Genomic DNA, 71,263 nt, shown 5'->3' with positions numbered 1-71,263 from the left:
TTTTGAGCTCGATTGAACAGATCTTTTATTAAACACTTTATCGCTCTTTGTTTGGTGCCTCTTGGCCCGTTTTCCCTTGTGAAAGAAAAACTTGGTCTTAATAAGGTAAAATAAAGGTAAAATAATTTATTAAATAAAGAAAATTTGATGGGTGTTTTTCAGCTTTTTGAGACATTATATTTTAGAGGCAATAACTGCAGGCAGGATGCTTATACACTGTATGCAACAGATCTAGTCAGAAACTAAACATCAACTTGAAAAAGGCTGCTGAATATAAGTGTTTGTATTTGGAAATTATTAAAGTACGTTGCTCCAAAACTAGCAAAAAATACCCTCTTCTATCTTTCACACTGCTACACATCTGATGGGCTTCCATATGCACTGCCACAATAAAACAAAATGACGGCAATGGTGTGTTATCTCCTTCATTTGGTCTAATTCTTACTGTCATCATGGCTCCTCTTGCCCTCGGCGCTGGGTTGGGGGATACCCAACAAGCCACTGATGGAGTAGGTGGAGCCCAAAGAGTCTGAATGTGGAGACTCGGGAGGGGTGACTGCTGAACTCGGGACTGAGAGAGTGAGAGAAACAAAGACAGACAGACTTGAGACAGAGAGCGGAAATTATACTGTACATCTCACTGTTGCCACAATGTCACGAGCTTAATCCTAAACAGCAATGAGAACACTATCTTTAACCTTAATCCTTCACCATCACATGATAATGTTCAGTGATGTGGATGGTTGCTATGGTGATACAGCCTTCATTGTGCATGTGTGTGTGTTTGTAAATGGTATGATAAATTTGGTAAAGACTTACTTAAGGTTTGCCCTGGACTCAGGCCTTTTCCATCCAGAGGCAGATTGAATGGCTGCTGGACCTTTGTTCGAATTATTCTGAAACAAAAAGAAGAAAGTGAGTGAACAGTAATTTCACATTTCGCACACATCTTTAAATGTTGTTTGGTTGGTGCAAGCATTGCCATAATGATAGCATATGAATTTTGAAAGGATATGCAGAGGGGAACGTTTAGGAATATGAAATATGGGCTTAAAGGAATGAAAAATCTTTGGTAGATCTTCCTCATTCATCTTTCTTCTAACGCCCAAGAAGCCACTTATCTACATGCCGCTGATCCACAGTGGCACATCAGGACCTCTAACATGATTTCATTCATTATTCAGTTTGTCACCTGTTAATGGAGCTCACGCTGGGCACCGTGTCGCTGTCACACACTCCCTCCGCCAGCAGTCTGTCCCTGATTTCCCAGGCGAACATGGTGGGATTCTGCCTCTTGTAGTCTGCGATTTTATCCACAACCTTCGGGGTGGCCACCTTGGGCTTGGAGCCCCCGATCACGCCAGGCTTGATGCTGCCTGTCTCGTAGTAACTGGAGGAAAGTTGAGGTTTTCAGTCATTACTTTTTGGCTCGGACAAACACCAGTGACTACTGTTAAGTAAACAGACTCGCAGAGGTCAAAGAACACACCCAGGGTGATTAACAGTAACAGGAAGTTGAGTAAAGGTGCTTGCTTACCGTCCCAGGATCTTGCTGACGCAGCCGTGGCTGACTCGGAGCTGCCGGGAGATGTCACAGGGCCGAACCCCCTGGTGGGCCATGTCCACGATGCGTTGCCGGATTACCTCCGGTAGTGGACGTCCATTAACAAACATTCCACCTAGTTGGTTAAGACCCCCATGACCTGGGGGAAGAGGGGGGATGAACACTCATAAATGTCATGGAACCTGAGATCTGAGATATGCCAATGTCAACACACTACAAAGTCACACACACCTGGACACACACACACACACACACACACCTGGACACACACATACAAACACACACACACACACACACACACACACACACACACACACACACTTTTTTGGAAACGCTGCTGACAAAGACTAACCTAAAAAAATATTTTAGCTGTGAAACCTAACCAGGGATGGCTATTTAGATCCCTAAAAGCTGTCCCTCATGGTCAGTATTATCCACACATTCATTGACTATGGATGCATCACACACACACACACACACACACACACACACACACACACACACACACACACACACACACACACACACACACACACACACACACACACACACACACACACACACACACACAGATACTCCAGCACTGCTCAAATACACAAACACTCAACTCAGAGTTTCTGTCTGTAGCCTATGTAATTCATGTTTAAGTCATCAACTAATTTAACACTGCAAGTGATAATGAAAAAGTAGCTGTCAAAAAAGCATAAGAGAGAAAAAGGATGAGGGAATCTAGTGTTACTTGTTGCTTCAGCGATTTCATCAAAAACATCAAAGTAACTAAAGTATAGGCTACAGAAGATTATTTCATTCATATTTCATAGATGTGTCTTAAACTGTAATGAATAACTGTAGCAGTGCCGGCGTTGTCATGAGCATAATGAAGTTTTAAATTTGAAAAGTCGAGGACACGGGAGAAGATGAAAGCAGTGAAAAGCAACAAACCTTCAGTGCTGTGAGCAAACACAAAGGCTGTGAGTAATGGTCGAAGATTGTGAATTTCAGGATTTATTCACACTTATTAATGTCATGGGAGGGCATAGGGGGTCAGAGCCTGCCCAAAAGAAATTTTGCGCCACCCCCAAATTTTATATTTCATAAATGGACGCCGGTTATCTGTGGCTGTGTTGCATCTGAAATGTTATGCAGCCGCCCGCCACTAGGCGGACAGCAGCGCCCTGCGCCACGGAGAGGCTCCTGTGAACGTGCTGCTGCTGTCCCAGGTGTTTTTAATCAGCGATTGACATCAGATGGGAGTCGGGACGTAGCTATAGCGCTATGTTTCAAATCGCATACTACATAGGCTACTACACTATAATACTAAGTCAGAAAAAAAATTTGAATGTTCCAATAGCCTATGTCAAGTGCAGTAGGCCTATGCCAAAAATATAACCATAACCACTCGGCCGGAGCAATCATACAGTAGCCTATATAGAGCAATGTGTAGGTCAGGAGGCTGCGTTGCTAACATTAGCCATACTGCTAAGTCGTTAGTTACGGGACGGGGTGGCCTATACTGTACAATAATTGTCAACGCTATATTTATTATCAGTTTTTGGCAGAATGCCAGAATTAGAAATTAATTGAGGACTAATGTTGACAAGAGAATTTCTCTCATGCCTGAATTGAACTGATACATTTGGACTGTTGCTGATATCATGGATATTTTCGCATGAGTCGTGGAACTGCATTAGATAAGGTAAGACCACTTTATGGTTAATTGGGCTTATAAAGTGTAGCCTACTTGTGTTTGTTATATGTGGTAGGCTACCATCTTACCTTGCTATCTGGTTTTGGGGATGTTCATTATATGATAATAAACGTTTCTCTTATGTGTGGTTCAGAGTGGCTTATCATGGTGTAGGCTATATTTTTTAATGAGCTGTTGGCTTTTAGTCGGCTATGTGGGCTGTAAATCCTGTGGTGTTGAGATGAACGGAATGAATTTATTTTGCTGTTGGTGTTCCTGGTCCTACTGAGATAGCCTACGCATGTCTTGCACCTCTCCCTCGGGTGCTGTTTGCTCGTTGCATTGGCTGGACGAAGTTAGCGTCTTATTTTTGTTTCAGAGCTGGAGTTAATTGTCAGAGATAACTTTTGTAGTACTATATTGAGGTCACAGAGTAGTCCTCGTCCCCAGTATGGCATCGTATATACATGCACTGTGAGATCCCGCTTCTGTCTTAAAGAGAACGCAGCTCATCGCGGCAATAACTTATTAAACTTGTGAAAACCCTGTGCTCCCTTACTGACAAGCGTCTGGCGCCGGCGCTGCCCTTATTTAAAAAGAAGATTTAAGGTGAGTTGACCAATAAAGTTGGATTTAGTTTCAGTTTTGAGAAGTTTGTTTCCAATACGTTGACACTTTTTTATTTGTGTTTAGAAAAATTATTACATTATGTGAATATGATTGGTGCTTATCAGTTTATTATATTATGCCCCTATTTAACTTTACCCAACACCAAAGCTCATACTTCTGGATGATTGTTATATGACTTACAGGATAATCACATGCCTATAAATAATAATACCTCACAAGTCTCGTTTGTTCTGAGGCCTTTGACGTGAGGCTCGGTGGGCATCAGTGAAGGGGACTGTTGTGTGATTAGAAATGATCTTTATTGAGTAAAAAATGTAGTCTGTATGGTGATTCCCCTCATTTGAAGACACTAAATTTAAAGTTGTCAAGCTCAAACGTTTTTTATCTGTCGTTGTTGTGTGTATTTTTCGAGCTCTGTGAAGCACGTTTTCTGCATCTTTTTCCATGCAATATATAAATAATGTTTATTATTGTTATTATTACATATACTTGATCTTTCCTCAGGAATATTTGAGAAAATTACGGTACATTGCTTAGTTGTATTTATTTATGTACACATAGTAAATATGCTCTTTACAATATAGGACTAATAAGTTACTTTGGTATCCATTCTAGATGTATCAATATTATTAACTCTGTCATATTTGTCATAAATATTAAATATATTGCACTTGCATTCAATTTGAATCAAACTCACAGATCTGTCAAAGCGTGCTTCTGCAAAATAACATCATAAGAACTGGGTTTCCCGGTAAACATCAACAGACAAAACGCTCGCTGCGTTCAACCAGCAGGCTCCACTATCTTCTCTATAGACTGCACGGTGGTGACTCTGCAAGAACACCATTGCTTTTAATTTAACCCATTGAGACGCTTCTTTTCTCTCAGCCTTTTCCCAGCTTTCATTTCCACATCAAACAGCGGACGGACGAGGCCGAGGGAGGGGAGGGAGAGAGGGGAGAGAGGGAGAGAGGGAGAGAGGGAGGGGAGCCTCTATTAACGCTGCCAGCGGAGTGTGGAAAAAATCTCCCCGCCAAGCTTCATCAACCTGCAGGATATTAAAGCCGAGCAGACCGCCGGGTGAGCACGCGCACGTGCACGCGCACGGTGCGTGGACACCGCGTGCACACAAAAAACAAAGCTGAATTCATTACGAGAAAACTGATTGATTGATAGATAGATAGATAGATCGATAGATAGATAGATAGATAGATAGATAGATATATAGATAGATAGATAGATAGATAGATAGAAACAAGCCATTAGCCTCCTGCTGCTCCATGATTGACCCAGCTGAAGTGGCTCTGGCCAGGGGAGGATTGTTCTAAATTTATATCTGACAGCTTTAAGTGCCAACCAATTAACGTCCTCAATATCCTGCACAACGACCAGAGGAAAATAACCATTCACTCCTTTACAGTGAGCAGACAAGACTCCTCTCTGCATCCCATTGTAGGCCTACGTTCTCCAAACAATGTTTCCAATGTTTCATAGCCAATATTGTGCTGAATGCTATACAGCAAAGCATCTTATAAACCCACAGAGATTGATTTTCAATTCTATTGGAGATTCCAAAGTTTCCCAAGATGCCTAATATGTCATGCCACACAACTTTAATTTCCCATATTTATTTGTTTGTTATATGTGAACATTTGATGAATGGTTTATAACACACTATAATGTTGATAAGATGAAAGGATAGGCCTATAATGTGCATTTCTTTTTAAATGTATCCTATTTGTCAAAACATAACTTCTCATAGGCTATAAAGACATATTGACCATATTTTCATGTATTTTCTGTTTATACAGCAGCCTCCAAGTATGGCTGCCAACAGGAGTTTTTAGTTGTAATACATAAATAAACACATATCTGCTTACAACTACATAACTGTATGTGTGTTTAAAAGCTTTTATTAAATGTCTGTACACTGAATACTAAATTGGAGATTTAGGGGATTTCTTTCTTTCCAAACTTCAAGCTTAACACGAGGGAATATAAAAGAGGAAAGTGGATGTTAAGGGGTTCATAATATGGAGACAGATCACAATTCTCTTGTGAGGAAATGCCAAATGTGTTCAGCTAATCTGTTCACAGGAGTCTGAGAGGCCAACTTGTGTTGTGTATTTACCTCTTCCAGCGTTGTTGGACATATCCCTGAGTTTTTGGTCCTTGCTCCACCAGCTGAACGTGACGGTCGGCTCCACGCTGTCCCAGTTAAAGTGTTTTTACTCCCCGTCCTGCCTCGTCTGGCATGAGTGTGCTCCTGAACGCACTGTCGACCACGCTGCAGGAGGACAGTGGTTTATCAAACTGGCTGCTTGTCATATGTGATGCCTCTGAGCTCAAATTCTCAGCTGGGTGTCACTCTATAACAGCTAAGATAGCCTACTAGAAAATTGTCTTCAAATCACCTGGACGTGTCTGTCTTTGTTTCTGTTTATCAGTGAGACAGGCTGTGGACAGCAGAAGAGCTCATTTTGGCCTGTGTATCTATATTTGTGTACAAATAGTATAATTTAATATTCAGTACTTGTAAAACATTACAGATTTTCTTCCCCTTCGGCCAGCCCAGTTGGCTACTCCTGTTATGCATAAAATTTCCCTTCATTATCTGCTTTGTAATTAGGATCGACTGGTCTCATTAATCCCAGTATAATTATTAGAACCAGAAGGTGTCTTTTATTTTGGATTTTGAACAAACGGAGGAGTGATGTAGCCTATGTATCATGATATAAAGCCTAGATTTGGTGTACCGGTAAGTGGAAAAAGTTTTAGGAGAGAGAATCACTCTTCAGGACTGTGTTTGAATTAGCATACTGATTATATTAACCTTTGGAACAAAATGACTATTAAACAAAAATAGCCTGAATTAAACCACTACGATGGATCAAGTGAACATACATGAAACGACTTGTCTAAAAGATATCAAGTGGCTGCTTCATCTAAAAACAAAGAAGAAGCAACAGTGATGGACTTCAGAAATTTGACAAATTATTAGGATCTTCAACTCTTAACTAAAAGATATTAAATCTGCTGTGAATGTGAGATCTGGCAGTAGTTATCGCCCATATGTGAGCCTTGTTTACAGGCTCCATCTGGTTAGCTGCTGCACACCTCTCCACTGCTGGATCAACGTCCAGCTCCACGAGGCTCACACTCGAGCCAAACCTCATGTGATATTTTTGCATTAAATAAGCACCTTCATTTTTACATCAACTACAATTATTGGAAAAATGTGATTTAAAAAGTAACATGACACAAGTGGAAAAGAACCACACCCCTGCGGAAATGATTCAAGTGACTGTTAACGTCAACGTGTGGAACTGTTTTCATGCCATTTAAGCGTGTCAGGTGTTGTCATGTCCTGCTGGGTGGACACTTTAAAAATTAACCAAATAATTAGCAGACGGTCAAACACTGTTCATATCTGTTCAATGTGGTGACTGATGACATCAGTAAGTTAAGTCAAACTTATTTTGGCTTGCAGCTAATAACATTTACCTGCCTATACTGTGAAGGTTTAATTAGCTTTTATCAGTTGATGTGTGTGGATTATCTCAACTGACACTCGTAATTGTTTTTGAAAGTACATTTCATTTGAAAATGTAGTGTAACTGTTTTTTTTCCTTTCTTTTTTTTATTCAGCATGCATATGCAAGTTGTGAGTTCAAGTAAATCTCCAATATAATTCCAAGCGTCATTGGTAAAATACAAAAATAAAAGCAGCTGGTTTGTGTCATATTGAAAAATTACCCATGATTTAAAATGTTATAATTGTTCTTCTTGATTGGCAAAAATAAAAATGTAGCAAAATCACGTTATTATTAGAACAACACAATATAAATCTCAGTGATTAATAAACCGATGGAATCAGTTGGTTGCGGCGACACATGGTTTATGGGACATAAAAAATACGAGAGAAGATTGGAAACAATTTTTTTTTTTTTATGTAGCCTAACTGTGGCTCTTGGTAAGTATAACTAGCCTTTATAATGTCAATACTATAACAACTGTTATTAATTGTTCCTGTTGATACTAATAATTAATATTATTTAGCCTGTAGATTAACATGACAATTCCTGCAGGATTTGCAGACATTTTAAATGTGTTTTTCAACAGTTAACATCTCGGGTCTGTTATTTGATCTTTTCAAGTGACTTTTGAACACATATCCATCTCTTTTTTGTGTTTTCTATTTGACAGTTGTTTTGTGAATTATTTAAACTTGCTTTGTAATAATTATTTTATTAATTTAAAGTATTAAACAGTTTCTGTTAAGGGAAACCATAACATTTTCCTTTTTTACTTTACATATTTTTGTCTTTTCACAGTTCCGTTTTGAAGAGTTCAAGGCCACAGATGATAGGAATAAGCTTTGTAATACATCCAAACTACAGCCTAGAGCCCGTCATTTGGGCCCAATAAGGTTCATGCATGAAGCTCCAGCGGTGAAATGAAAACACAAACTGCGATTCACGTCTGCAAATTCACCACAATTGTTCAGTTCTTTTTGTGCAATGACGACTGTTTATATGAGGTGAATCTGGATTATTATTACCGTTCCCCAAAAAACTTTACGCTTATCTGCACCCGGGTCCCATCTTCTACCTATTACAATAAACTGGTCTCATTATGATTGAACGTACCCCCAAAGCAGAGCGACATTAAGTGCATCGTGCGTCTTGCAGTGTTTTTTTTCCCCATATAGCCTATATATACATATTTGAAGCTTCCTCTGTTCCGTTTTACACCGTTTTTTTTTAAATCAGGACTGCGGAGCGATACAGCCATCCAGACCTCACATAACACAAGTTGGAAATTGAAATGAGAAGCTTACCTTTTTAACGACGCAGCTCAAAATACAAACGTCCCCCAGCAGATATTATATTATCCAAAATGATGAGGACTCTGGCGGTGTGATATACGGTGCGTGTCCGGGCTGTGTTGGAGGAGGCAGGGCTGCTGTTGTGTTGTGTTGTGTTGTGTGTGTGCTGCCAACACTCCAGCCAGGTTTTATCCAACCGGGGCTGCGCGCAGGACGAAGCCCTGCAGCCATTGGTTGAGGAGGAGGGGAGAGGAAGGAGGAGGTGTGGTCTTATGGAAACACACACACACACACACACACACACACACACACACACGCACACGCATAAAAGGAGAAAAAAAAAAGACAGGATGACTGACACTGTGTTTTGATGGCATTACACCCACCGAGTGACTGTACGGAAGCACTTGTCAAGGAGACGGCTTGTTTTCCATTCACCTCCAGCGACAGCCCCGCTTTAATTAAACTGTGTACAGGCATGAGACACCGGTCAGAGCGCTGCTTTCACACACAATTTAGTGCCTGGTTTTCTGCAATCAGTCACAGTTTCTCCCGGACAGGTAGGCTAGCTACACCTGACTGAGAAACAGACCGGCAGTTTAAACACGGAAGGCGAATCCCTAACACCCAATATGTTTCAAAAACTTTTTTACCGAACACTCGGACTATCTTTTTTTTATTTTGCAAGAAAGTGGAAGTAGAAAGGCCAAACCATTGACCTTCACTAAATTCTATAAGAAATGAATGATATTCTTAACACTGATGTTACCAAGCTCAGAAAGCAAATCAGGCTTTTCATTATAGGAGGAATTTCCTTTATGGATCTCTTTATTTCATTTGTTATCCGTGTATGAATTAGTCCTGTAAAAAAGGCAGATTTTTTGCTTTTTGTCTGAAAACATCTAAAACAACTCAATCTCAAGTAGTGATGACTGTTTCTTCCAGATAGGCATCTTTTTGGGTCAAATGTGGTCTTAATTATATTTTAATTAAGATTAATGTGGAATCTAAAGGCACTGTAATGGTGTAACCTAAACATAATAACATATGTCCATGGATCACATTTGATTGGGCTGTTTCATAGATCATCTTGCTCTTTCCCTGAAATCCATTTTGAAAATTAAGTGACATCAAAGCACTACAGGGCGAGCCTTTCTGCATCTTTTGACAATGATAAAATGAGTAGAATAAAATACAAACAAAGACGTTTAGGGCATGCATGCAACAACGGTGATGCTACCTCGGCATGCTGTAAGACATCAGAGGAGATGTCTGTCCTCTGTGCAGAGTTCCTGCATGCATGAAAACGAGTTGAAGCTTCAGGGAAGTGAGTTGATTTTACTTTCTGCACCCCGCGTGAAACAGGGCTGTGTAACCTACACGCGTGATGTCACACCAGGGTGTCAGGATCCCCCTGAGTTAAAACGCTGTTAATGTTGTTTCTCACGAGCCTGTAAAACAAACACAACACCTCTAATGACAGCCATCCATGGTACCGTGTCGCCTGTCTGATGGAAAAGCAGGTTTATTCAGCCATATGGAGCTTTTTAAGGGGAGTTTTCAGAGACAATGAGACAAATTTAAGTAAATTATTTCTCTTGGCGTAACGGTTAATCTGGGAGAATTAAATAATAGTTTTATGCACATTTGTTTAGTTTCACGACAGGTTTACAACAAGAAAATGGAACCAAAATACAACTTCAGTCGTTATCTCGCCAAGCTTGTGATTGAAGTCCTTCATCCCTCGTCTTTAAAAAGCCCAGTGCCTCTGCAGGACAATGGAGCGACTGTTTTTAAATAAATAAAACGGTCAGGAGACTAAAGGGAATCATAACCTGAGATGGAAACAGAGACAGTCCTCTGTAAAGTGACCAGAGAGAAATGACAAGTGCCCGGAGGGGAGAAGTGGCAGAAGAAAGAGGTTACCGAGAGTTTAACAAGGGATTAAAACTCACAGATTGGTATCTTATCATGATGATACTGTGAATTAAAATAGCGCTTAATTACATGGGTCCCCTTGCCAAGGGGCAGGAGTCACACACGCCCTAAATCCGGACTCTCATAAGGCACAAAGGCCGATATTTAGAAAAGAAGCAGCTTCGTGTTTTCATATCAAGACGTTTTCATGCGCTGCCAGGATGCTGTCAGGTATCATTTAGGTTTATTTAGGATAGTTGTCATTTGAGAAACAATATTTTTCATGTTAAAAGCCACCAATTCGCTACTGACACCTACAGTGCAAGTAGAGGAATAAAGAAATGCATTTTCGTTAGAATTATTGCTATTTAAGGCTTTGTAGTAATTTAAAATCAAACGTGTAAAAATAGTATACCTATAATATTATTCCTGATTTAAAACTTAATCTGATATACTAAAGTAAAATGACAATAGACAGATTTATAAAATAACATGCAGTTCTACTGTAAAAATGAACTTGCCCATGAGTCTTTTTGTCCTATAAACAGGTAGGTTTATTAAGTGTTTGTAGGCCTACATGTTTATAGGCACATACTGAGAGATAAAAAGTGCTCAATAAAATGCTTTGCTGATGCAGACAAGGTGCAGCTTGGGAAATAAATTCTGAATATAACTTTTAAAAAGGTACAGAGTATAACAATGGTTTGCTAAAATGTCTTTTGCATGTACACAGGCTGGCAAGTTATCTGATTTTTTTTTTTTGCATCGCCTCTTGTGTCACTCAAAACGAAGAATATAGGCTACATCTATTGTGGAAAAATATAAATATGAGTCTGAACGATTCAAAGACACTTGACTCATTTTCCCAATAGAGTAGGCTATGCTGCTGATTTTCTGTTTAGACTGTAGCCTACATTTTGCATTTACCTGGGATTAATGGTGAAAACTGCCTGGCGTTATTAAAAGTGCCTAATTTCAGAGGAACAAATTATTATTTCATAGGAACAACTGAGTTTGCTTCGTTATTCGGCCGTTCATCCTGGGTGTTACAGTTGCAGGCACCTAGGTGAATTTAGAAAAAAATATTTTTCTTTTCTTGTTTTCGGGTGTGTCTTTTTGACGTGTGTATCTCCGGATTTATTTCCCCGAGCAAAGTTTGTGTGTCCGCAAAAAAAAAAAAAAAATAGAAGCAGCGTAACCTGCGGCGACAGGTGGCAACAAGAGGTGAGGAGATAAGGTCAGACAGAGCGAAGACTTCCGAGTGCTGAGATAAGGAGACATGCATGACCATTTGGGCTGTTTGGGGGATATTTTCAACTCGACTCTAAAAAGGAAACTACCTGGATGTTACTATTATAGCCTACAGCACACAATACATTGTAAACGATCCGATTTTGATATAAAATCATGAATTTAACAATCTTTAGACCTGTGTTGACTTCTGCAAAAGACGAGTTACAGGCTAACTGTAGCCTAGGCCTACACGTCTAATATATTTTATCAGGGATATTATGGCAAAAATTTTACTAAACTTTATTCGTCACAATAATGCACCATATGAAATTTAAACAGTAGAATAATAACTTGAAAGATACGTGAGGAATATGGTAATAAAAAGCCATTATAAACTGATAGAGGGTAGGCCTAAACCACCAGAGACACACTGCATCTAGGCCTATTAAAGGGAGACCTGTTGAAGATAAATTATGAAGCCCACAGTGACTGGTTCATGCACGCATAAAACCCCTTCAAGAATTTTACAAAAGTCCGATTTTTACTTTCACCAGTAGCGCATCCTCTCTCATCTTTCATCCCTCACTCAAACTATGCATCTCCTCCTGCCCCTCTGCGCGCTCCCGTAAAGATGAATGCTTCCCGGGGAAAATCACCCACTTAATGACAACTTTAATAAATCTAGCCGAGCGAGCGCACGTCTTCTTTGTGGTCAGCGAGTCGAGATGAGCCAGATAATTAGGTCATAATAGCTGCAGAAACACCTCACTATTGATGATCCCATTAGGACGATGATTTCCCCAGCTCACAAGTGCTGAAACGTATATTTTCTGCTCTGTTCTTGGTTAATTTGGACATTCAACTGGAGAATAATTACAAGTTTTTGCAATGTATAAAGGAGAATGCCAGTTATACTCAAATGTCTTAAGACTTTATTTGTGGGTTAAAAAAAATAATGCCTGCTGTAGGCTTTTTGAGGACATCAAGTGCTCCAACCAGACATCTCCCTTAAGAGAGAGTGAAGTCCATACAGATACAGTGATATGAGGAGTTTTGTTTAACATCTGCATATATGGTGGTCTATGTGTTGCCTATCTGTTACCATATGGGATTTAGCCATGTTTAGGTGTTACTGTCATGATTCATGTGTTACCAATAGCTTTTCAGCTTTTCCCCCCTTCATCCTTTCAGTGCCGCCCTCTTTTCTCTTACCAGCCTTTACCATCTGTTTTGGCTCCCCTCCATTCTATCCCCTCATCTTTTTCTCCTCATCTTCCTGTGTTTTGTGCACTGTCCACCCTCCCTCCAGCTTTGTCTGTCTTAGTCCAGGCCCGTCCATTGTTTCCCCTGTGCCTCCCATTTCCGCTTTGGTGTTGCCCTCTGACCCCACACCCTGTCCTTCCCCCTGTGCCTCCTGCTGACGTCCCCCCCATGCAGGACCCCAAATCTTCTTGTTCTTCTCTTGACTGCTCCCCCTTTGAGTTTTTTTTGGGAGGCTAATAACTGTTGCCAGCAAGCTTCACACAAAATCCCAGCGTGATCGCTATTGTAAGGCCTACAATGGCATACAGGCAGTAATGGCCATTAGAAACAGAGGGGCTTGGCCTGTGGTTAGTTGTGTTTAGCCCACATGCAATTTGGAATTGTGGTCAGATGTAAACTCTTCAGTCAAGTTTTTCTGCTCCTGTTTGTCTGTTACTGAACTAAAATAGTGTGTAAGAATTGACCAACCGTATGAATGAATTCAATGTGGGCGATACAGGCCAGAAACACACATGCACCCCCATCGACACACACTAGTGATTGCAGTAGACTTTGATGATCAGAGCGGTCCATCAGAGTGGACCTCGTCTTCATGCCTGTCAGTCAGAGTCAGTCTCCACAGAGAAGGGCATCACATAGGTGGCAATTGGCTGTGATGTTTTGAGGGGTGTTGACATGAAAGGAACTCAGGTGCTACTCTTATAAGTGGAGACCACAGAGTTAATCAAATGGCTAGTAGAATAGCCTCAATATCCACCTAGCAGTATGTAGCTGTAATGCAGAAAATATCAAAGCACAACTCTGTCAGCAGGCTGAATGTCAGCGAGGAAACCAGAACACGTTGTGTCCTCTTGTGGATTAGTTTCTTGTTACTCTCAGCTTCTAATTAACTTGCTAAAGAGACAAAGAGAAAAACATGTTAGGGCCACTTTACATCAGAGCAAGATTTTGTTATGCACAAGTGTCTTTGAGAAAGACTATAGATTTATAATCGACTGAATTTAAAAAGGGTCAATTTAACCAAATCTTCTGATGTAGGAAGTAGTTCAAGCGATGCCATAAATGACTGTCAGTCATTCAGTCGGTTGCTCCACCACTTTTGTCCAGATCCCAGCAACTATTGGATAGATTGGCATTATATGCGCTACAGACATTCCTGGTACCCAGATGATAAACCCGGCTGACTTTGATGATCCCCTGTCTTTTTCTCTAGCGCCACCACAAAGTTGACATTTGTGAAATTAAGTGAAAAATTATTGACTGGATCACCATTACATGTGGTATGTTAATATGCTGATGTTAGCAATTAGCTCAAAGCACTGCTGGGCCTAAATACAGCCTCACATAGCTGCTTGTTGCAACTTGCATGAACTGGCCCTTTAACGCTTTTGACATCTGAAGCTGGAATCTCTTCATTGCCTCATACTTAAAAACCCCATTTACTTTTGTAAAGCAATACATTGTGTATTGTTGCCCAGATAGAGCCAGTTACAGGGCTATTTAATATACCCCATAGCAGAAATTTCACATAGAAACATCTGACAAGCAAAAAGGAAGCTAAACAACACATACTTCTTATTGTGCACCGCCTTCTTATTGTGCACCGCCACAATAAGAAGTTTAGCAGCTAGTTGTATTCTCTATCTTGTTTTGATAGACATTTTTTACTGTCAACCTATACATAGGGAAGTGTGTAAGAATAGAAGAGCGTAGTTAGGCACGCAACCATATATTGTCATACAGTCAATTTTATATATATTACTCATATAATGTAAGTGTGACTGACTTCAGTATATTTGGCTGTCTCTGCTGTCTACAGACAATAAAGTGGAAAGAAATGTTAACACTGTATTGGTTACAGGCATTAAGAAAGACAGAAAGAGACAACTGCAGATTTACTGCTGTGATGTCCCACTGATGCGTTGTGTTTGACGATTATGGACAGCCCAGGGTAATAGCAATGTAATTAGGCCTTTACTGTCGTGTAATTCTCCGTCAAGCACATTGTCAATAGCTTGGTTGATGAGGTTGAAAGTGAGATTGGAATCCAGTGACCCTGGGCCAGCCCGTCGTAATACCGACACACACACACACACACACACACACACACACACACACACACACACACACACACACACACACACACACACACACACACACACACACACACACACACAGGTAGAGTGCTTGTAATGCAGTGTTGATGCTGTGGTATTTGCTTTTGTCCCAGTGTTGATCTAAGCTGACATTATGCTGTATGGCCCCGATCGCTGTTTGTCTGAGTGTTACATTTGTCATCTGTGGGAGGGCAAACGAGGGATCAGGAGGACTGGAGAGCAAAGTGAGAGAGGGAGGTAGAGATGGTCTTGCAGGTGGGGAGGTAGGAATAGAGGGAGTGAATGAGGGGATGGAGGTGGGGGTGTGTGTGTGCTCATCTCTTGTGTGTCAGTTGCAGATCTGATGGTGCGGAAGCAGATCTTTTCCCTCAGTGACTCTATTAATTTACCTCATTTATCTTAACCAGCTCCCCCTCCCCCCAATAAATACTGGAGACCTCAATCCGTGTGTGTGTGTGTGTGTGTGTGTGTGTGTGTGTGTGTGTGTGTGTGTGTGTGTGTGTGTGCCATGTGAACAACCGTACACTGTGTGTATGTGTGTGTGTGTGTGTGTGATGGAATAAAAACACAGCAGCTCCCCTTTCTATTCCCAGAGGACAAATCCGTGGCGGAAAAACTCATTTTCCTGCAAATAGTTTGTCAGCCAAGCTAGGAGAAGTGATAAATTATCACAGACGTTAGGTGAAGGAGGGTGACTGGAGGAAGAGGGAACCCCTCTCTTTTTTTTTTTTTTTTTTTTTTTTTTTTTTTTTTTTTTTTTTTTCTCTCTCTCTCTCTCTCTCTCTCTCTCTCTCTCACACAATACACACACACACACACACACACACACACACACACACACACACACACACACACACCTATTCTATTTACCTCTGATTACTCTCATCCTGCATCTCACATGTGCTGAAAGCTCTGATCAAAACATGATGCATTTCACATGCACAGATAAACACTCACATGTACACAAACGCAGCCGCGTACACACACACACACACACACACACACACATACACACACACAGTGCAAGTTGAAATTGGGAAAATGTGGTTGCAACCCTACAACTCAAGTGTGACTCCCCATTCTAAATGATAAATTGATGGCCAGAAAAATGGATTTGTTTTCAACTATAGTAACACATCAAAGAAATAATAATTCTGTGCGGTGGGAGAGTGGCGGGATGATGAATGGGGTGGACAGCTGGATCACAATGGAGCAATGGAGTGAGTGAGTGAGTGAGGAGTGAGTGAGAGAGAGAGAGAGAGAGAGAGAGATGAAGGAGAAGCATGTGAGAGAGAAAATGTAAAATCAACACGCAAACTAAACACTGTCCGACACCTGAAATGGTTTTGTATGTTTTGTAACAGGCCAACTCTGGGCGGACAAGTCTGATCCCAGTCTCAATTGGTAAAATCAAAATGTGGACACATCACACATATATGTGATCGTTGGACATCTCAGTCCAAATGAGCACCAGAGCATTCATCAAAGAGGTGTTGGATGAGATTCAGGCCCAGCCCACACCGTGAGAAACAACCGAAGATTAAAAGTACATATATGGACACAGGTGTCCACATTCTAGTAAGCGTATATTCATTAAACAAATGTTCTTAAATGTATTCATCTATGCTCCATAATGAAACCTTTCCATTTAATCATGACACAATAAATGCAAACTTTATTTCTTTTTCCAGGTGACTTTTGTGACTACTATGCTTTGTTTTTATAAATGTCTATAATCGGACTGTACTGAAATACTCTCAGTCCTGCTGTAACTGTCAGTCAACTCTGTGGGATCTTCATAACAGGCTGTTTGGTTTCTAATGCTTATTTAACAGAAGAGTGAACATAGAATTAAGCAAAGCTTTTTCCAAGAATTAATATTGCAGTTTTCTTAAAGCGGACAAATCATTTTAAGCAGTAAGTGGACGTAGATATCATGAGAACAAAAACAAACAGGTGTATTTCAGTCACATCACTTCTGGATATATGAATTAAGGAATACATTTCCTTTTTAACCAAAACAAAAATCATCTTTACACTATCTTTTGCAACTCAATCCTCCCACTCAGCTTTCATCCCACTCAGGTAGTCATCTCGCTCAGGTAATAACCGTTAGCATAAGCACTAAAATCACATCATCATAATCATCATCATTATCATCATCGTCCCTGTTCCCAACACACTTACAATCATAGTTAGAGCCAGTAATAACACAATTCTATCCATATATTCGAACAGTATTCAGGCAATTATTTGGACAGCGGATCATTAAATGTAAGAGGTGTTCTTCCCAATCGTTTGCTCTCTTCCCTCCAGGTTTTTAAAACTGTACGGTGTCTATACCCAATGTGTGTTTTCATCCCGCTCATTTTTCCCCAACCATATCTTACTATACCACCCCCCCTCCCATTATCTCCCTCCACACTCTCTTCTCTCCCCCTTCCTAGTGATTGATGGAGTTAGGCAACAGAGCACAGAGCAACGTGTGGCCAACAGTCCAAGACAGCCTGCATCTGAGAGGGAAAGAGAGCGGTTGGTGTGGTGGTGGTGGTGGTGGTGAGGAGGAGGAGGGTGGGGATTAAATGAAGAGAGAGGTAAAAGGGAGGAAAGGAAAGAGGAAGGGAATGGGGAGTCTGAGTTAGAGTGAGAGAGAGAGAGAGTAGGGGAGGGAGGAAGAGGGAGAGTATGAGAGAGAGAGGGGAGCTCAGCTGAAAGCCACAGACTTAATTCTATGCATCATTAAGCAGTCTCACTCAATGCAACATCCCCTATACATCATCCACGCTCAGTAAACACAACGGTGACATTACATTAGCAACTGCAAATGAATTTTCTTTTTAGAAGGAAATTGAGAATACTCTTTCTCTCCCTCTCTTTTACCCTCTCTGGCGCTCGCAAAGCTTCAGCGTAGGCCATAAAAGGCAGGAAGATATAAACAAAATAAAAACACAAACAATATTTTCCTTTTCTCTACAGCCTCTGCCTCTCTGATGATACACACACACACACACACACACAATCACAGTTTGTCAGACAGTGCAGAGATTTGTGCACAAATACACACCACTGTTCTGCTGTAATTTATTTATAATATGAAAGCAACATCATAAACATAAATGTTTTATCATACTGCTGCAGGAAATATAGATTATTTAAAGATAAGGTAACACTAAGGCTGTTTGTGTGTTGTACTATGATATCTCTCAATTTGTTGTCAGTTTGTAAAAATTGCATCTAGTCCTGGAGGTGGTTGCACTATAGCTGCAAGTTAGCCTACTTATAATGTTGGTGTTTAGTAAGTGGATATTTATATTTACTTTATATCACTATCTTTAAAAAGGGTTACACCACACAAACTAGTTCCCACATAGAGATAAGTTGTTACTAATTATTCACACCAAGTCACTGCCAGATGTATATGAACCAACTGACAAAATATTAGCTTGCTAGCATATTACCCATTTAGTCGGATGAGTAAAAGAGGTATATTCGACATAACTGATCTGACACAATCAAATGTTTAATAATGATATAAACTTACATATACCTCAAAGTAGAAAAATGTCATGCCAACGTGACATTAGCCTAAATGACCAAATAATGTCAGTTGGGTCAGCGTCAGCTTAATGTGATATTTCTCTCTCACTCTAAACTAACTACATGAATACTACTAGCTAGTTAAAAATGTTTCAGGCGACTTTACTTGATCAAAATGCTGTTTAATAAGGATGTAGACTTAAAAATACCCTGAAAATTAGAAAATGTTTTGCCAGCATTAGCCTAAACATTAGCAGGTTAACGTTAGCATAATTAGCTATTTCCCTATCACTCTAAATTATGTGAATACTACTAACTCAAACATATTTGTGTGCATATGCAAAACAGATTCAGACCTACATTTACAAAGGATTCTGCTAAGTTATATTGTTTGGCCCACTATAACTGTTATTCTTTGCAGTAATGTAGCTTTATATTGGACGCAGATGTTTCTAAGTAACTGATTTATTACTTAAAGGTGGAGTCAGCGATTCTGGAGAAAGATTGGTGATTGTTGAACTCAACACCCAAACAAATACAAATATTATACCAAGTTGGCAAGGTAATATCTCCGATGTTATTCATGTTTCATCATGATGTAGCTCTGTTTCTCGTGGGCGTGGAACAGTGGCTGGAATAGTGTTGTGTGGTTCGGTCCAAGCCACTTTGTTTGTTTCTTATTTATAGATTTTCTTTGAGCACACACACAGAACAGACAGCTAGCGTATCGTGAGAAGATATTCATTGAATTTGACAAAACATGTATATAGAATTACTGACTCCACCTTTAAGTCTTTACTACTACTACTCAAGTTTTAATGGTGCACCTCGATTTAGTAATCACTAGATTGAAACTAGGTAGTAGTTAAGAATTTAGGAACACACAAACTTATAAATGGATTCATGAGTAGATAGTTAAGCCCAATCCTGAGCCCACACAGTTCCAGCATGCAGACACGCACAAAATTCACACACACATTTAAGCTGTAATGCCTAAGAACATAAATTATCAAGCAAGTCAAATGAATAATTATGTTTTTATTGCACAAATTATGCCCTGTCTCCTAAACTAGCCAGTCTCTGAGGCCTGGGAAATCTATTAAGGCTGTGCTATATATCATCCCATCCACTGTGGCGTGTATATAGATCTGTCGGCTCATTTGAGGAATATTGAATCGGTTACAGTAAAGTAAGCCCCTGGATTGAGTCAAATGTAAAAATCCATGCATGTGTGAGGAGCTGTCAGCGTGTGCTGTAATGACGGATGGCGCTGGGTCTCTGTTTCAGCGAGAGGCGATAAAAAGTCATATTATGAGTGCCGGGGAGGGACAAGGGAGTGTGGGGGAGCAAAGACAGAGAAGAGAGAATTGGACCAAATCCGTCACATGATAAGGGCAATCAGTCAATCTGGGAACGTTTCGGACGGTGGAAAGTGTTATTTCCTCCCAGTGCAGGTTGGAGTCAAGGGTCGGTGAGGGGTCAAGAGTATGACCTCTGACCTCGTGCTAGTGAAGAGCGGGACAGTCATTGATTCATGGTCTTCACAGTTTACCCATGTTATTATCTATTGGACATGATTGGTTTCCAATTGCAGTGATTTGCAGTGACTACTTTAACACAAACGCGTGACAAGGACTTGATTAGCAAGTGGAAATCATTTCTCTGTAAAATAAATATACTCAAATTGGAAACCGTCATCCACTGTACAGACATGCACTCACCATTTGGTTATTTTGAGGAAACGGCCCTCACATACTCTCAGAATTGATCAAATAGTTCTGTAATAAACTGTACTAAAATGTACATGCGTGCACAAAGCCCCCAAAGGCCAGAAGCATAATCTGAACAGGACACACAAGACTTATCCCAGATCTTTACATACTTTGCTCAGATCCCAGCTAATTTCCTACTAAAAAGTCAGTCAACGTTTCTCGCATCTCACTATATTACCACACAACGTCATGCTTCACCCTTACACCATCTCTCCCTTTCTGCTTTCTGTCTCAGGAGCATCAAACAGAGCCATGGACCCCCTACCAGGCCGACCCCCACACGCTCTGAGTCTGACCTGCTCCGAGGTGTGAACTGCTGTCCCCAAACTGATAGAGCCTCCCAATCATTTTTATAGTCACCATCCCTTGCTGTTTATGACTCTGCAGTTTGATTATAGCAAAGGGGGCTTGGAGAGGTAAGAGCCCCGGAAAGGCACACACACACACACACACACACACACACACACACACACACACACACACACACACACACACACACACACACACACACACACACACACACCAACACACAAACACACACACACACACACACACACACACACACACACACACACACACACACACACACACACACACACACACACACACACATCAAAGGAGCTATGAGAGGAATGTGGACATTTGTTGTTTGTTTTATCATCCAGTACCAGCATTTATCTGCTTAATCATAAAGGATTGCCCTGGGAATGAGGCAGGAGGGATTCTGTTCTGGCCAAATAAACTATCCCCAACACTGTAATCATTACTGGAGGGATGAGCCAGATTCATTTTGGTTGTAGCAGCTTACAAGGTACATGGGAGTTTTATTTGAAGAGAGAGCAGAAAAACACTTTAACATTGCAAGCCCAGGCAGAGTAAAGATGCATCTGAGGGATTCAGCCGCAGCTAGTCCAGTATTTATGCTCCTTAACATTTGACAATTTGACAACACCTTAGACAATACGTTCCCTTTTTATTGGGTTGAATAGGGGTGTAACAAATAATCGAACTAATAGAAAGATTTCTTTCCTTTATTACAGACATTAGCCCTTATTTCTGGGACTGTTTTGTTTTCTGTCACTCCAGCCTTTTTTTTTTTACATTTTAATCATGGTTCATACATGCTCCTGTTAAAATTGCTAAGACCCGATGCACTTTGTTAAAAACTGTTTCTCAATTTAAAGCAGTTTTTATGCAGTATTATTTTTGAAGCATTTCATGTTTTCCCCCCTCAGTTATACCGATATATTAGTGTATTGTAGATTTCTGGCTTGCAATATATCATGTCACAGAATCACCTGTGTTGCAATACCATTGTAATCACGGTCTTACTCCATCTGAAAGCAGAGAAAGACAACGACATGACAGACCACATAAAGTGCATGTAAAATCACAAGTTTGGTTCACCAGCAGTCTTAAAATATGTATTTCCTTATGGCAGAAGCTGCACACACATTTAAAATCACCTATGCATTTTTCTTTAGATGTGGTTGAGGTCGGAATACTTTCCTCAATGCTGATGCATCCCACACTGCTGCTGTAGCACCAAAGTGACTGAGCTGTAGTTACAGTGTGTGAGATACACAACACTTTAATTAAGTCACAGGATCTCACCTCCCCTTTTTTCTCTCTCTGGCCCTGAGAGTCAATCAGACTCTCTGCCCTTCGTTTCCCCTGTGTGGGAGACCGGTGTGCTGGCCTGAGTAGTTGGGGAAAGTCCCATGATTTATGGCCCTTTGCAGGCCTGAATGCCCCTCACTTCGCTGATGATAGAGCCAGAGGTAACAAGGACTGGTTGATCCAATCCTTTCTTCTATTTGCTAAATCCAGTTTTATTCAGTTTTACATTGGGATTTAAAGGCACTTCACAGCGTTTGCCATGTGATGCATATACTATTGGTAGATGAAATTGGAAAGATTTATCAGAGTACTTCTACGTGTAATTGGGAATATTTCTTACAGGTTGGGTGATAATCACATGGATTAGATGTTAATGATTAAGCACTCCAAAGGGAGAGAGGGGACATTTTATTCTCAGTCTCACATGGTAGACTTTCACTTCCTTATTCATTACTTTTTTCTCTCTCTTTTGATGTACCATAGAGCATTGTAACAGTGTTGAATGCATTTGTACGAGCAAATTGAAAGCAGCTTTAACTGAATAAGGGTAGGTATGAAAATCAGTTGGGGCTTAATATTTAACTTGTGACTCTGTGGCCTAGTCAAATGTCCCACACTGCTGTATCAACAACATTCAAGTGTACTGTATTGCAGATAATACACTACCACATGAAAAAAGCCCGTACTGAATCATTATGAGGTCCATTTTGAGGCTTTCCGCACTTGTTTCAGTCTCCATCGAAGGATCAAGCAACTCTGACATATTAAAATCAGCCACCCTTACATACACAGAGGGACGCACATGAACACACTCGCCAGCAGCAGCAGGGCAGTAACTCAAGGCCAAAGGAGGAGGTTTATTTCTATCATGGGCAAAGGCGCCAAATCATGTTGGTATGAACAGGGCTATATAAATGCAAATTGTATTGGAGAGCTATTAGTCCTGGAAAAGGTTTGTATGTAAATGCCCTATAGGACCACAGTGGAGCACTCGGCCAGTTCAGATTAGTGGGGTTTGTGGCAAATGTGCTGCAAAAGACAAAATAGAAAAATAGACAGAGAATGCAATTGCCTTGTGGTAAATCATGGTGAACAAGGTGAATTGTTGAGTAATTGAATGGCCAAGGTGTTTCTGTATTGTGTAGGCAAGAGAGATGTATTGAGGTCTGTTTCCTGTGTGCATTTTTCCTGTTACGGTCATTTTGTTCATGATACAGATTTTTTTTTCTGTATCATAGCCACCCTGCGAAAGTGTAAATGAGCAAAAATGTCGAAGCATCACTAAATGAATTACTGCTGATCAATTCCTGTCTTGTTTATGGCCTCATATTTCAAACCTATACTTTGTGGTTGGCAATAGAGCATACTAATATATTGATTAAAGAAAAGATTGGTGATTATGAAACAAACAAATCAAATATGGCACAGGATGCCACATCATTCATGGGAAGTAGATTTAATAATTGGGCATTAGGCTGTGAGAGACAACATTAGCGCAAGGCCGCCCTCTAGCTTTAGGTAGAGAGACTCACAGGCTTACAACGCCTATCAGTCATGAATCCACTACACAGAATACAAAATAATAATACTGAATTTTATTCAGACAGTAAATGCCTACATACCATTGCATTAAAAGGAGCACATTACAAAAAGACTTGTGTGCATAACCAGCAATTTAAATAAAACATCCTAATATATACAGTATATACATTTAATGATAGGCATTGACAGGGTTAAGAAGAACATCACTGTATAGGCAATGTCTACTTAGTTTTTATAGTGCCAAGTGAAGACAGAATGACAAAAGAGAAAGTTTCATAAAAAAACAACACATAAAATGATGACTGTGTAGGTCAAATGTAAAGTGCAACTGCAATTCTTCACGGATCTTTTGCTTCCTGAATTATTTCTTCCGAAACGTTATATTTCTGCAAACCCAGGTCATGCCATCCTGGAAAGAAGCAGACAATTTGTTTGCGCTGTGAAAATTAGTGAGCCACAGCTTAAAAGTAGGTTTAAAAGCCATAGTTTACTGCTGATGTCCAGGGCAATATGACATCATCCTTTTAAAAATATTACTGCAGCTGGTGATGACATTGTTATAGGTTGAACCATTTGAATACATATGGTGAAGACACAAGAGCAAAGCCTCTTTGGTCATTACAAACATGCTTAACTTCGGACCTTTAATCTGGGCGATCTTATACATAGTATTTATAGTTTGAGTAGGGAGTAGTCTTGTTCTCAGCTTTAACATTTAGAGTATATGTATATGTATATGATAAATAGACATCATATGTTTTCACAATATAAATTTAAGTTATCAATACCAATATTCTGTGAGTTCTGAAACTAACTGCAAAGACGGTTGGTGCCACTCTGCAGCCCACCCTGTCACAACTCTTGCATGTTGCAGTGTGTACTGTATTTACCTGCACTCCCTCAGCAGTGACAGCTGAGCAGGCCTGGACCTGCCACATGCGATCCCGGATAGTGTGCAGACTGAGACTTTCTGCCAGCTCAGACGCTGGGGAGGCTGTCACCAGGTCCTGCTTGTTGGCAAAGATTAGCAGTGGCACAGCAGCAAGCTTTTCCTCCTCCAGCAACTCAGCCAGCTCCTGGAGGAACAGACACACACGTAGTCAGTGACATGTGTACTGGCTGAGACAGAAAACTAAATAATATTGACTTTTTGGCTTTAATTGCACCCAACACCATTAGGAAATATGGTTAAAATTGAGTCTGCACTCCTACAATGAGAATATCGTCCTTAGTGATCACAGAAGAAATATCTAATTATTGCACTTCTTTTCTCTCACCAGGCTTGTCTCTTCAAACCTTTTCCTGTCTGAGCTGTCAATCACATAGATCTGCAAACAACAGTCATAGATATTACCAAAACGGTTCATACCATATATGAAATACTATATTGTGAGGACAACTATCTGTAGATGTTGAATTTTGGCGATAGTAACAATCAGGTTAAGTACATCAAAGAGAACCTACCAGCACATCCGTGTCTTCAAAATAATTCCTCCAGTAGGGGCGGATCTTGCGCTGACCTCCAATGTCCCAAACATTCAACTTGAAGCCAGATGATTGAACACTTTTTATATTGAAGCCCTGTTGAAATATAACATGGATGCTTAATGCTTTATTCACCACAGGTAAATTAAAGCCTGATTTAGAATTCTGTTTGACTGGAAAATGAAGAAATGTATGTGAGGAAATGTGTGACAACTGTGAAAAGATGACATCTCCACCGTGTGTGACTCAGCTACTAGATGTGTGCCTATTTGTACTTGTGTGGGGGTGATGTGGCTGATATCTTCTGCTGCCAGCTGTTTCAGCAGAGTGGTCTTGCCAGCATTGTCCAAGCCGAGCAACAGTAAGCGCACCTCCTGTTCTGGAGACTGCTTTAGCCTCCGAAGAATGGACAACAGGCCCTGCAGGTGGAGCGGAGTAAGAGCCTTCAATGGGACAGCAGGTTCAAAGGTGACGTAGACAAACCTGCAAGCTTTTTCTCACTATTGTTACATGGCCTAAGCTGTATTATGTAAAGCACCAGTCATCAGAGGCCAGCATGGCGTCAGGGGTTGGCAGTGGAACCCAGCATAGCGTGTACAGGAGGTTGAACACTCACCCCACAGCAAGAACCATCTAGAGCATGAGGATTTAGCTGTTAGCTGCTTGCAGTGATTTACACGTGTCGGAGCTAAAGCTCTCATTGGCCAAGATTAAGCATGGGCACAGTGAGTGGGTTGTGTCCAGAAGGGGGTAAGGAAGGCTTTGGCTCAAGCCATGTACCTTGCCGTGTGTTCTGCTGTCACTGCACAATTGTGACCTGTATCATGGGCACTGACATGTGACAGTGTTTTCTTTGGCTTTTTCTTGATTTTGTAACACTATTTTAAATCAATTTTATTTATAGTGTCAAAATCCCCTCCCCAAATAAAAAATTTAATAAAATGCTTGTTGAGATTGAATGATCCCCAAAAAATAATACAACTTTGTTTGAATTAAAACTATTACAATTTGCAATTGCTATTTTCAGTGACAACCCATATTATCATTGACACAAAACTAATTCAGTATGTTTTCTATTCAAACTACTTAGGTGCCCCATTCACTACCAAGTAATGCTAGCCGGCTGTAGCTAACAGTTTTCAGTAAAGCACATCCTAGAAATCAGCCTATGTCATATAACAACAACTACTATCGTTTAATACAGATATAAACTAAAACCATCATGCTCTAACTCCAAAGCAGCCACGGCTGTGAATCGTTATGACTCACCATGTTTCCTCAGGTGTTGGTGTTGTGTCCCTTTGCTCAGACTAAATGGATTAACATCTTTCTAACCATGCTTCCCAGCTGTTAAATTCTGTTGCCAGGGGAACTGTGACGTCAGGGTTACAGCTGTGCATTTTTCGGCACGAAACCAAAAATGCACCATGCAAAATATGACCCTAAAAATATGTGTATGGCTTCTTCATGAATACATAAAGAATAAACTTAATTGGCATTTGTTATTTTATATAAATATTCATTTTGTTGAATTGATTTTTTTTGGAAAGTGCTTCAAATAAACATTATTATTTTAATATCATGATTGAACACTTTTTATATTGAAGCCCTGTTGAAATATAACATGGATGCTTAATGCTTAATTTATTCACCACAGGTAAATTAAAGCCTGATTTGGAATTCTGTTGGACCGGAAAATTAAGAAATGTATGTGAGGAAATGTGTGACAGCTGTGAGAAGATGACATCTCCAGTGTGTGACTCAGCTAGATGTGTGCCTATTTGTACTTGGGTTGGGGGCGATGTGGCTGATATTTTCTGCTGCCAGCTGTTTCAGCAGAGTGGTCGCCAGCATTGTCGTGTAAATACGAACATGTATTTATTGTTTATTGTATTTATTATTCTGTTTAATTAAAGGGTTGATTCGAGAAAGCTTTAGCTAAGTATGAAAGGTCATAACGTCTGAGTGTTGAGAATTACTGCGCAAAGTGAGGAAATAACGTTACCTTGCGAATACATGATTAATACAATTATTGAATTTAATAAATTAAAAGCAACAATGGTCTTAACTTTTTTAAGTACGCTAATCTTCTGCATTTAACTTAAATTCGGGTTTGAAGCATAATCCCCGATCTACTTTAAGACACAGGACTCGCAAAAAGATATACAACTTCTGTAACTCTACAGTTGGTATATCTCCTTCCGATTTCACCATAGACTGTATAAAATAGGTTTTCACACACGCTTACACACAGCGCCCTCTAGAGTTCAATCGCCGACTCCGTTTCGTGTTACTACTGGTGCTGTTTCTAGTCAAGGAACAACAAAACATGTTCGAGTGCGACTGGCTAAAGGGTTAACCAGCAACTGACACCGGCAATCACCTCAACAAGTCAACGATTCGACCGACTGCTATATGATTCCCGTCGTGTTAACGGCCGAAGACCCAGAAAGATGCCGCAGAAAGCACTGGGATCCATTGTAGGTCTTCTTTGTACCGGGACCTGTCTGGTGCAGGTAAGCCACCGCTAGAGCTCCCGGTGCCGGCTGACTCTTCCAGCCGAGGCCGCTGCTCTTGGGATGGGTGAAGGCCTTCTGCCGATCCTTTTTGTTTCCTCCACAAAGGAAACTGGGCACGGTTCGCTATTGTATGCTGTGGGTGACGTCAGTTAGTCAAAGTTTTCATTCATATTTCGACAGTTAACTTGCCAGAAGATTTAGGCTATAATTCGAAGATACACAGATTTTTTTTTTTATTACCTCAGTTTTACTGTTTGAACCAAGGGTATCAAGAATAGGTTAGCCGTTGCTAACTGGTAACGTTACCCGGTGTTGGCGTGTTTGTTTCTATTGTTTATTTATAACGTTAGAGTTCTTGATATTAGCTATCGTTAACGTTACCTAGACAGGACAGTCAGTCCCAGTTTGTCCAGTTTCCTTCCCTGATACAGCTAGCTAGCTACTTGCTGTTTTATGTCAAAATAAGTTGATGACGATATGAACAACACCCACTATGGTACTTGAGCAATTTAGCATTTTATCTGCACATTTGTGGACGTACTGACCTTGTTCGGCAGCAGTAACGTTAGCGTTGTTCTATTGCTAGCTACTTGTTCTCTAAATGCACTTTCAATGTTGTTTTTTGTAGTAATTAATAATTGTACTTAAATGCTTGCATTGCCTCGGTACCATCTGAATCTCATTGTATTTTATATTATAACTATAAGTGTCACAGTACAGAAAATGAGCACAGAAATGTGCAAACATAATATGTGGCACTGAAGTGACAAATGACAAAGTCCTAGAAATAGGTCAGTCTTTCAAGAGCTTGCTATGCAGTTTCTTGTTATCTTGTGTGATGTTGACTTTCACTTGTGTACCTCTTGTGTGTATTTAAGGGGAAGGAGTTCTGTTTTGGGGTAAACAATGAACAGTACCGCTGTGACATGGGGTACTGCTGCGGAGAGACCGAGTGCTGCACCTACTACTACGAGCTCTGGTGTAAGTTCCTATGTTTTCTTTTTTTCTTTTCCCAATTATTAATTCACATAAATCACATCCCTATTGTCCATTAAATTCTGATTTTGGAGATTTAAATTCCTCAGGATTTTTGTTGCCAGTCTTGTTCATTAGGATTACATTGAGTTTGTCCTCCCTCATAGGGTTCTGGTTGGTATGGACCCTGATCATCATGCTTAGCTGCTGCTGTGCCTACCGACACCGGAGGGTTAAGATGCGTCTTCAGCAGGAGCAACGTCAACGTGAGATCAGCCTCATGGCCTACCAGGGAGCCTCCAGCTCCTTCATTTCCCCTCCACCACTCAATCTAAGTGAGTAGTCTTTGTGCTTGCTATGGGGTCGTCAATGATGCCTTCCAGAATTAAACACAATACAGACTAGGTGCTACAAACAAGGGTTGTGATGGTGTTAACATAGAAGCCCGGATAGTCTTTTCTAAAGCAACTTTTTCCACAACCTCCAATGGAATCCTCATGTGCTCAGGGACCTGCTGGGGATTCAGTTTCTGCTGGGTCTGCTCTGAGGTCTCCCCTGAATCATTGCATTGCTGCAGCTCTATACCAGGGTTGTCTTAGATAACTTTACTCCTCTACTTATCAGACAAATTAAGGCCATCCTACAGGTTTCATGTTCACAGCTTGTATGCACAGTATTATTGTAAGGGTCAGGACTTTGAACTTTGCTCTGTCCACCACCAAAGTACAATGAAACGTCCACATTACAGCAGCAAATCTCACAATCTTTTTCACTCAGATCCACAAGAGACAGGACATCCACAAGATACATAAACTTTCCTTGGAGAAGCTGTTCTCTCCTCTTCCTGAATGAAACAGACCTTTTTACTGAGAGAGAGTGAGTCTTATGGCGTTTTTCCATTACATGGTACCTGCTCGACTCGCCTCGATTCTACTCGCCTCGACTCGGCGAACTGTGCGTCCCTTTTCCATTGCAGATTTTAGTACCACCTCAGCATGGCTGGTCGTCATAGCGACTGCCGTGGGCGTGGCTTGGTAGCGTTGCATTTCCTCCCCGACTCATTTCCTGGTTCTCCTTCTCCATAAACAACATGAAATCAACAAGATAGTTAACTTTTACTGCTCCAGATTTCCCACCGTGGTCAGAAAGAACAGGGCAGACACTTTGTTTCTCTCACTATATGACTCTAGAGTCGCTACTCGCTGCGGAGCTAATCGCCGGCACTCTCTCACTTCTCCCTCGCTCACTTCTCCCTCGCTCACCAGCTACACACACACACACACACACACACACACACACACACACACACACACACACACACACACACACACACACACACACGGCGACTCGACACACACCAGCGCACAAGTATAAACATCAGGCCACTTGTATGCTACGGAGAAAGCTCTGCGTGGAGCCTCCGGCAGCAAAAAAACACTGCTGGCTAAACTATTTAAAAATGCCGTCCGTCGCTAGCAATGCAGTGACGATTCTTTCCGACCAATCTGTAGCCTGCAGGGTTTCACGTCACCTTCTCGGCTCGCCTCAGCTCGCTTGGAACCTCGACTGAGGAGGTACTTAAAAAAAAAAAGTACCTGTTAGCAGGTACCAGCTACTTTTTTTTTCGTAATGGAAAACCAAAAAAGTAGAGTAGAGGCGAGGCGAGTAGGTACCATGTAATGGAAAAGTGCCAATAACCTTAGAATTTAAGGTGCTGATCTCGTCCCGATCTTGTCATACTTAGCGGCAAATTGCCTGAAGGCATATTGGAGATCATAGTCTCACATTGTCAGAAGGGCATCAGACAGCAGAGATTCCACCCTGATGTCAGTGGTCACTCCGGACCTTGACTGCAAGTTGATATCGTATCCCCTTATATCACAATCGGAGTGGGACAAGGGGCACACTTGTTAACAATCCGAGACCCACAGTGAACATGCTTGACTTAATGTCAAGAATGTGAACACAACTCTAACTTTGAGCAGACGATGACTTACACAACGACCCTGTTAACATATACTGAGTCTTGCAGCTCTTCCCACAGGATATCATTGGGAACGTAGTAATAAGCCTTTTCCAAATTCTCGGGGTACGCTTTAGCTTTTTTTCTTAGGCATGCCTTCCAACATTACAGCTATAAACCTGTTACCCCGATGTATTTAATGACATTTTCCATTTATCTTTATTTGAAATGTATCTTCACAGACAACATTCATATCAGGCTGAGTTCTGGGACAACATATTTTCTAGTTTTCTACTTATGTCTATCAATGATATGGGTGTGAAGTGCTATTTTGTGAAATAGACAAGAGAGGAATATAAAGTGTGTGCAGAAAAGATCAACAAATCACAGTGTAATCAACATGAGAGCTGCAAAGATTAATCGATTGGTTTTCAACTATTACATTAATTGCCCTTATTTTGATAATTGATTAATTGGTTTGTTTTTATGAAAAAAAAGGAAAAGATTCTTATATATATATATATATATATATATATATATATACATACATACATACATACATACATACATACATACATACATACAATTATTATTAATTAGACCTTTTTATTTTTTCACGGAAAGGGCAATTTTCAAGAGGTTTTTGAATATCTTTTTTAAATGATTTATAAGATTTTGAATACAAAACACCAAAAACACTATGTAAGCCCTTACATGTGCGAGGAAAATAAAATGTGATGAAGGTCTTTGTAGACACAACAACAACAATAATGATAAAACCCACAAGGGCAAATAAATGTGTGTCTATATCTATCTATCTATCTATCTATCTATCTATCTATCTATCTATCTATCTATCTATCTATCTATCTATCTATCTATCTATCTATCTATCACTACACACATATACAGTATATATTAAAGTAAAAGAAAGATAAAATAATTAAGTGACAAAGATAATGAAAATAGTACTAAACGAAACATAGACATATGTTAAGAAAACAGCCAGATAGGATGGCAGTGGGTGGTCAGTTGGCAGGACACCAAACAGGCCGATCAAGGCTGATGGGTGGATGTTAACGGATATGATGGCTGAAGGTGAGTCAAATATAGATTTCCAGAACGCCCACAGAGCAGGACAAGACCAAAGCATGTGGGTCGATTTTTAAATATCTTTGAGTTGTTTACAAAACAAGACATTTGAGGACGTAATCTTGGGCATTGGAAAACAGTGATGTAGAGCTGCAACCAACCATTATTATTACTGATTAATTTATTGATTTATTTTTGCAATTAATACTTTCATTGTTTGGTCCATAAAATGTTGGCAAATAGTAAAACATGCAATTTCCCCTAGCCTGAGTTGACCTATTCAAACTCCTTGTTTTGTCCAATACTTTAGTATCATAGAGGACTAAGCAGCAAAATTAACACCTGAGAAGCTGGAACCAATGATTTTTTTTTTTTCTTGGCATTGTAGCTAAAAAAAAAAAAAATGACTTAATTGATTATCAAAATAGTTTTCAATTCATTTTTTGTTGGCTGGCTAATTGATTCAACGATTAATTGTTGCAGCTCTACATGGATGTATGACTGCCCTTACAGGGATGATGCTTTGAAAGCTGAAGCCCTTTGTATTTGTTGACTTTCAGGGTTCTGGAATGACTGCAAGCTTCCTGATTATGAAGAGGTGGTAGGTCACCCCCCGACACCACCTCCTCCGTATTCTGAAAACCCTCCTGAGACTACTCCAGCACTCCCTCCACAACTGAGCCAGCCAGAAGCCACGGTGCCACAACCCCTGCCTGAGGCAGACCCGAGAGTGGACAGTCAGGCCTCAAGCTCATCATCAGACCAGGAAGCAGTGGCTATGCCGGTCCCAGCACAATGTCTGGCAGAGGCCGTGCTGATGGCGGCAGAAGAAGAGGAGGATGAGGAGCTCCTGACTCGGCGTCGCCACGTCACCGGCGACTCAGGGATTGAGGTGTGCGTTTGCCAGCTGGATGTAGACGAGGGCTCAGGGCTTGAGGAGGAAAGCGACGAGGAGCACCGCATGTGCAAGGTCAGCGGTCAGGACTGCTGCCCGGGGCATCAGCCGCAGCCCTTCAGACAAAAGGAGCACACCTCTGAGCTGCCCAGCCAGACCGCTAGCACCAGCACTGGAGACCACATGGTGTGATCCACAGCGTAACTAACCAGCCAGCCAGCGTGCTTTCTGCTTCACGCAGGGTGAAACAAGATCTCAGTTGCATCATCATCATCACCACAACAAGACTGTTTGTGTTTTTAATTCTTTGAACTAACACACAGGCATGATGATGATGATGATGATAACTAATCCTTAATGGCTCCTGATTCGGAAAGACAAATAACACATTGTGTGGACACATTATTTGCTTTGCTTTTCTTTAGTGGGGAAACCAACAAACGCATGTCGTTGCTCCATTTGGTATGTTTTCCCTTAGTGCTAAATGAGAGAATGTCATTGGGTGGTGAGAGGGCAGCCATTGATTGTGACTGAAACCAGAATTGACTCTTTCCCTTGCTTCTGCCCTCTCCTTGAGCACTGCTGTCATGTTTCCGTTTTTATGCCTCGCCACGCTCCTTGATCACAACATTTCCAGCCATCCTTCCATCTGATATTTTACCCCCGATGGGATGGTCAGCTTGGAGCATACCACTACGGTCAACAACATTTCTCCCCTATCCCCACTGTGACTCTGAGGCAGTGAAGTGAAAAGGGAAAAAAAAAAAAAAACTCTTGAAAACTGGATGAATCGACAAGAGCACACCATTTCGTTTTCCCCAAAGCTGTGTGTGCGTGAGTTTGTGTGTGTGCTGTGAAATCTAGGGCACAGCTGCCTGATGATGTCAGCTCTGAGGTCATGGCAACCAGCATCTGGTGTGAAGTCTGTGGGACTTTTCACATCTAGAGTGGGGGAGACTATACACCCACAAACAGCAGAGAGACGAGAAAGAGTTGAGTTCGTTATTTTGTCTCTGGGTTTTAAATGTCATATACCCCCCAGCCCATTTTTCCTTTTTGATATCCATATTGTGGTCTCCACAGCTCTGTGATCACCAATTAGCATTACTGTAGGTAAGGAGCAACAGCTTTGAATGATTCATCTTCCCACTTCGGTGTCTGACTGCATTATATTCATCGAGATAGCCAAGAGGGCTATGCCACCGATTTTGTAATGAATAAAAAGCCTTTTGGTGGCTCTGTGTTTTATTTACTGTGTTATGTCAGAGTGAGTAGTAGTAGTAGCAGCCTTTTGCTCATTCTAAACAGAAGTATAGAGTTTGGATGTTCATAAGGAAGGATGTGCTTTATTTTTTTATTTCATTTCATAACCAGCTACACTTCAGTAAATGCCGCCGGTATCACCGTTAATGCAACAAAGCTCCTGACGGGGGCTGCTAGAGCGTGTACTAATGAGTGAATATTATAGTGCAGTAGGGAAGGGTTGAGTCTTGTGTGTTTGTATATCTGTATAGTGCTGTAGCATCTGGTAACACTTGCTCAGCACTGAGGTGGATTAACTATTAAAAGCACTGGTATTTTGCATGAGGCTTGAATTTCTGTTTATATTTGAGTTCATTGGTATTTTCTAGCAGTTGTGCTACTTCCTTTGCTCATCGGTTTGTCAAAATGATAGTGGGATACTGTGGCTACACAGCTGTGTACCCAGATATGGGGTAAATAAATTGACTGGTTTTAGATCTAGTTTCATTGTGTTATGTCTGCGTGAGCCATGCTATGCTGTTGTGCGGTGCTGGTAGCTAGTTATCTGGTGCTGTGTCGGCGGCCTCTGTAGTGCTTAGCAGTGTGAGGGATTTGCAGTGGTATTTGGGTATTTTTGGCAGCAGAGGGCAGGTGCCTTTAGCTAGTTGAGATGGATGCAGGCTCTGTGCAGTGTTGGCACAGCTGCAGAATCTATTGTGATTAACTGCATGCTTCTCTGTGTTGCATGTTGCTTGCCCAATATACTGTACAGTGTGTATTCAAAGTATAGCAGTCAAACTGGTTGTTGTCAGTAGGAAAACCACCGCAGAACAAAATTATGATTTGTTGCCAGATTAAAGTCTGTGCAAGACGAGCAGTAACTGATAAATCACTAAATGTTTTATTGACAATTTGTTTGGAATAATGTTCGACAACTTTTTTTATTTGATGCTGTGTGTGAAAATGGACACAGTGTAAAGACTCAGGTCGGTCTTTCTGCTTCACACAAGCACACATGCTCACAAAGTGCTGCCAGCTGACAAAGTGGGGAGTAAATGCTAACGTTTCAAGCTTGTCAGATATATTTTTTCAGGCATTCAAATTAATGTAATCATTTAGATTAAATTCTTCACAAGACGTGACACTAGGTTCTGCACGTAAATGTAATTGTAAGACACGTGCAGTTCTGTGGCCCATGAAAGTGTTTCCTCCAGCTAGCAGCAGCCCTGAGCTCTGTACTGGCTGTGGTTTGTGTTTCTACCATTTGAGCTACACCAAGTACTGCTGTGGCTAAAGCGTAGGAAAACAATACAAGAGGGCCGGTGCACCAATAACATAAATATAGAGTGAAACTAGACAAATGCACGGCTGCCTAAGGCTTACATTGAAAGAAGATTTAGTTTCATGTTCATTGAATAGGCCTAATCAAACATGCTGTTGCGATGTTTGCAGTCCTTGTGTTGCCGTAGTCGTGCAGGTGCTTAAATATGAAGCCAAACTAACATGACCGCGACCTTTTCAGAGGAGCTGTTACACTGTGAGCATGACTGCACACCCATTAGCAGAAGTAATATAAGGCATTTTTGACCAACACACCTCAAGCTGCCTTGCTGCATCTCTAGAGAGCAAATGTCTTGATTATGGAGCCGCACAATAAAATATGGCCTCTGTATGCAGAAACGGATGCGCTACTGCCTTATTAGAGTAGATGTAGTTTCTTTTGAATGGTAATAGTTGTGTTGTTCCTAGCATGACTGCTTCAGAGCAGGGAAGTGCTTTTGTGTCGATAGAAAATGGTATCTGAGCTTGTTTAGAGAGTGTGCTTGCTTTATGAGGAGAGGATGTGGTTTCGTTACATTTAAAGCCACACGATTTAAACCGTCACATGTTCTGTAGAGTTGTTTTTTTTCTATTGGTTTTGTATCTGTGGGGTGGTTGTGTTGAATTTTCAAATACTGTGTGTCTAGTTAGTTGTAGCACTAATGGAATTAGTCAATACCAGATTTTGTGCTCGTTCTGTTTTTTGTTTCATGGATGTGGTTGCAATTAGTTTGTGATATTAACTGGCTTGAAAGCATGAGGAAAAACGATTTAGTTTTTTATGGTTTTGTTGCGATTCCTCTTATTTGTGTTTTGGAGGACAAAAAAAAGAACTCTCAACAATAGATTGCTTTCTAACCTTCTTGCTAAGGTGCATTTTTGCTTATTTGTATACATATGTAGACAAAATAATAGGGGATGAGGGGAAGGATAGGGGATCTTTTGTGCATGAGTGAACTGGAGGTCCATAGTTTTCCCATTGCCAAAAAACCAGTATGCCTCCCTGTTTTTCACGTTTACCGAAATTAAGGGCTATATCAGTCATCAATCATGGACAAACATCCATCCATTTCACTGACTGATTCGTCTCCACTGTGCTGTTCATTTCAAGCCACGGTTGCCGAGATCCACCATCTGAACATGGTCAGTGTTTGGGTTTGGATGTTCTTTTAACTTGGTGGAGTTCATATTTAACAATAGTTGATTGTTTATGGCCGCTTATGTTTGTTTTATAGGCTTTTTTTTTTTGTCAACGGAGGTGCGTGATGCGACATCCCTCCAACCTCCCCTCCCGATGCGAACGATTCTTCCTTACGTAACTAGAAGCATGTGTGGCTGTTACTTTGGGCTGTTGGCTCTTTGTGGACCGTGACTCCACCCTCCACCAGGCTCTGTCTTGGTAACAGAAAGTGTAGCCAAGCACTCTGCGTGTGGACCCTTGGAAACAGGAGGGCACGTCCACTCATGCAGAAGTGTCGACAGAATAATCTACCAAAGTCGCTGCCATCTCCATGCTACACAGATTTTCACAGTTTTCACCGGTGTGCGTGTGGTTGTCATGACGATTTTGTTTCCCACTCTCAGGGTTATCTTTAACAAGCAGTGCTAGAGTTTTAAATTAACACTTTTTTTTTTTTTTGTTTGGACCCACCAGTCTCGTAAAGCCAAAGCCGTTCTTTCATGATAATTGTTTCCCCCTTGTTGTCTGGTGTTATTTCTGCATCATGCAACTCTGTAGTCTATTGTACTTTAACTCATCTAGGCTATGCAAAAACATAAACCTACTGTTATATGCTGCGACCCCTTTCTTTGTCATTTGTCTGTTGGCATCAGTACAAGCAATATAACTCTGAATACTTGTGGCACTGTACTGTACTGTACTGTAATCTACTTTTGGTTGGTGTGTGTGTTCATGTTTGTTTAAGAAAACTTGTAAAAAAATAAAAACGTAATGCTACTGCAATGATGTGGTGGGAACGTATGCTTCAGTGTCAGCTGAGGGGCTTGAGTTAAAAAGCCATTCTAGTTTATATATTCCTCCCCCCGCCCCCCTCTTTTGGGCTTTTTTTTTCCTGCCTGGAAAAAAAGAGCCACTAACACTTTCTAATCCGGACCTATAGATAAACCACATAATTAAGTTGTTTAAGCCGGAGGAAAAAGTTGAATATATTGTTTTTGTTGGATGAATTCATGTTTGATATCTTTAATCTGTTTGCCATTTTTCCATCCCTCATTATTGCACTAATTCGACGTGTTGGTTTTTCTCAGTTAAAGCAACAGCTTTCTTCTTTTTCCATCTTGATGAATTTTGACTGACCGTTCCCTTTTTAATCCTCAGTTATTACAACACCATCAAAACGTTTGTATATTATACATATGAAAGACCTCAACATGGAACACAGTTGACTTATATTAGACCAGGACACATTAGGCTGACACAGGAACGCTCTGAACTTATCGGTGTCATTGTTTCAGTCCAACATCTTGTAAACTGTACTTTGTTCTCAACCATAGATAATACCAAACAGATGGAGGTGCCATGGTTGAGCTATGTGGATTTTTCTTTTTTGGGCCAAAATTACAAACCTCCTACTTTGAGAAAGAAGCAGACATCTACAAACACACAATAAACTCTTTCTACATTGTTTTCCTAATAACTTTAAACACTTCAAAATGAGTAAAGTGTAAAAAAATAAAATAAAGCACTGAATGATAGATAAAAATGCTTTTGTATACTAAGAAGTCTGCTGTGTATTCGTTGGGTCATCATTTGTATTTTATTTTTTTAATAAAACAAAGATTGACACTCAACTGACCAACCCTTGCCATTTCTTGACTCAAAAACATTTGATTTCTTCCATTTAACCCTTGTGTTGACTTTGGGTCAAATTGACCCGTTTTCAATTTTTGTTTTATATCAGAAAATGTGGGATGTAGAAATAAGCGCTGAAAATGTAAAGAAGAAAATTTTTACAATTTAAAACAGGTTTAATTTCAAGGTTGATGGAACACAACACAAGGGTTAACCTCAAGTAGCCTTTTGCAGGATCTTCTTGTAAACATTTGTAAAGCCTGAAAAATTGGAGAAATTAACCTTGAGGACTTAAGTGAAAATCATGCCCTGCCCAGACATGAGACAAAGCTAAGATATTGATCTGGAGCATCATCACATGGCTGTGTGACAAGCGCCTCAAGACGGTTGGCCTGAATTATTGACGGGATGTTATGTCATCCGAAAACTAGGATGTTGTTGCCCACACACACTGAAAGGTCAAACAAACAAATAAACAATATTTGCTCTTTAAGGAGGCAATAGTAATGGTTCAGGACAAAGTCAAGAATAGTTACAAACCGTAATTAATGGATCACTGAATGGATATATGAGGCACACGGTTGTCATACAAAACAAACAGAACAGAAATAAGGTAGGGCGGTTGTCAAAGTGGCTACAGGAAAATACTCATTGCACAAATGAAAACAAAGCACCACATAAAAAATGTATGATGTTGACATGAGGCCTGCAGCCATTTCCAGAGCGTACAGATGTCGATAGGGCCCGGCCAACACCTCCATCCAAAGGAGGCAGCCTGAGGCCAAACCAGCATGTTCAGTTCACTGGAAAAGCATATACCGTATGACAGAAACACAGAGGTGGTGTTTTTACATATAACACTAAAGAAACAAACAAAAAGTAATTTTAGTGTTCAGTGTGCAGAGAAAAATGATTTACAATAAATAAGTAGTCATTCAAATTCTCTTCAGTGCAAAGTCCATTTCAGACATTTAAATATATCTATTTAAAACAAGAGTTTGCTCTAAACTGATCAACAAAAAAACTTTGATCCATTTTCTCATATACTCACATAACAGTGATAAATACAAACATTTTGTGAGAGATAATATTGTTGAAAAGAAATTGCTTTGCCACATGCATCAATGGGACAGGTCAGTTTTATGCATATGCTTTACATAAAAGTTAAAGCATCATGGTAACGAAGAACAGCGGTAGCCTAGATGATTCATAAAAAATATCCAACAAATGTCATGCACACTACAACTACATGATGAGAATATACAGCATACTATATAGTATACTCGGAGATGCTTTTTCTAATTCAAAGAGCAGTCGAGTTAGCAATGAGCTACAGTAAGCATAGCATCATTGGTTTTTAGTGCTATATGGTTAGTCACACTGTAGAGTGGGGACACATTGGATGCTTATATATTTATGTTTCTCAAAGCCATAAAATCACATCAGTAAACTGAAAAATAGTTCAAAGAAATTTGAAGTTGTCATATGCAGCAAACGGTGAAAATTAAAATTTATGTAGCTGCTCATTAGATGTCATACTGCACGTCTGCTGCTGTGTAACAAGTACAGAGGTGGAGATGGTAAGGCCGAGTTGGTGTGTGTCAGGCAGGACAAAAACAAAGTCCTACTGCTTCATGACGACCAATGGCAAAGTTGGACAATGGCTATTTGTAGCAGGTGATACATCTACTTCGTCCTCTGTTCAAATAGTGTTGTCCTCAGGATGAAAACAACCTGCTGCGCTCTACTGGGCAACAGCGGTGTCTCACTTCCGTTGGGTCCATGGACCACAGTAGACACCACCTCCATCTTTTTTTGTTCTTTCTCAGTAGAAGCGCTTGCGTCGACTCTCGCTCCAGTGGCTGTAGACCACCAGGCCGATAACGATGAGGAAGATGCAGCCCAACATGGAGAAGAACACGGTGAAGAAAATAGCTAACCCACTCATCCCTTCTTCAGTCTGACCCACTGGAACAGAGGACAATAGTCAGGGAGAAAGAAGGAAGGGTGAAAAAAAATGACAGTGAAGGTGAGGAAAGATGCAGGAAAGAGTGACATGAAGCAAAAAGACAGAGAAGGAGAGAGGAAGAGAGTGACGTTGATATTCCCCAATAATGTGTGTGTGTCTTACATCTGAGTAGCTCAATGTTATCCACACTGGGTATGGTTATCTCCTCTTCTTCCTCCTCTTCCTCTTCCTTTCGACTCCGCAACACCGTCAGTTGGTAGAGTTTCAGGGAAATTATATCATGGTTATCTATAAGTTGAGAATCAGAAAATATGATTAAATTTAGATAAACACACATCAATTAGAAGTGATTATACAGTATGTGGTTAAAAGGCCTCACGCTTTTCCCCGCAAATGCCTAACAGAGCAAAAATAAAAGCATCGCCTTAGTTCAGGCAGAGAGCAAAGCCTTTTCCGCCGAATCTAGCTCCTTAATCTCTCTAATGCTACATTCTATATTCTGTATTTAGCACTGAGTCTACAGTCCGATTACTCAAAGGATTAGTTCACTGAATTGTAATCTTATCTCTTCGCATCAACAGTATCACGGCATGACAAGCTACAGCATACTGTATGCATCAATACACCTGTGAGTGATGTCTGTATCTTCTACAAGGCTCTGTTTGTTCCTCCTAAATCAATGATGCAAACACAGCTGAGTAGCAGAAAAATTATGATTTTTACCAGATAAAATAGACTTTGAAACTAGGAGAGAAAAAAGTGCTGGGAAAGTAGTGATTTTAAATCCCCATTACTTGGGGAGCTGTTTGAGACAGTGAAAGCTGTTTACCTGAGAGGTCTCCAGTGATGGCTGTAGCTCCAAAATAATAGCCTTTGGGAAGCCGCACCCCGGGTATGTCCAGGCAGTCCCTCCACTCATGTTGCCCGTCGATGTCTATCATCACCTGAGGAACAAGACTTAATTCAGTGAATTTTAGAGAGCCACTGAATGTAAATAACTGGGCATCTAATTCATCTCAGTTCTGTTTCCAAAAGCAGGTTTACTGAGTTATCGGAATGACTTTGTGAGTAAAACATAGAATCCCCTAAAATCTTGGATACTCGGGGCAGCCTCTAGCTCACCCAGTAAGAGCGTTCGCCCCATGTTAGCGGAGTCCTACAGTGGTGCATCCGAAATGTAATAACTTTTGGTATGTATCTATGTGCAAAGCCCTTGCTTGAAAATATTAGAAAGATGTTGAAAATCAAAACATGTATTTCCCTCTGTGTAGCTGCCAGACTATACTCAATAATTGCCCGGTACCTGCCTGTACCTGCTTTAATGGAGCATAATGGAATTCTGTTCTGTTTGTGTCTGTATACATTATTCTATTTCTCAGTGTAACCTTAAACAGGGCATTTTCTCAGCCAACCTACACTTTATAAATACATTTTAGTGGGTCAAACTCAGTCTACCTAGTGCATGCTAATAACAGGTTGGACGAATGAGGACATGAGGTGTGTGAAGTGTCTGCGTGTGCTAAGCAGTGTTATTACTGTAGATAATTGAAGACAGAGTCTCTCACCGTGAGCCTGCGGCGGACGTATCGGATGAAGAGGAAGGTGTCATGTTTGAGGTTGCGCACCATGGCGTTGCAGCCGCCAAGCTCTGTGGGGCGACCGTCCCGCTCGTGGTCATAGCTGATGCTGCCGTTCCCAACCATAGCCAGAACGAAGGGGAAAATCCTCTTGTGGTCACAGGGGGAAAAGAGAGAGATGAGGAAATTGTCTTGATTTTACTTAAACCCTCATCATACGCTGATGTAGCAATGATGCTTTTGCAATTAGGTCATGTAGGCTTTTTGTAAGAGACTGCATAAACGAAATCTATGCTGTTCATTATTTAGAATTTAAAAAACTCTTATTTACTAACTTGCACTTACACTGTTTCACTTGAATGTCATATTTAGTTGAATGTTTTTTTCCTTGTATTCCTTTATCCTTTTGGAATTCATATTAATCTGATTAAGAAAATGTCACAGTATTGTTTCAAAAACAAGGGTATGTTTGCAGTCAGAGAAGCATTAAGGACCAATGAAGGCATCAAATGTTCCAAAAGCTGGTTACCTGTGTGCGTGGAGTATATCTTTTCTTCTGCGCCTGACTCCAAATGTTTGCACAAAAGAACACAAAGACAGCCATTTTACACAAATTTGCAAGAGCCCTTGTCCATGGCTCGCCCTCAACCCTACTGTACTTTCCCACAACACTTGAGATCTACGCAGTGCTACTCCAGCATACCTCTAGGTGTTTCTCCTCATTAGGATACGTGTCCACAAACACACCCAAGCCAGTGAAGTTGTCCATATTTCCAAATACAGGACCTGTAAAATAAGACAGTGTTGATAATATATAAAAATTACTTATTTTTTTATGAGATAAAGAGTTAGGTCCCATAGCGTTTACCTTTTTGTGCACGTTCCTTAGTGTACCATATGGCTAGCCCATCCCCATTCAGGTTCTTCTTCCCTTGCCCGTGAATCTTAAAGTGCACCTGCATCTCCCAATCTGTCAGATGGCAAGGCTAAACACACACAAGAGTTAAATAAAGCCACTGAAATACATAGTGTTTACTCCAACAACTAGGCAATATATAAGAGGGCAATAAGAAATTCTCAAATTTTGGATTTGGGGGAGTAAAGGTCTTTGGTAAGACCCAACACCTTTAAAAACCTTATGACCAAAACGTAATTAGTCTAATACTGAAGTCTGGTTTCACTTTTAAATGTGTTTTCTGTTGCACTGTTGAGTGTCAGAGAGATGACTGGTTGGGTTGACGTCAAGGCAAGAGGAGCCCTTTGGCCCTCAGTCACCAAATAAAGTATAAACGTTCAAGTCTTCCGTTGAGTCAGATAGTATTCAGGACAGCGTTTTAGAGATATTAAGTATTCACCCAGCCACAATCATGGGCAGCAGGCCATGAGGGTGTTTATTTTGGTTAGTGCGAGATAAGATCCAACACAGTTACAGCAAAGATGACACACTGTCTGAAAGCAAAAACCAGTTGCTAAAACATCCTCCCAATACCAAACCCATAATTGACTATCTCTACTTTACTGGCTAATTATAACCAGTTGTAACTTTATAACGAAACATAAACATAAACCACAAAGAATACAGTAAATACCTACTTGCTATCATTAACAGTCAGTGCAGTCACTATTACCTCTAGGCTACTGTACAAATCGTGCTGATATTTCCAACCCTTTGATAACTTGCATGGTATACACTGAGTTGTCAGGAAATCAGCATTTAAAGCAATGAGGGTAGACTAAATATTAGGAACACCACTCAGAATAACGCAATAAATACAATTCAGCAGAATCCAAGACGAGTGCTGTTGCCTTCGTGAGGTTGGATTTTAATGCAGGGCTGTTTTATTAGACTGCATTAGTTTTTGGTTGGTGAACCTAATAAACTGACAGCTGAGTGTGTACAAGCATGTTTAACTTCTACTTAAGGGCCTCTTATCCTGTGTTTCCTGGCTGTGAATATATTTGCTAAACCCTTTCAATTATACAACACTGGAATATCACGAGACAGTAATACAGTTTACCAGTATATTAAAGTGTATACTCACAAGGCGGCTCCACACTGCCCCCTGCCGGCTCTGCATGTCAGGTGTGAGGCGCACCTGCTCGGTGGTTACCATGGAATCCCCCATCAGCTCCCAGTGCGAGGAGCCCAAGGATCCCACACCTGAGCACACAAATAGCACCATCAGCATGAAAAACAGATGACAGGGCACAGTAGAGCTCATTGAGCCTCTGCTTTGTTACCAAACAAAAACAACTGAAGAAAAAGGTAGACAAGCACACAAAGGCCTTTAATGGATCACAATGTAAGGTATTACGAGTCTAAAAGGCTGAATGTTAGATCAGCAGCAAGATTCATCTGAAGAACGAAGGCGTTGTAAGACAAATCAAATCAATACATTATATTAAGTAAAAAAAAGCTACAGCAGATGTAGCCTAATTTGATCGCTAAATAAATGCATTATTCTGGAAACATCTGCCCCTCAGCCTGCCCCTGTGCATCAGCACCACTGTGACAGTTCACGGGGTGAAACGTTATAACGGGGTAAGATAGCGTTACCTTGGTATGGCTTGGAAAGGGAATACTCCCGCTTCAAAAACTCTTCCATTTCATGATCATCGTCAGCCAAACACTTGCTTGCAGTACAAATTAGAAAAGCGAAAGTCCAGTATGATTTAAAAGTCATTATTTTCCGTCTGAATGGTGATCTGGGCTCCCTGTAATAATGGCTCATGCTGGCGGCAGCCATCGTTGGTCAAAACTCATCCCACTAAATCGTCAGCTTCCTTCCCATTGCTTCACTGTGTTGCATGGCTCGTTGCCATTGGTCCGTTTAATTGTCAATCAGAATGCGTGCTTTTTATTGGATGTACTATACGATCGTTTAAGATAATGTCAATAGTGAAAATTAATCAATGAACTTATTAAATTGGAAGTGTGCTGCTGTAGCAGAGCTGTAAAAGGCTACAATATAACATTTTAATCAATCTAATCCTATTAGTAATCCAGGTATTTCTTTGGGAAATGCTAATGGTCTATTACTGCACCTACTTTCAAGTGCTGTCCCACCATAAATGAAAGGCTTGTCACCTGTTTTTTTTTTTAATTAACAGTAAGTATGCTGTGACATTGTCACCGTGTCTTTATTTATACTACGTCATTTTTACCTCTTTCATCTAGGCCTTTTCTGTGAGCTATCTGCTGAGGGCTTTGTCAGCTATAAGCTTGCACTACTACACCATGTTCCAGGGACGCATATATACAGAGCCCCCGGGGAAAACTGAACTGTGGGTGCAGACCTATATTGACCCTCCCACACTCTTTGCCTTGTGCATATTGTATTGTTTAAGTACTCATCAAGTACCAACCAGTACCCCTGCCACTGGAATACTATCCCTGTCGCAGCTTTTCTGTTTTTCAGTTTGTCTGTGGACATTTGATTAAAAACTATTAAGGAATGCAGCATGAAAGTGCAATATCAAAACTAGTTTGTTAATAGAATAATGTATCCACACACACAAAGCTAAAAAGACACAAATGATATAGAAAAAAGGGATTTCCAAGATAGGATTGGATTTAGTAATAGACTTCATTTGTCATACTAAAATTTACTTAAAGTATTAAAGAAAAAATAGAAATAACTTATTGGGCAGAATGGTCCCTTTCAGAAAGTTATATTAGATTATTATATCATATTATAATATTATATTACTGATGCTTTAACCTGTAAGCAGTAGGCCTATTCTAACAGTACTTGAGCTTCTTCTAACACTTGAAGTGGAGCACATTTTAACTACGGTAATAACTATACTGTAACAATATCATATCATAAATTGATCATGTATTGTAGATTAAAATCTTAATCTATAAAGTAACAAGTATCTGCTTGTCAGATAAATGTAGTGAGCAGGTCTAAATTTCCCTCTGAAATGTAGGGTTATGTAGTATATACAATTGAAATGCTCAAGTAAAGGTAACTACATTACTAAAGTAAATGTAGTTACTTTCCACCACTGTCTGTGAATATTAAAATGGAAAAGAAAGGGCTTGTTTGCTGGCAGTAAAGTAGTAGTTTTGCTTTTGTGTGGAGCAGCAGTTTGGGACTTCTCTGGCAGCCAGTTGGATGCTGTAGTGAGTAGAGATCCCGCCCACTTCACTGTCTCTGCCGTGTGTTGGCTTTCTCACTGCTCTCACCGAGTTTATGTGGTAACACCATAGACAGTATAGGGGATGGAGTAAAGGAAGGAAGGCATGGATCCAATTGAAGAGAAAACAAGCAAAACGGTCGACATTTATCGCGATACATGGGTCCGCTTCCTAGGTATGTATTGTCGGATTTGTATAGTTTGTAGCGGTTCAGTCCACTGTTTTCCTTGAACAGACGGTAACACATGGAACAGTACAGAGTTAAGTTAACGTTACACTGGATCCGCCGTCATGACCCTGGAGCTGCATGCTAGCCAGCTAAAAGTTAGCATAGCTGGCTAAGCACTCTGTTAAAATTCTATTTATAGTAAGGTCATTTTGTTACCACAGGACGCAAAGGACGACGTCCACGACTGTACAATATTGTTGTTCGTTCTTTGTTTCTATAACGTATTATAGGTTTACTGTTAGCTAGGTAAAGCGTTAGAGTTGTGTCTGTAGATCAGGTATGTCTCAATAAAGGTAACGTCAACGTTAGTTGTTTAGCAAGTTGAGACAACCACAAAGAAACGCCCGTAAGCATGACCAGACTGCAGCTGACATGTGGCAGCTACAACTTCCTGTTTTCCTTGATTTGCTTCTCTGATTGAAACCCTACGGTCGTTACTAACATAGGACACACTGTCACCCATGAATGAGCAGTTAGCTGAGAAGGGCATGTAACGTTACGTAAAGGGCATTCATACTGCAGCAGTTCCCACTATGTAGGCAGTTGGGGAACATGCCATTAATCTCCTGCTCCTCCAGTTTACATGGACCAGCAGTGGTCATATAATTGCATGAGAATCTGTTAATCCCCTTCATAAAATCATAATCTATTCGCTCACATCTTTAATCCTGCCTGTGCAGTTAAATATCTCTATTGACATGGATGTAAACAGACATTTACAAGTGTTTCATCAGTTTTATAATGTGATTTTGGTCTAAATATGAGCCATGCTTTGTCATATTTTATGTAGCATTTCTTCTTTTGTCATTTTATAAATATTCATACCATGCATATTACATGGCCTCTGTACACATTTAGCCAACAATTAATTTCTTCCCAGCGTTGGATTCCCCAGTATGTCTGGAAAAGATTATTCTTTACTGCTGTGGGAAAACTGAGATAGTGGTTATGCAACAAACACTGGATTCAACCTGAAATTTGGCAATTTTCCAACTGAACAAACAGCAATTTATCCAGAAAACCACCTTCATTGCAGTCGTCAGCTGTCTGTCCTGAGGAGCTCACTATCTTCTTGTTTGGGCTAGATCATGTATTCACAGGCACAGACATTTACAACACCTTAACATAATGTATGAGTTTGCCCACCAGCCTGATGGGCCTAAAAGCCCTTTTAGCCTTTGCTCACAGGTCCGAATTGGACTTCAGCTTATTGTGCCAGGGCATGGCACATTTTATTATTAACCAAGATAATCTTATCGGAACTCTCCTTGTTATCATGTTTTATTATACTAGTACAGCTCGTATAACCTTATGCTCACAGGTGCTTCTGGAGCTCCAGATTCAGTAGTTACTTTGCTGTCATGTTCACTGCTACAGCATTGGGGCAAATAATGCTCAGTGCTAAACCATTAGTTTTTGAGTTTAAAGGTTTTGATGTGCCCTTTGGCTACTGCTTACACACTATCTGAATAAAAACCAAAGCTGTCATTTCTCTTCTTGAAGCTGAGGAAGCATGATTCACTCTTGTAAGGCTAAATTTCAATAAAATTCATAAAGCAAACAAGAAAAAGCTGTTGAGTTATTAGTGTAATGTGTTGCGATAGGGGGTACAGGTACTCACCAAAAAACATGACAACCATCACAATTTTGTGAAAAGGGGAGTCCATAAGCCGCCTTTGAATACTGCATGGAACTTTTTTTCAGGCAGTATTTTAATCAATGTGAACATATAAAATAGGCTATACATGCATTGCAAATACATCTTGTAAGTTGTAGGGATGCACCGATCTAGCTTTTTCTATCCCAATACCAACACCTCAACTCAGGGCATCTGCAGATACCAGTGCTCTGGACCGTTGGGACTCAACTAAAATTATAGTGATAACTTTTAAGCACCTAATGATGCCTAATCCAATGATTATCTTAGTTGTAATTATCTTAGTTGATGCCTAAGATAAAAAAAAATCTTGTGTGTATTTTGATAATCCACTAGTTATGTGGAATATTTAGATATAAACAGAAATATATAATCTGGATCTGATCTTGATTTTATTGATTTAGCCTAAATGGAGAATAAAGACTAAGAATCCAACTGATTGTTCTTCATTTATGTAGCCGATGACCATTATTGGGAAGAAAATAAATTGTCACCAAGCAGTGTTCCATTGGCTGTGAGATTGTTGCTTGTAAAGTAGTAAGTGCTTTCTTCAGCACAGTAAAGTGTAGTCAGTTTGCACAGTGCTTGCCTCAGTTTTACCAGCAGTACCAGAGATAGAGACAAATTGACTTCACCACGCTCTTCTGTCGTCATTGAACCAAAGATAATACTTCTCATGTGACTGTAGTTCATTTTACCCGTGGTATGCATGTACTTTGCTGTATGGCACAAGTGACTTCTTAACAAGGTATCATGGGCGTTTGAATCATTTAACCCTGTGGAATGGTATTACATCATTTTCTAAATGTTACCCTCTTTCACTGACACAATGTCAGAGATAAAGTTAAGGTTTATTAGCCTCTTCTTTGTTTCAGCATATATGTACTGGAATTGGGAGACCCTACAAGTTTACATCATGAAACTGAGCTTTTGATTATTTAGTGCACTGCCCTGTTGCTCAGAATGGCACTAAACTTCAGTTATCTTTTAACAAATGTATAGTACTAATGTTAACTAAGGTTAGCTAAGGTTATGATGCATTTAGAGTAGACTAAAAGGTTTATAACTTATCTGCATCTGTGCATGCCTACAGGCTATGCCAATGAAGTCGGGGAGGCTTTTCGTGCTCTGGTACCAGTGAGTTTGGTATGGGGCAGCTATGCTGTGGCCTCTGTGTACGTTACTGCTGATGCTGTGGACAAAGGGAAGAAAGCAGCTCTGGTAAGATATATCCATTTGTATATGTTATCAATAGTCAAAAGTCAATAAAATGATGTTATTAGAAAGGAGTATAAATAAAGATGACATCAACATCATCTGAGATCACTGAATCCCAACCGGATCAGGGTCCTACAAGGGACTACAAGATTATTCTAAGGGGTCTCGAGATGCACAGATATTACAATTACAAATATCTATATATATAATTTATACCATGACTTATTTGATACGTTTATTGCTCCAGGACTCTAGACATCTTTCAAATTAAGTTAAATAAAACCCTCTTTGGTTGCAAGTAGACATTGTTTTGTTTTCAGGGGTCTCCAGCCAAACTGGTTGGATACCACTGTCTTAGATTAGATGATCAAATAGAAACTGTCTCCCTAAATAAAGAAGCTAGAACAGAAAAAGTAGAAATTCAAATGATCAATAAATTGAATTTTGTGTATCAACTGTGTTTGAAAACTTCATTGCCATAGCTGTGACTACACTCATTTGCCGATCCTGAATCTGTCCCTCAAGGCCCACGGGGACAACCCAGGGAAGACAACACGAGTAGCGGTGGCAGTGGTGGACACGTTTGTGTGGCAGGCCCTCGCCTCTGTGATCATCCCGGGCTTCACCATTAACCGTGTATGTGCTGCGTCACTACACCTGCTGGGCAGAACCACCAAGTGGCCCCTGCCTGTCCGCAAGTGGACCACAACAGCTATAGGCCTCTCTACAATCCCCTTCATTATTTCTCCTATAGACAGGTATACACATGTACTTGTTACTTTGTGTATGCATTGTGGATTATGTAAATTGCTCATTGTGTGATGAAATATTTCATTTCAAGGGTTAGGCTGCTCACATCATCCTTCTGCTGGAAATACTCACTAGAGCACCAAATGTGTATTAATCCGCCACTGCAAATAGTCCCCACTATTTGCTTTTGGTTGAGTGATGTTTGCTAAAAACTACAGTGCTCAGCTGTTTTAGGAAAGGACTTCAGATGTTTTTATATCTTAATTAGGAACAAATGGGATTGAGTGCCGCAGACTAGAGGTAATGAACTGAATACATTGTTTTTGTTTTAATGGAATGGGTTGACGATAAGAAAAAGACGGATGCTTTAAAGTCTATCTGTATTACCCAATACCTTGACAAGCAGGAAGGGGGGAGAGACCGCAGCGGCCCGCGTCATTATGAAACCCACTGCTTTTCTTAATCGCGTCAACAGTGTTTGTGTAATTACTCACACTGCCAGAGGGGGAGACAAAAGTTCCTCCAGCTTAAATCTTAATTTAGAGGTATTTTACATCACAATATGTGTTGCATATTTCAAATAATGCAAACGCTTAAATTTTATTTTAAGAGCTTGGAAACACCCTCAAAAGTTCAGATAAAACATAAACAAAAATAAAGTTCATTATACTCACACTCAGGTTGCTGATCTTACCACCAAAGGCAATGAGAGCCACATGACTAAGTTATAGTGTCACAAACAACAACATAGTAGTTACACATGGAATAAAAAAATGTATTGCTAAAGTTGCTCTTGTTCTTTATGAAATGGATTCAGAAATGCTGTATTTATGTGTCCACAATGTTTCCACTTTCTGTGCCATGTAGGTCAGTGGATTTCCTGCTTGACTCAAGCCTTCGGAAGGTCTACAATGAGGAAGAGAAGCACAAATAAGGACGCATCGTGCAGAACAAATGGCCCCCTCCTGGGTAGAGACCAGTTCAGTCTACGTCGACCTGTGCTGGTTATCCACCACTGTGAAGCACTAGTGTGAAGAAGAATTTCATGGGGCAGACTCCACAGTTATTCAAATATATAAACAAAAAAATTATTTCAGAATTCTAACATTTATATAAGTAAGTGAAGTTGTTCCTGCTTCATGAAATATCCCCTTGGGGATCCTTAATTTCAACCTCTTAGGGCAATCTGGATAGTGACACCAACATTTTTTTAAAACAGGAATGTAACAGTATGAAATATTTATAAATATTCAGTGAGATCCTGCTTCTTGAGCTTACCTCATGTCCACATGTCAAGGAGATTAAATAAAAATCCACACTTGATGTGTTTATTAGCCACAGTGGTACTGTTATTGCAAGCCAAAAAAGCCAGTTTGCCATGATGTCCCTCTTATTCATTACATACTTAAAGTTAGTCTTGGACTGGTTTTAGTTTTTTTCTGAAAACAAAGTATACTGCTACTTTGACTAGTCCTCTGATGGACTTTTTCATTGTTTCATATTACTTTACTGTTGTTCAAGGTTTGCACTGGGAGTATTTTTTACACAACGGTTACAATATATATTATTCTAAATGGTATAAGGTTCTTTTAAACTAAGAATACTTGTAGTACCATCAAATAGATCTTCACAAGTATTTGAATTATTTCTCACCAATATCTTAACTGTATTCTTGAGATACAATACCGTAACTTCTTCTGAAAAGCTTTTATTTTTGGGTGTACAATTTAAACAGGATTTACATCCGGAGATTCCCATCTAGTACATGTACATTCAATTTAGTGTTGAATAAATACTTGTGGAGGTCAGTGTCATACCTATGCAGAAACGGGTTCTTTTACAGATACTGTACATCTGTATAATTTCTTATGCATTTCTTTGAGGAGCCAAGTCATATATTGTACTTATATAATCACGTCATTATTCTGATGAGATTACATTTCACTGGGATTGTACCTCATACAATACAGATTCATTGATTGATATACTGTATCTCATGCTGAACTATGCAAGGGAAACTCGGGAATGTGTACATTCGCAAATGACAGGGATTGTTCTCCTGCTGTTGTGAAATAAGAAGGGAAATCTGATACAAAATTTAGCTTGAAATTAGACAGAGGAACATGCTGTATTGGTAATGGTTATCATTGCCAATTTTTCTGCCAGCATATATATATACAGTTTACCTTTCTAGCAATAACTTTTGTTTAATGTGTCAGTCCATATTCTTTGTGGTTCACTTTGTCATGGAGTTATGCTGAAAGACAAGCTTGTTAAAACTTGGGGTGCACCAATTATGTTTTTACTTGTACTTATGTTTTATACTTACTTTTACTTATACTTATGTTTTTATGATACAACCAGATCATGTCAAAGTACACAATGTTTTTTTGTTGGCATTTTAAAAGATTGAAAAACATGTGCTCAAGGCTCCAGTGTGTGCATTGTGGGATGTTTTCATTCACTTAAGCACAAAGCTTACTTTTACCTTGGGTATGGGTCCAAAATGTTCTTTTTCGTCCATCAGCCAAATGGCTAGTGAATGTTAAAATTTTACCAGTCACTCAATAGATTACCATTGTTTTTGGGCTGAGTGAAGCAAATCTACCAGCCACTTGCATATTTATGTAGTAGGTGATGGTTAGCTAGTAGGTGATGGTGCTAATTTTGGATGCTGGGTATGGATCTTTTTAATGTCAGGCAATTTGACTTTTCATAGCAGGGAAAGTACAAGTGTAAGTAAGGCCCATACTTTCTTTAAGTGTCCCAGTAAGCCAGTGATTAAGTGTGCATTGTAACATGGCCCTGGAACGGGGCTTTAATAAGCATATTGGTGCACCCCTTGTGAAAATCTATTCATATTCAGTTTTACCATTTCAGATTGTACACAGAACGTCTTTTTATTTTTATTGTTGCATGCTCCAAATAAAAAGGAACGGTTTACTTTTTTTCTGTGAAAGTCTTCGATGTTTTCTTATGTGGTGGTGGTGTGTTTGGGAGTGGGTTTTGTGAGACATTTTCAGCCTTGGCTGAAAAAAAAAAGAGCTCAAACCTCAAACTTTGTGCTATGGTTCACAATGTGGAGAATATTTGATCAAATATGATAGCCATAGACGCCCAATATTCAGCCGTCGTCCTCTGTGTGATGTGTGATCTTATAAACACCACAAATCACAGTTTACAATACCATTGGCTTGTTTCTTTAAAGAATACAGTTACGTGTTGAGTCCATGTAAAGTTCATTGTTCTTTTTTCTTGTATTCCTGCATCATCTACAAAATAAATATTGACAAGTAAGGAAGAGCCACTTTGCAGCTTTGGGATTAAGAGATTGACAGCTCAGTTAAGTGAAAAATATAGAAGCATTATCTAAACAGTCTGTTTTAAGGCCTTAAGATCACCTTTCTATAGTGTGATTTCAAGTGGCAGCACAACAACTTGCTCTTTGTGCAGGCACATTTTCCACTTCCTGAGTAACCTACTGTCAGATGAAAGAGGTGTAATTCAAGGGATGGTTTTAACCAATGAAATGGAAGCACCCAAACTCACATCAGACCAGGCGATTTGAGAGCCCAGTTGTAGTAATTTAACTTGATTGAGTTAGTGGGCCACAGCTGAAGCCAATTCCATAGATGAAAAGCCCACATAAAGAGCTAAGGAATCACACACGGCATAGCACAGTCATGTTTGTTCTAAAGCTTGTGTTCCTGGCTCTCTTGGCCTTCTCAGCTGCTCAGCAAGGTAAGAAGAAGAAGATTGTGATGTTTATCTTCTGTTGGTGTCAATTTGGTTATGCTTTATTTCTGAAGGCACCTGCTGAAAATACAACACCTGTTCCACTACCATGCTCCTGACGTTGTAACATTTACAGACGTTCCTCGATACATTCAAGGCCAGTGGATTATCCCTGATGAGATTCCACAGTATGAAGACACTGAACAATCTCTAGCAGTAGAGGAAAGGATATGGCCCCAGAGCCCAGATGTTGTTGACCTGGTGACACCGGAGGACCAGAACTTGCTGACTACTCCAGAGCCATATGTTATGGAGGCATATGCTAGAAAGGAACAAGGTGGGCTGGTAACGGTGCATTAGTCTCTTTTGTTAAAACTGTCCATTCCATACAACATTCACAGAGTACTTGTGTTTTTTTTTATTCCTGTTAGATTCAGATGAAGGAGGAGAATCGGCAGTATGGAAAATCTGTCTGGTAGTGTCTGTCCTGCTGGTGTCTCTAGTGGGATCTCTGAGCATGACCTATTACATGTGTGTCTGGAGAGGAGGCAGAATTCACTATAAGCCTCAGAAGGAGGATAATGCTTAAAATAAAGAACTTTCTGTAGAAACTATTGTCTCGTCACTTTGAAAGCGTGCGTGTCTTTCCTGCAAATGATCTCTGACAAGGAAGTGCATCAGGAAGTGGGTAAAAAGGCAAGCAGAATGTGAAGTAAATTTTTTTTTTTTTTTTTTTTTGAGTATCAATGGGAGTGCCAGTTAAATATACTTACTGATCAGATTCTCTTGGTTCTTCAGCCAAAGCTAAGAATCAATGACTATGAATGTCAAAAGTTAGTTTTGGGGTATTTTCAACCAAAACAGCCTGCATCTTTTATGTATACTCTTCAGAAATGCACTTTTCACATGTATTCATGCTTGACCCAAGGAAGGTGGTTTTTTTTTCTTCTTTTTTTTCTTCTCCGTCTCGATCCACAGCCAGCTTTCAGTGTTTAACCGCTTGATGATGGCAGAGGTTCATAATTGTAAACCAAGCTGATCTAAAGGCCTGTAACTCTTTAAAATAAAACGGAATTGTTTCAGGTTTTAAAAAATTAACAATTGTCTTAAATTTGACTTTCTGTAACTGCTTCACAAAAACAATCCTTCCCCTTCACTTGAAATCTATTTCTGACTAATCCTGTATTCAGTTAGTGTAATGGCCACTAGGGGTCATCACTAACATTGTTTGCACCATGCTCCACCATATCCTCGGAATTCAGCTATGCACACTTGTTTGTAAACTGCCAACGAAGTTATCAGATTTTCACCAGCAAGTTCTCTATTGGAAATTTATTTATAAACAATTTTACTGAGAATACACCCCTATGGAGCAACAGGTGCATCTTATCCAATAGGAAGTCAGATTTTTAGGCACTTGGATGGAAAAAGGAATTTGGACTGTTTCAATTAATGGATGGATCTGGTGAATTTTTAAACTTTACAGAATTCCGTGGCAAATTTAGTCTTCATTGTTTGTTTAGAGAATACACTAAATTGATAAAAAGCCATTCTAATTCTCTTCAAAACAATGACTCAACAACTTTTGGTGCATTCAAATGTTATGCCAGAGATGAGGCCTCTTTGTGTTGAAGGTGTCAGCTTGAATAGTTACAGTTCACTAACAAGTTTGTTAGAAATGTATTATGTACAAAATATCCCTTTCAACTGAAAAGCGAATATATTCTCCGAGGCTATAGTGGTGAAGAGGCACGAAAGATTAGGAAATGATACTTATCGTCTCCCACCAAAAGCCAAAGAAGTGACATTTAAAATAAATATTTATCCATCCAATCACTTCCGTCATGTACAATTTTATTGGTGTTTTCGGTGAGAGCGATATTGAGACGGTTGTACGTGTTTTCTTTCAGGGTGACCCGATTAATGATTTTTCAATGTTGGCTTCATTGTAAAGGTATAACCCATTAAATTAAATGTCAATTAAAGCTTGAACATTTTAAAAGGAAAGAATTCTTGATAAATGACTTGACTGAACATTGTCAAGATTTTATTCATAGGTGTAAGTATTTAAAAGTCAAACCCCACATCAATGGTTGGAAAAATGAGCTTAAGCTGTTTGCTATCTCTTCAATGCATGACTAAGGAAAATGCCAAGAGACTTTTATTTGTTAAGCTTACATTCTCTATTTGACTAGAAAGACCCCCACTATCTTTATTTTTCTTTATGTTTTGTCGTATATATATTGTCTCTACCTCAAAGCTGTCAGTACTTTTTTGACAAATGTACAAACACATTGTCCCTTGATTGTTTGTATAACTATTGTAGAATAAAAAATAAAAATAAACTTGTATGTAAGCTTTGTGTTTCACTATACAGTGAATTTATATTATGTATATAATTAACACAATCACATATTTAATATGTGACACCAGCCCATTGATCTCTTAACTTTGGCTCCCTTTGTTGACATACTGATCTGGGATTACCTGCATAATTTTCATGACTTCATGACACGAATAACTTGGAAAAAAATAATTGTTATTGAAGAGAATCATTGGATGTCTGTCTAATCATTACATAATCAATGTATGCTACGTTTGTGTAGATAGAAACAAGATATTCTTTTGTTGGCCAACAGAATAGAGAGAAAATATATATAAATAGATTGCTCATTGTTTGAATAGCCTTTTTACAGTGTTATGTTAATAGGCCTAAAGCTGCTCTTCTGTGCCTGGATAATATTTAAATTAAAGTTGAATCCTCACAGTGATGATTCATCTTTTTCATTAAAAGTTTTTTCTAGGAAACATTTACAGGAACTGTATTTTGTTCTGTAACCACCAGCCAAAGCACTTCTCACTTTGCAAACTCCTATTGATGTTATTGTTCGCTGCCTTTGGCAAACATTTTCCTCTTCAGAAGAATTCATCTTCATCAGAATTATGGCAGGATTGGCAGGCAGGCTGTTGGCAAAACCAGTGTATTGTGAGTACAGAGTAAAAAATAATGTTTTAATTCAGTGTCAAGCAAGCAGGCTCAGATCAAATCCACAAACATTTATAAGCCCCCCTTGAGCAATATCAGGTGGCATTAAGGGGCCCAAGGAGACAAAAAGCTGATGAATTGAATTAATCTCCCCTCCTGTGATGGATGGGCCTGTTCGCAGGGGGCTGGAAAATGGGAGTATTGTTCATCTGTCACTCAGATTGCCATGTCCCTCTATGATTTGTGTCTGCATGGGTTGTGAAGGCCACAAGTGGCCAAAAGACCTCCCTCTCTCCTTCTTCTGCTTTTTTTTCAGGAATTCACAGCCTTTCAATTGCTCCACCCCCACACTGATATCCAAACAGCCAGATGCAGAAAAACAAGCCTTCTCTCAGGACAAGCAAACATAAATATGTGTCACTCTTGCTTTATTTTATATACAGTTCGTAGGGTTACACTGTATTTTGGACCAAATCATACTTTGCAAAAGGTGAGTAATTACATTATGGAACATAATGTAATTTGAGAAAATGAAAAAATAGTAATATATTCGCCACAATATAATAAAATGTATTTACATTTTTTTTCCATATGGTAACGCAAAACTGGATTTTGCCTGTAACTGAAAATAAACTGAACATGAAGAGTCCAATAAAAAGAAAAAAAGTGCATAATACATTATATCAAGAGAAGCTGCTGAACAAGTATGTATTTTGATGTCTATAATTGGTGTTGCTACAAGGTTATGTTGAAATGATTGTCCTTGGTTGTCTGAGCTTATTATGCATTTTTCTGTACCATTAAATATGTCTTGAATTTATTTTCACAATGGCAATCGTCATCTTCTTGCTTTAACTGTAAGGTCCAATACAGAATGGAGGAGTCTGGCTTTTAACTGGGACTCTCATTTGAGTTGTTTGGGGTTCCAGCCTTTAAGAAAATAAATTTTTTGATCTGAGATAATATGTTTTATTTAACCCTGCATGTTCAGAATGATGGAGTACATATAACGCTGTCTATGCTGCTCAACGTCTTATATTAACAAACAAAATATAATGGAGGGGGGCAACATACTTGGCTCTGAGTCTTTAGACTCCATTGTTTCTCTCAAGCACCTGCCCCTTCAAAGGCATCTGCCCCTCTAAAGGAACAGGTGCTAAAAGGTGATTCAATACAGAAATCAGAGCTCTGTTTTTTTCACTGGTTTTGTGCTATGTGTAGATTACAAGTTGAGATAAGATAATATCTGCTGACTGAGAGCAGAGGATACTGGAGAGGACTGAATAGAAGGTAATGCAGTAGCTATTGTAAATTAATACTGTAGGCAGTGCCTTTAGACCAGGGGTCGGCAACCTTTTGTAACATGAAGTTAAAACATAAAGTGCCATTTTAAAATGTTCTTGTTAATCAGTGTGCCATGTCAGTATTAAGCCTGCCATCATCATTGTGTTATTTATTTTCCGTTGCGTCGCATTCTGTGAAGAAGCCAACAAGTATTAGCCAGTCAGAGGCAGAGTAGGGTGGGTCTTTGGGGAATGAGGATGGGGAAAAAGTAAATCAAACTACCGTAAATAACAGGCTGTGCTCCTGCCAATGGCTGTGAAGAGGTCATTTAGCATGCAGATTGGAACATTTCCTTAAAAAACTCTTGCACACTTATTGCTAGTTTGCCATTGGTTGAGTGACCAATATTGCACCCGTGCCTAATGTTGCTGACCCCTACTTTAGACCAACATGGCACTGGGTGAAGCGGTCCTTGCCCGAGAGAAAAACTGGCAAGGACATAAAGAAATTACAATGGAATACTGGGACCTCTTGCCTGCTGCATGCTGGGATAGGTTTCAGCCCTTAGGAAATATCTGGTCATGGTTGCAGGGGGATGAACCGAACCAACCCTGAACCGGACAGGATAAAAAATACATGCTTGGTTGGAAAGCAGACGATGGATTATATGTCTTTAGAGTGGTTTCTCAAAATCACCAAACAACTTTACCAGAAAGTAAAGTTAGTAAAGACAGCCATGCTAGCTGCTCTTTGAGGTTGAGCATGGTAATGATAGCTAATAAGCACTAAACACAAAATTTTGAATTTTGACCTGATGATGGTGCTAGATGCAAAATGAAGGAATTAAAATCATCCTGAGGGGAACATGAATGTGTACCAAATTCCATGGCAATCCATCCAATAATTGTCAAGATATCTCACTCAAAACCACGTGGGGGGTGCTGAAAAATAAGTGAAGGGATCACCAAAGTTTGTAGAATTTATTCACTGGGAAGTCTGTACAAAAGTTGGCACCAACCCAATCCATCCTGTGGATATTGAGATATTTCACAGAATATTTCAGTCTGGACCAAAGTGGTGGACTAACCGACAGGCCAACATTGACATTACTAAAAATCATTGCTTTCATTTTTCATTTGACACTGAGATAAAAGGGCAGACTGAACAGGATCCCTCCCCTTAAAATAACATAAACTAAAATTATCAGACACAATCATTAGTAATAGGCAATGGGCCATAATTTTATTAGCTACAATGGTGGTTACTATAATGCTCCTCCTCCTCTCTCTCTCTCTCTCTCTCTCTCTCTCTCTCTCTCTCTCTCTCTCTCTCTCTCTCTCTCTCTCTCTCTCTATCTCTCTCTTTCTCTCTCTCTCAAACACACACACAGCTCTCAGTGCCCCCCTTTAGTAAAGAACTATGTTTGTGGAAAGGCCACTTTAAGGGCACTAACTGAAATGTTTAACGCTCACTGGTCGATTTATTGAGGTCAGCAGAAGGCTATGTTTTGAGAAACAGAAGAGCGGGCTATGTTTGGATTGATTTTCATGAATGATTTTATGCTGTGAGCAAAAGAGAAACAAAAGACAATCACAGCACATCAAATCACGCCACAAAAGAAATGAGGCAAGGCCACATAAAAAATGAAGGGCAAGGCCAGTGCTGTGTCACTGAGCATTAAACTAATAAATATCAGTTTCTGTCTTCTGAAACGTGAAGACAAAGAGCATGGAGAATTCTTCTGGATAATGCTGTTATGTTGATTTGATCAAGTTCTTTACTCTGGAGGGAGGTAAAAAAGCACACTACTGGTATTGTAGTGAATCTTTTTGAAATAGTATCTTTAGAAAATAAAGGCAAGCATCGTACAATCAATTGAAACGTCAAAAGTCAAAAGTCAGTTCAAACTACATAATAATTAGCACAAAAGACAGAAATAACTAGCAATAACTTGGCAACCTCAAAATACAGCATACATCTGGAAATCAGGACCTTTATATTGAAATAATGACACAAGGAATAATTCTAATTTATGTGGATCAATATGTATTGGCTCAATAAAGATTAGAGGCAATAAAAGAACAACATGACAGCTTTTCATTCAACAAAGAAGCCGTCAGTGTTGATTCCTGATTTGACAGTGTACTGCATGATACAGGCGATATGCTCGGTATGCTGGCAGAGCGCTCTCTCTCCTCTCTCTCTGTGAAATGAATTAGGAGAACATGAAAACTGAGCAGACCTTCAGCAATACATTATGTATGAGGAGCTTGAAGGCTCCTACTGAATTCTGTTCAGGTGGCATCAGAGGGTGCAGCCAAGTGGAAATGCTGGCTGGTCACTTAAAGCACACTATCTGTGGTAATATTTCTACATGAAAGCGCAGCATGCGGCTTAGGCTATATTCTTCTACTTGCAGGTTGAAATGTGCAATACAACCAGGTTTCTATAGTGGCCACAGAGGAGGTTTACTGGGGCAACAGGGGATTAAAGGCCTTGCTCTAACCTTCAGGCTATCTCATACCCTGCATAACTTGAAGCTGTAATTTGCAATTTAAATTAAAATCTATATTTTGTTTCCCATCTTGCACTTGATTTACTAGTTACAGTATTCCTGCTGTAATCATCCTTGTCCTTTAACGTAAGAGGGGGCTTGCAGCACACACATCATCTGTGTATCAGTGAGTTTGACAGCTTGACATCATTTCAAAATCAGATAACGTACCATATGATTCCTCATCTGTGTTGTTATGAGATAACATCTAATTTCCCTTCTCTCGAGTAATCTTACAAAGACGTCTGCTCAACGTGAAATCAATATGCTGCGGAAACACCATTACAACAGTCTTCACAGTGCTTGAGTGAATCATTTGAGATCACAGATGAACATGCACACACTGGCGGACGCAGAGGCACACACATGTACACATACACACTGTCATCTCCAGTGTGTCCTTTGATATAACCAGACTAATTAAAAAGCCCAAAAAGCACAAAAGTGATCAGTGTAATTTAATTGTGTCTTGCCCAGAGACAAATCTTTGGCACATTGAGAAATGTGCATAATATCGGACAAGAGCAGAACCAGTATCAGGATGAATTATACAGTACTGGGTGTAGTGGGTTCACAGGGGGGAGAGGATCATGGTCAATGGAGGGCATCCTTTGTCAACAGACAGACAGTACACTACAGTCATTAGCAGCAAAGTACAGAGGGAGAGAACATCTATCATCACAGTACAGGAAAGGAAAAAGAAATATATCAGAATATGTCATTGTCCAAGATGTCAAGGTATTTAAATAAATTACAAAATTGCTTACCTCATTATGGTGCTAGAGGATGATCACCAAAGTCAGGAGCGTTTATCCTCTGGGGGCCATGATTGTGAGCCAATCCATCAAGTAATTGTTGAGATATTTCAATAAATAAAAAAAACATCAACCTGCAGGTGATGCTAAAGGAAACGTCAAGGGATCCTCAATGTCGGTATGATTCATCCTCTGGGGAAAATGAATATCTGTAAAAAATTTCAAAGCAATCCATCCAATAGTTGCTCAACCAAAGTGGTGGAGCAACTGACCGTCATTGCCACCCAAAGTGCCATACTAGCATGGCCGAACATACACTGGTTCTAACTTCTTAAATGTCAGGATTTGAGGCTTTGTTCTGTTTTATATTGCTGTAAATTCAACATCTTTGGGTTTTGGACGGTTGATCAGATAAAGGAAGATGTCATCTTGGGCTCTTGGAGCGTGTGAAGGCCATTTTTTTTCTTTAAATATCTCCTACCATTACATTTGCCATATTAATCGTGAAAATAATCAACAGACTATTTGATGATGAAAATAATCAGTAGCTGCTGCTGACCCAGTAACAGGAAAATAAATTAGATAAACACTAAACTAACAAATAAGGGCAAAAACACAAAAGCATATTCTAGCTAACATACATTTGGAGATTTACAGTAGATATACAGCAAACTGACAGGCAGACAAACAATTAGACATCTCTTTTGGGGAGCAAAATCAGAAGTGGAATGGACAGTTAGAAAACCACAACAATGAGCATATGACAGTCTAAGAAGAGAACTACAGATGTCCTGTGATTTAAAGTCTCTCCCTCCTGTTCACTCTCTCTTCTCTCTCTCTCTCTCTCTCTCTCTCTCTCTCTCTCTCTCTCTCTCTCTCTCGCTGGCACTGCTATAATTTTCCTGGGTGTGAATGATGGATGAGGCGGTGTCAGCCCATGTTCATTATAATGCACACCATCTATTCTTCTCAGCCAGACTCTGCGCTCCAGGAAATGCTAGAGAGGTATTGGAGCCGCGGAGAGAGGAGAAACTCTCATCTGATTTTATGGAGAGAATTTGCTGCTAGGTGTGCGTTAACCTAGCACACGGTGATCCATCAATCACTAATGAAGATACTGTGAGGCCACTGCTTGTTCTAAAAAGAAACACATCCCTCTCTGGGTATGAACCTTAAAAACCCTTTGCTGTCCATGCAAGCATAATCCCTTGCAATATGCTTGTTCTAAATTAATAATGAGCACTCCAACAGTTAGCTGTATGCAAAACATGTAGAAAAACATGTAGAAGCCATGTTTGTCATCATGAGCTAATGGTTATGTATTAAAGGTCCAGTGTGTAACGTGTTTAGTTGTTCATTATCAAAATCTGTGTTGCCCGTTCACAAACTTGTCCTTTTTCATGAATATTTACCACCACCATCAATTCCCAGTATTCCTTTTGGCTTGAAATTTTACATTTGCATTCTCATGAACTGGGGTAGACGCTCCATATTCATGCGCCATCTTGAAATATGTTAGCCGGTAAGGGACATACAGGACATACTGCTCCACCTTTCGCGTTTTCGCTGTTACATGATAAACTCACAGGTGCTGCTAATGCTGCTAATGGGTATCGTCGCTTCCCGGCCCAGCAAGTTTGAAGAAGGAAACATGGAGGACCACATGTATTCAAAATCCAAATTTCAGGAACAGGAGTCTTCTTCTTCACCCAGAAAAAGAAAAAGGATATTGAAAAGAGCAAGAGACCGGCTTTTTGAAGCTTGAAGGCTACCGTAGCTGTAATACGTACTTTGAACTGCGTGGTGCGAGAGCATTGATTGCGATATATGATCTCAACGCTAGATGGGAGAAATTCCTACACATTGGACCTTATTACATCACATTATGCAAGTTTGCCAGATCGGGTAGCGGCTCTGTAGTTCGGATGAGACATAATGAGACATTACGACAGCAGTAACGGACAATTCCGCTTCCAACCTGTAGGGGGACCGAAGCGGGGAAAGTGCTTTAGTGTTGCTTTAAAGGCCATGAAAACCTGTTTTCTCAACCAGCATCTTACTGTGAGCGATGGGACCCTACAAAAACACACAGTTTTCTGCCAAATTTAGAACAGTTTTCGTAATTTTACGTTGAAGATTTTTATATTTTGTGGCCAGAACTCTGTCAGAAAAAGGTGATGTCACTTACATTTATACACCGATCAGGAATGAAAGTGTAAATCTTCATTTAGTAAACTTATGGCTCCTGATTTATCACATTATAAATAGTAGCTCACCTACGGATGATAACTTTAGCTTTTTTATAGTTTGTTGCTTTAATCATGAGCATTCATTATTATAGATACATTTTTAAGATTTGTAATAATGTTTTTAGGTGCGTTAATAAACTCCAAAGATTATACAGTGCCTTGCGAAAGTATTCGGCCCCCTTGAACTTTTCGACCTTTTGCCACATTTCAGGCCTCAAACATAAAGATATAAAACTGTAATTTTTTGTGAAGAATCAACAACAAGTGGGACACAATCATGAAGTGGAACGAAATTTATTGGATATTTCAAACCTTTTAAACAAATAAAAAACTGAAATATTGGGCGTGCAAAATTATTCAGCCCCCTTAAGTTAATACTTTGTAGCGCCACCTTTTGCTGCGATTACAGCTGTAAGTCGCTTGGGTTTATGTCTCTATCAGTTTTGCACATCGAGAGACTGACATTTTTGCCCATTCCTCCTTGCAAAACAGCTCGAGCTCAGTGAGGTTGGATGGAGAGCGTTTATGAACAGCAGTTTTCAGTTCTTTCCACAGATTCTCGATTGGATTCAGGTCTGGACTTTGACTTGGCCATTCTAACACCTGGATATGTTTATTTGTGAACCATTCCATTGTAGATTTTGCTTTATGTTTTGGATCATTGTCTTGTTGGAAGACAAATCTCCGTCCCAGTCTCAGGTCTTTTGCAGACTCCATCAGGTTTTCTTCCAGAATGGTCCTGTATTTGGCTCCATCCATCTTCCCATCAATTTTAACCATCTTCCCTGTCCCTGCTGAAGAAAAGCAGGCCCAAACCATGATGCTGCCACCACCATGTTTTACAGTGGGGATGGTGTGTTCAGGGTGATGAGCTGTGTTGCTTTTACGCCAAACATAACGTTTTGCATTGTTGCCAAAAAGTTCGATTTTGGTTTCATCTGACCACAGCACCTTCTTCCACATGTTTGGTGCGTCTCCCAGGTGGCTTTTGGCAAACTTTAAACAACACTTTTTATGGATATCTTTAAGAAATGGCTTTCTTCTTGCCACTCTTCCATAAAGGCCAGATTTGTGCAGTATACGACTGATTGTTGTCCTATGGACAGAGTCTCCCACCTCAGCTGTAGATCTCTGCAGTTCATCCAGAGTGATCATGGGCCTCTTGGCTGCATCTCTGATCAGTCTTCTCATTGTATGAGCTGAAAGTTTAGAGGGACGGCCGGGTCTTCGTAGATTTGTAGTGGTCTGATACTCCTTCCATTTCAATATTATCGCTTGCACAGTGCTCCTTGGGATGTTTAAAGCTTGGGAAATCTTTTTGTATCCAAATCCGGCTTTAAACTTCTCCACAACAGTATCTCGGACCTGCCTGGTGTGTTCCTTGTTCTTCATGATGCTCTCTGCGCTTTACACGGACCTCTGAGACTATCACAGAGCAGGTGCATTTATACGGAGACTTGATTACACACAGCTGGATTCTATTTATCATCATTAGTCATTTAGGTCAACATTGGATCATTCAGAGATCCTCACTGAACTCTTGAGAGAGTTTGCTGCACTGAAAGTAAAGGGGCTGAATAATTTTGCACGCCCACTTTTTCAGTTTTTTATATGTTAAAAAAGTTTGAAATAGCCAATGAATTTCGTTCCACTTCATAATTGGGACCCACTTGTTGTTGATTCTTCACAAAAAATTACAGTTTTATATCTTTATGTTTGAGGCCTGAAATGTGGCAAAAGGTCGAAACGTTCAAGGGGGCCGAATACTTTCGCAAGGCACTGTAAATCTTTAGACAGTTCAGGGTTTTGTTACTTAGCAGTTTCAATTCTGATTAATAGGTTTATTAAATAACTGACAAATGCGTTTTAAAGGACACAAAGACAAAACTAAATCTTTTAACAAAGTGAAACATTTACTGAGAACTATTAAAATAGTAAATAACTTATTTTATGCTTTGCAAAAAGACTTGTGAATACACGTCTGCATATTGTCACATCTGTGAGTATATGTTCATATACTGCACCTTTTCAGCTTATATGACAGGATACTAAATGAAAGATCCACATATACTTTAACAGAGCCACACATTGAACACACACACACTAATGCTCATCCACTCCACCCCGTACAAGACTTAACATATTGTCTAGACAAACGCATTATCTCATATGAATGCACCTTTTCTCCTCATACACAGATCAAGTCAGTGGGGGCCTGATGAGAAGAAACATGTGGCGTATTGAAATAGATTTATAGAAACTGATAGCATTTCATCCTATTAGCTCCACCCCAAGTGATGCCAAACTGTGTGCCACAGTCTTTTGAAAGCCTTTAAGATGTATTGAACAAAAGAGGGGTGGGGGTGGGGGGGTCTCCAAATGACTTCTTGATCATTCCTGGAGCAAAGGGATCAATAACCGCCAGGCTAAGCTCTCGCTCATCCATCTGATTCATATCTTTTCCATCCTGCTTTTCAGATGTAAGAGGAATCACTGGACTAAAGGCTCCCTCTCTGTGGCAATATGTACCAGCTGCAAGCTGTTACCTCAAATACGTAAAGCTCTATAAAGGTAGGTCAGTGCTGTTTTCTAAAGATGTATGGCAGCAAAAAGAATATACAGTTGTCTATAAATAGCTCTGTCAGAGGTAACATCAATTACATGTACAGCCTGGGACAGCCTATATAAATTATAAAACAGACATCAAACTACTGCCGCTATGCATCCATTTATAAACATCACATTGTGGTGGGTTGATGTGCAAATGTGTCTCTAAGAAAATGTGAAACTCCCAATGTTGCAACGTACAAATAAGTATGTTGCAGCATGCATCAAGGATTTACCTGACTACAATGCTTCTAATAGTCGTTCACTCCAATGTCAATGCTCAATAGAAAACCAGGCAGGGAAGGGGAACCTCTCCTGTCACTGTTTGTAACTAATTTAGTCTTAAACATAGTTTATGAGTCTTCCTGTAGTCACACTGACATGCAAAATAAATCCCTGGGAAGATAGCCTGATAATAGGATTAAGGTTCATTTTCACAGAGGGAAATGTAATGTTTTTCTGTAAGGGACAATGTAATTGAGGGATAAAAAGCTTATTGACTGAATGAACTAACTATTGATTTTTTTTATTTTATTAGGGGATCCATGTGCAGAGGTCTGTAGCTATTGACTATTCATTTTCCTGTTTATTCATGACTACAATTATATTTGAGATAAAAACAGTCTGCAGAGTTTAGAAAAACATTCCCTTATTGGTCAAAAGAGAATAAAGTTAACAAATGTAAGGACATAAAGCTAAAACCAGAAACCAGCAAATCCACTTACATTTGTAGTCCAAACATAAAGAAAATCCAAGCATATATAGCATATATTTATTACAAAATAAATTATTGATAACAACACTAATATTTGATGCACTGACTCCTGGATGGCCTCTTCTGTGTACCTCAGGAAACGGCGGCTGTATTAATAATCTTTTGTTTCTTCAGCTAAAGAGCACCACCTGCAATCCTCCAGAACAGAAAGAACAATTGAAGCTTTTATAGATAGCGTAAACAAAACCTCCAACAATATGACTACATAAATATAACAATGCATCACATATGACTGCATAGTTAGGATATAATCAGCACCATATCAATGAGGACACTATGGTCAAGTCTCCAGTATTATTTCTAAGAATTGTTGGGGGGGGTTTAGCAACCTTAGGGTGGAGTATTTTTTAGACAAAGTACATTTAAATGGCATTATTTTTAGGCCAACAAAATGATTAAAGAAAAAAATCAGCAATTCTCCACCAGAATTGTATGTTGGGAAATAACTTTAATGGTTTATTTCATAGCCTGTAACTTCCTAATACATTCTTGGAGAGAACTCTGATGTCCTCTGGTGATTTAGTTAGAGGGACCATAGAGACATAGCTCTAAGGCTCAGTGGTAGAGCGGCTGCCTACCAATAGGAAGGTTGGTGGTTCGATCCCTGGCCCTACAGTCCCATTTCGAGGTGTCTTTGGGTAAAACACTGAACCTGGAGTTACCGCTGATGCTGTGTGAATGTTTATCTGATGAGCAGGTGGCACCTTGTACAGCAGCCACAGTGTGTGATTTGGTTCCTGTATTATGTAAAAGTGCTTTGAGTAGTCGAAAAGTGCTATATAAATACAGTCCATTTACATTACATTTAAAGGTGAGTTAAACTTTAGTTAGATGAGTTTATAAGCATTTGTTGATTAGTTTAAGAGGGATTCCATTGACAGACCTGCTCCATTGAAACCTGCATTACATGATATTTCACCTTATAATGTTTATATGTTGAATGTGTTAGCACACAGTTGCCTTTTTACACACCCAGCAGATATGGAGCAACATTAGCATTTATTTGGAGTCATGTTTCTGGCCACTTCATGAATGCTATACGATATTCATTCTACTTTCAGCTCTGTTTTTGGTCTCCACCAACTCCTGAGAAAAATATCTGTCTCTTTAACTGCTAAATGCTCCACTATTGTTCACCAGCTAGTCTCTAACTGTGATTCTATACTGTTTGGATTTTAGAGCTTTTTAGCAGAAAATAGCTGCCTGTTGAGGCCGAAAAATGAGGTTGATGCAAGAAGTGAGACCAAGCTGCAACATCCGGGCATGAAAAGTGAAGCCAGGGCCTTAGACCAGTATTTTTTCTAATGACCAGCAGGGGGAAACTCCACTGGTTGCAAAAATAAGTCTAATTGTATAAAAGTCTATGAGAAAATGACCCTACGTCTCCCTTCATTTATTACCTCAGTGAACATAACACTCCAAAATAGAAAACAACAAACAGGATTCGCGGCGGCCAAAATGACAATCTTGAGGCCTCATAATGGTGGTCCACAAACCAATGGTTGATGCCACGGTGGCCAAGTTCACTTCTTTTTATACAGTCTATGAGTGACACCGAACCAGAACATTAAAGCTGCCGGCTGCAAAACAAAATGAACTGAAAAACACAACAAGGGAGAGGAACTGTAGCTTCAGGTGATAATTTACTGTGGGTTCATCACTATCGTATACTATAAAGTGATGCCTTTCACAGCAAACAGTATTTCAAAAAAACTATTTCTTTCTATTTGTATATGAACATATTATTTAGTGGAGCTTTAAACTAAATTGAACAGCTAACTCAACAAATAAAATATAAACCAAATAAATAATAAAAATAAAACATCATAGACTTTCTATAGGGTGTCTTGTGGGGGACCGACCTCAATATCTAAAATGGATCGAAACAATTTGGATAATTTGCAGTTAAATCAATTCTTGATTTAAATTCCTATCAATTTGTCATCTGTGCTTTTTTCTTCTTTTCAAATAGCCTACTAAAATGTTATGATGTGGGGAATTTGGTGAGTATAAGACTAACCTACATAGATGCCTCTTATGAAACACAGTGAGCTCAGTAAGTATTTCTGACCTCTATTCTGTCACATCCTCTGTTGTGAGAACACAGTTCCATTATGTAACCAATGCATCACAGAGACACCATACAGCGATGAAAAAAAACAAAAACATCATAAAATAATCTTTCTTCAAGCACTTTTAATAGGCAGATGACAAGAAACAGCAAAGATACATCTAACAACAAACTGCTGACTGTCAACGCGCACGACAGGCACGGCGTCTCCGGCGTCGCATCCACTCTCATATCAAAGATCATAAACAGTACTGTAATCCCACACTTTGATCACGTGAGCACAAACTTGGCCAAATGGGAAGGCGAGTCTCGGTAGTAACCTACCATGGGTAGTACGCTTTCCGACCGCCATTACATTGCATTGCGTGGTGGGCTGGACCATCGTGCGCGAAAAAATGCTACAGCGGCGCTTGGCGTAAAGCAAACAGACACAGAGGGTGAGGATGACACGCTCAGGCTACAGCTACACGCACACTTATGTACCGATAGCCTATAATAACACGCTCCGAGAGATACAACGAGGAAAAGGAGTCGCCGCTGAGGAAACCGTGCACATGTTTGAGGATTTAATTCAATAATCAAATCATTTCCCGAGAAGGAGGAAGATTCGCTTTTAAATGTCATGGTGGTTTATAAAGAAAAACACTCTGCAGCACGCAAAATATTCTTTATGTCAATGATCGGCGCCAGACAAGGACTGTCACTTTTGCTTGAACTGTGCATTTAAAAAAACAAACAAATCTGATAATTTTTTTGTGCAACATTGAGGCTGTTGTGGCCGCGAGAGGACGTTTCGTAATGATATAAAACTGAAAGGAAGGAAGGATTTTTTTTCAAACCTCGGTCTACAGAAGCCTGCTTGTCGTTTTCCTGGTGGTGGAGTATAAGAATAGTTTTTCTTGTCTGAACGCTTTGACTCATGCTTCGGGGTTACATGGGAACCCGCGCGACTTTGTCCGCCCTGCCACAGAGGAGCACCGGGGGCTTTTCTTTTTCAGCGACCCTTCGTCTGCGGTCCGTTTAATTGAAGAGCAACAGAGGGGATTACACATTCCTCTTCGCAGCGCCTGTTTTGTGTGAGGCAGACTGGGTTACATTGTGAGAGGAACGGTTGTGGTAAGAAAGAAGGCTATAAATAGCTCATGCAATTCTCGAAAACTATCACAAGTGGTGCATCAGCTTGTGGAGCAGACGGAATCAGATATCCTGCATGTAAGATCTCTTAATTGTTTTGCAGAGCGGCGAACGTGTGATATATATATATTTTTAAAAGAAGTTTTGACTCTTAATTTCGCCTTTTTTTTTGGAACTGTTCCTCGGCGCGGAAGAAAAGTCTTTTCCCCATGGATTATGCTCATTTAATGATGAAACTAACAGCGGAAAGATTGATATGGAAACAGGCTGATCTTCCTCTGTGTGTTGATTGAAATGGATACATTTGTGTGCGCTCCGTCTTTGACAATGCTCACATTTGGAACCGCCTGACCTGCTTTGTAACAATGTTTTGATTCCCCACACACGCTTGGATTTACATTAGCCTACAACGTTATATCCGCTGGGGCTTCATGGATACATTCTGCACTTCTTTTTAAATACGCCCATTCCTCTGCCTGACCATCCCGAGTCTATTATCTGGACCTCTTGTGAGGTTATAAGCCTGCCTGTTTTGGCAGACTCGTACGGGAACCGATTTGTCAGCCCTGCTCGGTGTTTGATACCGATGTAGGATTTCGACATGCCCAGCGCTGACGACCCCAACGGCGGACGATTATGACTACAACAGCGAATTGGGTGGCTAACGGGGCAAGCCTTGAGGACTGCCACTCCAACATCTTCTCTCTGGTAGGCTACAGTATCCATAAATCATGCTCGTCAAAGACACGCGAGCCAGTTGTGATTGACAAGTCAAAAGACCGTGGGAGGCACGCTTAAACGTGTGTCTGCTGTACAAAGGTGAACCATTGCTGATGTTGTTATTGGGTAATCATTAACACGGCAGGTTAATGGTCCAAAACCCACCATATTTCCTCTCTACGCCGTTTATAATAAGACATTTCAGCCCAGAGGCTAAAATCAACGTGATTTAAAAAGAACAACCGTTTATTATCTGATTCCAAGCCAAAACGTATCTCATAACGCTTTACATACACAATTCAAATGCTACCAAAACAAACTGACCACTTTATTTGGCATGTGTTTGCAGTTTTGGCATGGGTTTAGCAGATAAACGAACGATAAACACTAATTTCCCCCCATCAAGAGCACAGTGGGCTCTTGCCCTTATCCTCCTCCCCCTTTAAACAATCATTTCACTGGAGCTGGAACTCTGTTGCATTGCCAAGCAACTAACTTGGAAAGAAGGCGTACTGCTGCCTCTGTCACATATTTCTACGGGTTTTCTGATATTCAGCGAATACTACTGTAGTTTAATGTGCTGATATACAACAAATGGCTTACAGGTTAATTATGGGAAGATTAGGGATGATTTTGTTTGAATGTGAACTGAGCAGCACACAAAAGCTATTTTTCAGATACAAATTGATGCAATAATAATGTCTCCCACAAAGGAAGGTTAATAAGATTTTGACAGACCGCTGCATGTATCAAGCACACAGCGGAAACAACACTTTCACACTGACAAAAGGTGTTTTTTGGACTCCACAGGCAGTATCATTTTTGCAGTAGTCACT

General features: G+C 39.9%; 6 protein-coding genes across 15 annotated transcripts in view; 3 read left to right on the top strand and 3 right to left on the bottom strand.

Moving 5' to 3' along the window:
• pax8 (paired box 8) overlaps nt 1-8,858 on the bottom strand; it is a 14,273-nt gene extending 5,415 nt beyond the window's left edge. For 2 of the 5 annotated variants that reach the window (XM_039778791.1, XM_039778796.1), the window contains exons 1-6: nt 8,722-8,858; nt 6,013-6,168; nt 1,538-1,703; nt 1,193-1,390; nt 820-896; nt 446-571 (exon numbers count right to left, since the gene is read on the bottom strand). In XM_039778791.1, the coding sequence (XP_039634725.1) occupies nt 446-571; nt 820-896; nt 1,193-1,390; nt 1,538-1,703; nt 6,013-6,034 (589 nt within the window). In that variant the 5' untranslated portion in view covers nt 6,035-6,168; nt 8,722-8,858. The remainder of the gene's footprint in view (nt 1-445; nt 572-819; nt 897-1,192; nt 1,391-1,537; nt 1,704-6,012; nt 6,169-8,721) is intronic. The other 3 variants (XM_039778792.1, XM_039778793.1, XM_039778794.1) reach the window with 3 other exon arrangements.
• Nucleotides 8,859-23,748: 14,890 nt separating this feature from the next.
• On the bottom strand, nt 23,749-26,559 carry LOC120545241 (ADP-ribosylation factor-like protein 3). 2 transcript variants are annotated; one of them, XM_039779421.1, is made up of 6 exons: nt 26,465-26,559; nt 25,432-25,614; nt 25,175-25,291; nt 24,988-25,038; nt 24,601-24,786; nt 23,749-24,119 (listed from the first exon to the last, which is right to left on the bottom strand). In XM_039779421.1, exons 1-6 carry the CDS (start codon nt 26,465-26,467, stop codon nt 24,072-24,074), a joined length of 588 nt encoding a protein of 195 aa, XP_039635355.1. In that variant the 5' UTR covers nt 26,468-26,559; the 3' UTR covers nt 23,749-24,071. The 2 variants fall into 2 exon arrangements, with proteins under 2 accessions (XP_039635355.1, XP_039635356.1); XM_039779422.1 differs by having other exon boundaries at nt 25,471-25,614.
• Nucleotides 26,560-27,446: 887 nt separating this feature from the next.
• On the top strand, nt 27,447-38,012 carry wbp1 (WW domain binding protein 1). The gene is made up of 4 exons (XM_039779420.1): nt 27,447-27,711; nt 28,593-28,695; nt 28,857-29,024; nt 32,305-38,012. The coding sequence occupies exons 1-4, from the start codon at nt 27,649-27,651 to the stop codon at nt 32,829-32,831; spliced, it is 861 nt and encodes a 286-aa protein (XP_039635354.1). The 5' UTR covers nt 27,447-27,648; the 3' UTR covers nt 32,832-38,012.
• A 156-nt stretch (nt 38,013-38,168) lies between these two features.
• Nucleotides 38,169-44,313, bottom strand: lman2la (lectin, mannose-binding 2-like a). Its single transcript, XM_039779419.1, has 9 exons — nt 44,117-44,313; nt 43,602-43,720; nt 42,428-42,545; nt 42,263-42,345; nt 42,089-42,121; nt 41,548-41,709; nt 40,812-40,926; nt 40,145-40,270; nt 38,169-39,981 (listed from the first exon to the last, which is right to left on the bottom strand). Exons 1-9 carry the CDS (start codon nt 44,304-44,306, stop codon nt 39,839-39,841), a joined length of 1,089 nt encoding a protein of 362 aa, XP_039635353.1. The 5' UTR covers nt 44,307-44,313; the 3' UTR covers nt 38,169-39,838.
• Nucleotides 44,314-45,713: 1,400 nt separating this feature from the next.
• Nucleotides 45,714-52,505, top strand: mtfp1 (mitochondrial fission process 1). The gene is made up of 4 exons (XM_039780627.1): nt 45,714-45,878; nt 48,683-48,810; nt 49,333-49,565; nt 50,425-52,505. Exons 1-4 carry the CDS (start codon nt 45,809-45,811, stop codon nt 50,489-50,491), a joined length of 498 nt encoding a protein of 165 aa, XP_039636561.1. The 5' UTR covers nt 45,714-45,808; the 3' UTR covers nt 50,492-52,505.
• A 16,402-nt stretch (nt 52,506-68,907) lies between these two features.
• Nucleotides 68,908-71,263, top strand: part of LOC120545570 (mediator of RNA polymerase II transcription subunit 13-like) — an 80,720-nt gene continuing 78,364 nt past the window's right edge. For 2 of the 5 annotated variants that reach the window (XM_039780035.1, XM_039780039.1), the window contains exon 1: nt 68,909-70,415. In XM_039780035.1, coding sequence (XP_039635969.1) covers nt 70,344-70,415 — 72 coding nt within the window. In that variant the 5' untranslated portion in view covers nt 68,909-70,343. Of the gene's footprint in view, nt 70,416-71,263 lie in introns of all 5 variants that reach the window. The other 3 variants (XM_039780037.1, XM_039780038.1, XM_039780034.1) reach the window with 3 other exon arrangements.

Source organism: Perca fluviatilis, chromosome 17 (assembly GCF_010015445.1).
Source record: "Perca fluviatilis chromosome 17, GENO_Pfluv_1.0, whole genome shotgun sequence".
In the NCBI taxonomy this organism is placed as follows: Eukaryota; Metazoa; Chordata; class Actinopteri; order Perciformes; family Percidae; genus Perca; species Perca fluviatilis.
This window is presented reverse-complemented; position numbering and strand designations above follow the sequence as displayed.

What these genes read in the sequence shown, in the direction of transcription:
- LOC120545241 (XM_039779421.1), bottom strand. An exon ending in TAGTAGCTGAGTCACACACG is followed by an intron (nt 25,292 to 25,431) that starts GTGGAGATGTCA and finishes ATATTTCAACAG; the next exon opens with GGCTTCAATATAAAAAGTGT. An exon ending in TTGAAGACACGGATGTGCTG is followed by an intron (nt 25,039 to 25,174) that starts GTAGGTTCTCTT and finishes TGTTGTTTGCAG; the next exon opens with ATCTATGTGATTGACAGCTC.
- wbp1 (XM_039779420.1), top strand. Translation starts at nt 27,649, where the DNA reads ATGCCGCAGAAAGCACTGGGATCCATTGTAGGTCTTCTTTGTACCGGG. An exon ending in CTACTACTACGAGCTCTGGT is followed by an intron (nt 28,696 to 28,856) that starts GTAAGTTCCTAT and finishes CCTCCCTCATAG; the next exon opens with GGTTCTGGTTGGTATGGACC. An exon ending in CCCTCCACCACTCAATCTAA is followed by an intron (nt 29,025 to 32,304) that starts GTGAGTAGTCTT and finishes GTTGACTTTCAG; the next exon opens with GGTTCTGGAATGACTGCAAG.
- lman2la (XM_039779419.1), bottom strand. Translation starts at nt 44,306, where the DNA reads ATGGCTGCCGCCAGCATGAGCCATTATTACAGGGAGCCCAGATCACCA. An exon ending in CCTTTCCAAGCCATACCAAG is followed by an intron (nt 43,721 to 44,116) that starts GTAACGCTATCT and finishes TTGTGTGCTCAG; the next exon opens with GTGTGGGATCCTTGGGCTCC. An exon ending in ACGTCCGCCGCAGGCTCACG is followed by an intron (nt 40,927 to 41,547) that starts GTGAGAGACTCT and finishes CTTGTTCCTCAG; the next exon opens with GTGATGATAGACATCGACGG.
- mtfp1 (XM_039780627.1), top strand. Translation starts at nt 45,809, where the DNA reads ATGGATCCAATTGAAGAGAAAACAAGCAAAACGGTCGACATTTATCGC. An exon ending in TACATGGGTCCGCTTCCTAG is followed by an intron (nt 45,879 to 48,682) that starts GTATGTATTGTC and finishes GCATGCCTACAG; the next exon opens with GCTATGCCAATGAAGTCGGG. An exon ending in ATTATTTCTCCTATAGACAG is followed by an intron (nt 49,566 to 50,424) that starts GTATACACATGT and finishes TGTGCCATGTAG; the next exon opens with GTCAGTGGATTTCCTGCTTG.